At 42.1% G+C, this 60948-nt stretch overlaps 1 protein-coding gene across 1 annotated transcript; it reads left to right on the top strand.

The window, feature by feature from the left end:
* Positions 1-2309: 2309 nt before the first annotated feature.
* Positions 2310-40169, top strand: LOC310864962 (microfibrillar-associated protein 3-like). The gene is made up of 6 exons (XM_083773848.1): positions 2310-2397; positions 5428-5575; positions 9331-9515; positions 12275-12422; positions 15024-15288; positions 39466-40169. Exons 2-6 carry the CDS (start codon positions 5472-5474, stop codon positions 39775-39777), a joined length of 1014 nt encoding a protein of 337 aa, XP_083629974.1. The 5' UTR covers positions 2310-2397; positions 5428-5471; the 3' UTR covers positions 39778-40169.
* The last annotated feature ends 20779 nt before the right edge of the window (positions 40170-60948 follow it).

The raw sequence follows: 60948 nt of genomic DNA, 5'->3' as shown, positions 1-60948 counted from the left end.
CTATAGAGTTTAGTTTAGTCATAGGGCGCGTTCGGAAATGCGCCCTGAACGCACTGGTGTGCTCTCTTGTCGTTCGTTTATTCAGTGTACTCAGTGCGTTGTCGTTCGAAAATCCAGTGCGCTGCGCACCGGGTGTGCCGAGTGCACACACGTGAGCAACCCTACCCTGAGAGGGTAGGGTTGCTCAGTGTGAATGGTGTGTTGTAACTGGTCGTTCGTAAATAAGGCACACTGAACGCACTCTGTGACATCACCGCCCACCACACTCAACAAACTGACCACATTCCCGGTGCGCATAGCCGAACGCACCCTTAGTCTATAGTTCTCACACACATGTTTAAGCATAGCCTACAGGGAATGCGTAGGCCCTATAGGCTATAAACATGTTTATAAGCAAAGTAGGTGGGTTTTCATGAGCATTAAAATAAACTTGAAGTATAGCAACAAACAAAAAAACAGCCAAAGAATACAAATGTTGTAAATAGCCAATCTAATTTGTTTTAGTTATGTTATTTTTGTTATTGTTTTTAATAGTTATGTATTGGTCAATATCATTTTGGAACATGTTACCACTCCACATTAATATAATACAAAATAAATTATCTTTCAAATATGCTTTAAAGGAACACTTGTTATGTTGTTTATAGACTAGGCTACATTGTAATTATGTATTTTCATGTATTTCATCTTGTAGAATATATTGTAATTATGTATTTATGTGCTTTTTGTATGTATTTTATATGGACCCCAGGAAGATTTGCTGTCGCCCCGGTGTCAGCTAATGGGGATCCATTCAATAAACAGTAGGATAATTTTGCTTAATTATATAGGTCTCTGGGCAACGCTATTTGATGTTGCCTATGCCTATGTTTCTTTCCTTTAATTGTGTTAGTTTTTCTTTTAGAAAATTGATAACAACAACAACAATAACAACCTCATATTTGGTACAAACAAGGGACTAAATAAATTTTTGCTCCTATGCCACCAAAATGTGGAACGCCCTACCAACAGTCATTAAGACATGCAAATATTTTGACTCCTTCAAAACCGCTCTCAAAGGGCACCTACGGATGGCTTCAATCGAAACTGGAATCTGAATACCCCATCCACCCCTTTTCCCCCTCGTTTTATTTTCCCTTTTTACCCCCTTTATGATGATGATTTCCTGTGTTTTGGCTAGTAGAAGTGTATATTTGTATGTCTCGAAATGTTAATGAATTGAACAAGGAACCCTTGTAAACAAGTCTAGTGCTTTATTGTTCATCCACTCACAGTTAACAGTTTTTAACAGAGTTGTGCTTGAAATGTAGGCTATGTAATTCTGCAAACTGTTAATAAATACTTCAATCAAACAAACAACAACAACAGCGACAAATGTTATTACAAAAGGCTGGCATAGGATAATCAAGTGGTTTTCAACCAGTTGTCCTTGAGAAGGTTCCAACTTCCAGGTGGTCCCCAGCTAAATGACAGAGAGCTGGTAACCAAATTAAATAAAAACGTCTGAGGCAAGTAACCAAACCATTCAAACCATTTAAAGATTTTTTAACTCTTGAGAGATTATTATTATTATCTATTATTTATTTAACTCTCGAGAGCGTAACATGAAATCACTGTACGCTCTCAAGAGTTCAATTATTGCAGTTAAACATAGATCTGCATTACTTCATTTACAAGAAGCCTACACAATTAGAGAATGTACAAATAATTGTTATTTGGATCAACGTTCTAATGCAGAATGGAATTGTGGACAAATTATTAACCGGCAGCAAAATATTCTTTAGTCTCTGTCCTTAAGAGTTGCTAAATGTCATCAAATGGTGGTCCGTGGCTCAAATATGCCAAATAAATAATGATGAAAACTGGGATAATGTTTGGGCTGTCAATACAGTAACATGCTGCCACCTGTCGACGTCGGAGGGAATTGCCGTTTTCATTCACACTAAACTTCATCTCATTCTCCATCAACCCAAACATCCGGTAGATTTTAAAACGTGGTGGAAATAAAACCAGCTTTTCAGAAGAATAGAAGGTCAAAGGAACAAAACCAAACGACGGGACTGCTGCTGTGTTTTTAAACATGTATTATTTATTACTAGACAATAGCATTCCACCACCACGCCCATTGATAAGAAACAAGGAAGTGCCGATCAACTCCACGTTGGCTCTTTGCACATCCGGTCCAGAAAGGATACAGAAACGGTCTCCGTGCGCGCTTTATTGTGAACAAGTTGAACTTACCGGATATGGGGGGCGGGCTCTAGACCGGATGTGAGCTCTGAGCACTGAATAGAAGCCAAGCCTTTAAAAACTGTGTGACGTTCGTTAAGGAAGTAGTGCTGCAGCTGCAGTCACATTCATCCAACCTGAATCACAACCACTCCGAGTCACAGAAAGGTAAATATATACGAGCCTTCTATTGCTTTATGTTAAGACATTAATTTAATGTTAAGTAATCTTCTATTATTAGCTTTAATTCGTTTAATATCATCACATTTAGTGTAGGCCTATATTACAATATAATTCCACAGATGTAGCCAATTTACCAATATTGCAAGTAACAGGTGCACTTCTATAAGGGCATACATTACAAATGTAACCTCCTCTCAGAGTCACACATTAATACATGAGCACATTGAGCAGTGGGATTTCAGAAAAAAAGGGTAAAAAAAATATATAGTTTTATATTGTGATAGTAATCATTGCTATAGAGTGTGTTTTCAGTAACATTGTTAAATAGCTCTATATTGTGATAGTAATCACTGCTATAGAGAGTGTGTTCAGTGTGTGTGTTCAGTGTGTTAAATATCTCTATTGTGACAGTAATCATTGCTACAGGGGTGCCCACCCTTTTTTTACTTGAGAGCTACTTTCAAAATGACCAGCTCAACAAGATCTACCCACCTGACACTAGTTTAAATATGTACCTGAGGGGGCTTTAGAATAGCGGCACTGGGCGACACTTGGATGGGAAATGGAGAGGGAGAAATGGAATAGGTAGGGTTTTTTGTACATTGAACATTGAAAACAAAATGTTGCATTGTGGATTTGAGCTGACATGGCACTTTTTGATGTCAATCAATCAAGTTTCACCTTTAATTCAAGTGGCAGATGCCAAGAATTGTCTTTTATATATTTAATTTAAATATTCTTTAGGGTCGTGTCATGAGGTCTACCTGCACAGCCTTTGTGATCTACTGGTAGGCTAGATCGCAATCACTGCTATAGAGTGTTTGTTCAGTAACTGTGTTAAATAGCTCTTTATTGTGATTGTGATAGTAATCACTGCCATAGTGTTTGTCCAGTAGCATTGTTAAATAGTATTCTGGTTCCCAAAGTGGGGTCCGGGGACCCCCAGGGGTCCTTGAGGGAGTTCCCAGCGGGTCCCCAGCTAAATTGACCCTTATGGGTCTGTAACTCTGAGAGTGTACAAATGGAACAAAACAAACCCTAATGGGTCCGTTTGGTTCCATTTGTACACTCTCAGAGTTAAATTAACTTTGATTTTCCAATATACATTGGGGTCCCAGAGATAGAAATGCCATTAAATGGGGGTCCGTAGCCTAATTCAGGTCAAACCTGGAGCCCCTGGAAATTAAAATGGTTGAAAATCACTGCAATAATAATAATAATAATAATAATAATAATAATCACTGCAGAGCCATAAAATCTTCTTTTATGGGGGTCTTGGCATATATAAAAAAATAGTTCAACTAGCCAATCTACACGTTGTTAGCTTGTAGATCGGCTATTTGTACTTTTTGAAAATGTTTTAAAATAGTAGAAAATGGCAAATAAGTTTAGGGATAAGGGGTGGCGCAAGATATAGGGCATAGTGTGCCGCCTGAGCATTACAGGTCCATTTGGTTACAGAGTTATGAATGGATAGGTATATAGGCCTATGGAATGGATACATTAACACTGAGTCTTTTGACTGTTTTATGTGTTAATGTAATCATTTTATTATTTCATATTTCATACCGTTTCTGTCATTGTAGGCCTAAATGTTATTATTATTATTATTATTATTTTTTTTACATATATCTGTATAGCCTACATAATGTAATGCAATGTAATAGATATATGTTAATGCATTTTATTCACTGTTGACTGAATTACATTATACTTTTATTGTGTATCATTTGACATCTTTAACCATCTTTAACCATTGCAGATTCCTAGTGTCAAACTCTTTGTCTATTTGACTTTATTTCCATTTTCTTCTTACTGTACTGGTTGCTGCTGCTACGCCACCTTAATGTACCCACGGTGACCAGTACAGTTTGACCATTGTTTTAAAAATAAATGAATAAATAAATGAATCAACGCATCACACTGATTCGAACACCATAACACAAACACGCACGTGTGCACGCACGGGATGACCTTTTACGCAGAGCCTGGTAGTCGATGGTCACTGAGGGGGGCGCTTGTTTTACAGGTGACCGGATTAAGGTTCGTGAGGGGTTCGTTAAAACGACCAGATTAAGGTTGGTGAGGGGCCCGTTGAAACGGCCGGATTAAGGTTGGTGAGGGATGCACTGCTCCGTCCTTGTGGTTATGGTTGGGTTAGGGTTTGAGGTAGGTATAGTAGCCGGCGCTGTAAAACAAGCGTCCCATCAGCGCCCATCTAAACCGAGGCTCTGTGTAAAAGGTACAGTAGTACCGTGCACGCTCGGCTAAATTGTGGCCTGCATATAAGTAGGACGCACACAGTTGGGGTGACCAAACTGTTCCTTTCAGGGACAGAATTATCGTTTGTGTGGGACAAGGGGACGGGACTCATATTATTTGACCATATGGGCCTAATATTGTCTATAATTGGTTATTTAACCCCTCTGGCATCTCACTTTGTTTTTTTTAAATATATGCTAATTTTGGTCATGGATGACCGATTTGATACTGTAGCGGGGGATATTTCTCATGTTATTTTAACAGGAAAAGAGAGAGCTTTACAACTATTAGGGGACTGACTGTTTATTAGGGCATTTGAACACTGATTCCTGTCAGTCACAATGTGGGACCAGTGTTGATTTCGTCGACTAAAACGAAGACGAAAATATTCGTTGTTCGGTTAAAATCCCAGGATATATAGTCGGCATATTGACCAATCATGACAATAAACACAATATTTTGGGCCAAACAAATAATTACAACAAATACAAAACAACAGAAAAAGTGTTGTACCCTGCCTTTTTTGTTCTTCTTTCCAATTATTTGTTCGGCCCCCAAGAAATTGTGTTTGTTGTCATGATTTGTCACGATCCGAGTTGGCCTTGTCTGAGGCTTACGGGTCTTTTAAATAAATACTTTTCGAAACGTCTATGGGAAAAAAAAAGCTTGGGAAATTCTCTTCTGGGCCTCTCTGGCGCAACACTCTTATAGAATGTTTGAACGTGAGAATCTGTTGTTTTTCCTGTCGGGCAGGTTTTTCCAGCACTAGACATGAACCTCAGCTGAGACTCTCCAACATGCTGCTAAGCACACAGCTGCTGCTGAGAAGCATCCTTGTACTTTATCTATCCGTCCTGCTGTGTGGAGCGACGGTGGCGGTCGATCGGACCACTCCGAACAGGTACTGTATACAGCAGCAGTGTTGATTTCGACGTCGACTGAAACTAAGTCGGAAAATGTTCGTCGACTACCTTTTTTAGTTTTTTCACTAAATGAAAATAAACAAAACAGAAACTAAATGAAAACTAAGCTGTGATGACTAAAACTAAGACTAAATATACTGACAATTTTGTCAACAAAAAAACAAAAGACTAGACTACAATGTTAGGAAGGGACTATAGTGGACAAGAGATCCAGTATAAGTCATTTTACACTTGGTTGCATGCTGAAAATAGCAGATCTACAAGCTGACAAAGCGACGCGTTGTCAGCTTGTAGATCGGCTATTTTCAGCAAGTGTAAAAACAGTCATTACAGCGGTATCAAGGCCCCGCCAAAATACTGTACATTTTAGTCGACTATATCAACTGTAGATTTAGTCGACTAAAATCTTATGATATTTAGTCGACTAAAACTAGACTAACACTACAACATTCCAGGTTACTAAAAGGATTACTGGAACTAAATAACAGAACTAAATAGCCTCTCGCAATTATTGTCCTCAGTCATTTTACAGTGTTGGAAAAAAGCACTCCGAATAAGGGCCGATTCATACTTTGGCTCGTCAGAAATTTTCAGTAGCACCGAAGAGCCGACTTTAGGACCCCCCCCCCCCCCCCCCCGAACCTCTAATGACGTCAAATTGTAGGCTCTACAGCGCCAAACCGACTTTTATTCGGCTCTAAAATAGGAGTATGAATCGGCCCTAAGAATCACTTTATTCGTCATTTTCCCCATGTACTTACATTACATGAAGATCATGAAATACCATTTCCCAAGTTATACTTGCAGTGCAACATACAGTAGAAGCTATTTAATAAACATACAAGCTAAGAACTAAAAACATACAGTAGCATAGACATTTAAAATGAGCCCCGGGTATGTGTGTATGATGACGTGCAGTTCACTGTTTTCTGAAAAGCCTGTGTTTCTATATCAGTGGGTCTCAAACATTTTCATGTCAATTAAGGACCCCTAGAATTATCTTGGCTGCGGACCCCCATCTGAAAATATGTAGTTCCAGGGACCCCCCAGAAGCAAATATTTGAGTAAAAGATATTCGCTCTAAAATAATATATATTCAAAGATTTGCACCACATTTTCACGATTTTAAAATATAGCAGATCTGCAAGGTCATAGTGCGGCACTCTGTGCAAAAGAACGTTACCAGCACAAAAGTGTCCAGTTCAGTCCAAACACTTAATAGTCAGTTTGTACTCAAATGTTTTACTTAAGTAAAAGTATCTAAAGTGCAACGTAGAACTGCTCTGTACAAGTAAAACGGCAAATTCAAAATGTACTTGTACAGAGGTATTTGTATCAAAATGTACTTAAAGTACCAAAAGTAGAAAGTACACATTAGGCAGAATGTCCAATTTCAAGTTTTCAACTGTATAACAATAATGTGAAAATAGCCGATCTACAAGCTCACAATGTGTCACATTGTGACGTCACATTGTGATGCATTGTGAGCTTGTAGATTGGCTATTTTCAAATGGACAAAATATAGGGCTGAAGTGGTTAATGTATGTTTTATTTTTTGTAATAATAATCAAAATCAAGTTTTCACATAAATGTATGTAAATGGTGTAAAAGTGCAATCTTTGCTCTACTCTGAGATGTTAGAGTAGAGTAAAAGTATTGGACATTGAAATTACTCAAGTAAAGTACACATACCTCAAAGTTTTACATAGTACAGTACTTAAGTAAATGCACTTAGTTACTTTCCACCACTGATCTTCAGTCATTTCTACATTATGTTTAACCCATTTAGGCCTGACGTCATAATTTACAAAAATCTTCTAAATCATGACAGTTTTCTGAAATACCTATGTTTCTATATCAGTGGTGCTCAATATTTCATGTCAAGGACCCCACAAATTATATGTAATTGGCTGCCGACCCCCATCTGGAAATATGTTGTTCAGGGACCCCCCAGAAGCAAAGATGTTAATTAAAAATGTTCGCTGTGAAAGAATAATTGATTAAAAAAATTGATCTACAAGCTCGTATCTATATATGAGCTTGTAAATCTGCTACTTTTTCAATAGCTAAAGTATGACAACATGCTTAAGGTATCTGTCATATCTGCCCTGTGCAAGTTTACTTTACAAAGCTTCAAAGGCTTTTGATTTATACTTCTAGTTTTTAACCTTTTAAACCTTTTAACTAGTTTTCTAATAAAATTGTTTTTATTTCTGTTCTGTAAAGCGACTTTGGGTACCTTGAAAAGCGATATATAAATCGTATATATTATTATTATTAAGATAAATCACTTTTTCATATGTATACCAGCTCCAATGTTCAATGCCAAAAACAAATAATTGATTTTATTATTACGTTTTTAAATTATGCTACATTTTTACATTTTGTGTAATTGAGTATAGTGTGACACCTAGTGGCTGAATGTTGCTGTGGCCTCTCCTCCTGACTAAAATGCCATTATGAAGTATGAATCTGCAGTGCAATATTCACCGCTTATCAAATAATGCACGGTAGATATAAACATTATAAAATGTTGTCCAACAACATATTACACATTATTGAGGGGCGCCTAGCCAGTGTTGATTTTGTCGACTAAAACTAAGACGAAAAATGTTCATCGACTACCTTTTTTCACTGACGAAAACTAAGCTATGATGACTAAAACTAAGACTAATATACCAATAGATAGAATAGACCAATGAATATACTGACAATTTCGTCAACAAATAAAAACTAGACTAAAATTTTAGGAAGGGATTAGTGGACAAGAGATCCAGTATAAGTCATTTTACACTTGGTTGCATGCTGAAAATAGCCGATCTACAAGCTCACAATGCTGTGGCGCGCTGTGAGCTTGTAGATCGGCTATTTTCAGCAAGTGGAAAATCAGTCATTACGACGGCATCAAAGCCCACCAAAATACATTTAGTCGACTAAAATCTTGTGACATTTAGTTGACTAAAACTAGACTAACACTAAAACATTCCAGGTGACTTAAAACTAAGTGAAAACTATTCAAGAGAATATGACTAAAACTAGAATAGAAATTTGTTGCCAAAAACACTATAGGCCCTCCTATGCCCAGCTTTGAGGGTTTGCGTGAACACAAACGTTGGCTGACTAGTGGCTGATCACCCCATACGGATTATTTGATTGGCCGAGCAAAGTACATATTGAGGATAAAAGTGAGGGCAGAAAAGTGAAGACGCCAAACGTGATTGGCCGGAATTACATTTGTGGTGATTTGATTGGCTGAGCACGGAATGTGATGTATGATGATGATGTTTGATGATAAGAGCGCCCCTCACTGAACACAAGAGTGATTCATTTTTTTTATTTTATTTTTAGGGGTGCTAGCCCCTCAAAGAAGCAGGTTTATACAGGTTTAATGTTTGTCTTTAGTTCAACGTTTGTTTTGCAAACGCCATTGACAATGAAGGGAAAATGTACGTCATAATGTGCCTCATTTACGTCATACGCAAGTGTCTCTTTATTGTTAATGGCGTTTAATGTTTTTGTTGGCTCCGTTTGTTTTACATCACCATTATCACCTAATCAACATGAGTTAGACTTTAATATCCGCAGATAATTCTGGGGGCTCCTTGACATGAAATGCACCAATGACATAGTAACATAGGTTTTTTCAGAAAACAGTTAGGATTTAGAGGGCATCTTTTGTTATAATCGTCCTCAGGTCAGGTCTAAATGTGTTTAATATTATTATTACGTGTAGGAATGGCTCTGTGTTATTGGAGCGAGTGTCCGGTCTCCCCAGTGGGCCCAGCCTTCCGGCTGTGAGGAAGATGGTGGTGAAGGAGGGAGCCGACGCCCTCATCCAGTGCAACGTGAGCGGAGAGCACAACCACTTCCGCTGGTTTGACCCCAAGGGTCACGACCTGGGAGAGAAGAAGAGTGGAGGTAAGCTATCTCAAACCCTATATCGGTGGTTCTCAAACGTTTCCATGTCGAGGACCCCCAAAATGACACTTATTACCTCCCCATTTGAAAATACATGCCAAGGACCCCCATAAGAGAAGATGTTTACGGCTCTAGCAGTGATTCTCAACCATTTTCAATTCAAGGACCCCTGGGGTTTGATCTGAATTAGGCTACCGTCCCCTATTTAATGGCATTTATATCTGAGCGTCTGTAACTCTGAGAGTGTACAAATGGAACAAAATGGACCCGTTAGGGTCCATTTGGTTCTTAACTATCATTTAGCTAGGACCACCTAGAACTCCCTCAAGGACCCCTGGGAGTTCCCGGACCCCACTTTGGGAACCATGCCCTATCTGTTTGTAAAACTTCATGCCGTCTTTTTCATGTAACCACGGCGTAAAGCCGAGGCATTTTGATTGATTGATTGAAATATTTATTAACCGTCTTCCTGCCATTGCCGAAGCCCTTCGGCAATTGAAGCATTAATTTGATATTAACGCTTGCTGCCATTGCCGAAGCCCTTCGGCAATTGCTCTTTTATAGTGCTTATGATTGATCAAGCCATAATGCTACTCACGTTAGCCGGTTAGCTAGCAATGTTGTTAGCACTGCACTGGATCGTTCATATTAATTCACCGTCGCCATAAGAATCCATTCTATCCGTTTCTTTCAATCGCCTGTATCTCCTATTCCTTGTCCCAGATGGCATTTTTGGTCAAAACAGCGTTTCTTTGACGGCACGAGCCGACGTTGTGGAGTGCTAAAATGTACCGGCATGATTCGATAATGTAAACAAAGGTTGTCTTGGCAACGTAAAGCTGGCAGGGATAAGCTCACTTCCGGTTGAGGCAAAATGTGGCTTTTCAAAATAAGAGCTCAAATTAAAAAAATGCTGGCATGAATTAGGTCCTAATTTCTCAATAAATGGCAGCAGTAAAAGGGTTAACAGTTTGTAGAATTTACAGTACATTTTAAGCACACACTCAATACAAAGACTGTCAACTGTGAGTGGACGACCCAATTAAGCATTACACTTGTTTACAACAGGGTCCACATTGTTCAATTCATCAAAACATTTAGAGACATACAAATAGACACTTCTATGTAGCTAAAGAACAGAACAGGAATTCATCATATAGGAAGCAAAAAGGGAAAAGATACATATACAGTGAGGGGAAATGGGGTGGGGGGGGGGGATTCAGATTTTACAGAGGCCAGTTTCGAATTGCAGCCATCCGTAGGTGCCCTTTGAGAGCGGTTTTGAAGGAGTCAAGGGATTCACATGTCTTAATGACTGTTGGTAGGGCGTTCCACATTTTGGTGGCATAGGAGCGAAAATAATTTAGTCCCTTGTTTGTGCCGAATCTGGGTTGTACATGGTTTGTTGCACTCCCTCTGGTGTTGTGGGTGTGGACTTCGTTTACATTAAGGAAGTATTTAGACAGGTACATGGGTATCTTGGTGGTGTATCGAATCTTGTGGACCAGACCCATTGCAAGATGCTGTACTCTGTCGTCGACCCTAAGCCATCCCAGCCTGTCAAAGTGGGCAGGGGTGAGGTGGGTTCGGGGGGTGAGGCCAAGTAGGAGCCTGACCAGTTTGTTTTGGGAGGTCTGGAGCCTTGTTTTAAGGGCCTTTGAGGTGCTGTGGTACCAAGAGGTGGATGCATAGTCAAAGAAACCTTGTACGAGGGCTCCTGTTAAGGTCTTCAAGGTGTTTTTGCTGACCAGTGAGGAGATCCTGTAAAGGAATCTTGTTCTTTGATTGACTTTTTTGATTAAGTTGGTGGCCATCTTATCACCGGAAAGATTGGCCTCCAGGATGGAACCTAGGTAGGTAATTTGATCTTTTCGTGTGATAATATTGTCACCCACTCTAACCAAGAAGCCATCTGCCTTGCTGAGATTACTATTTGATCCGAAGAGGATGGATTCAGTTTTTCCCAGGTGTAAGGATAGTTTGTTATCAGCGAGCCAGGTGCAGATTCTATCGAGTTCAGAGCTGAGGGTCTTTTCAACCTGCAGTTTGTTCCTGTCCGAGACCAGCAGTGCTGAGTCATCTGCGAACAGGAACAAGTTGCAGTCACAAGCTGAAGTCATGTCGTTAACATATATTAGGAACAGTAAAGGCCCTAGTATGCTTCCTTGTGGGACGCCACAGCTCACTGGGAGGGGAGGGGACAGTGTTCCGTTCACCTCCACCATCTGTTCTCTCCCCTCCAGGTAGGATTGCATCCAGCTCACTGATGTGCTATCAAAACCAATATCTTTTAGCTTGTTAACCAGTATGGAGTGGTTCACGGTGTCAAAAGCCTTTTGGAGGTCCAGCATGACCATGCCGCAGTATTTTCCAGCGTCCACCTCGACAGACACTCAATACATCCAACACAATGCTGCCTGCCAATCAGTATTGTTTTTGGCAGCACATTTTGATTTTAGTTTTAGTCATAGTCTCTTCAATAGTTTTAATTTAGTTTCAGTCACATTTTAGTCATCTGGAATGTTTTAGTGTTAGTCTTAGTTTTAGTCATCATTAATTTAGTGTCCATTTAGTTTTCGCCAGTGAAAAAAGGTAGTCGACGAACATTTTTCGTCTTAATATTAGTCGACGAAATCAACACTGCTGCCAATAAAGCAGTAAAAGTGGACTATTTTTTTTTCTTCTTTTTTACACAAACAATATTGTCCTGCCGTGAATAAGTCCTTGTCATCTGTCCTGTTTTCATCTTCCCGTTCCAGATGGGAGGAGGTGGCAGATCCAGGATCAGGGTGTCCTCAACATCACCGCCGTGTCCTGGGAGGACCGAGGACGTTACACCTGCGTGGCCTCGCTGCGCTGGCCTTCCTCCTCCTCTGTCGCTGGAGAGCAGCACGGCTCCAACCACAGGTGCTGCTTTCTGTCCCTGATAATTTACAATGTAGGCATATAGCAGACGCTCTTAATCCAGAGCGATTTGCAGTACAGTAAGCAAGTAAACAATACAATGTAATACTGTATCAAGTACATAGTAATAGTCATCATGAACCTTAACCCATTCTGACCGGGCACCCATTTTGGTGTTAGCATCATGTTATGCTTTATCTATTGAAAAATAGCAGATCTACAAGCTCATATCGCGCCACCGAGTGGCGCGATACGAGCTTGTAGGTCTGCTATTTTTGAAAAATTGAAGAGCGACTGACATTTTTAGAATCTGATCTCAGGTCAGAATGGGTTCATCAGACCAGTGTGTGTCCGGCGGAAACCTCGTATGAATCTGATCTCAGGTCAGAATGGGTTAAACAACATAAGAACCTAATATACTGTATGTCTAACAGTAGACTATCTGTGCCGTGAAGCTATGAGTCTACATTTTAGAGTGCATGCTCTGTGCTACATCTACATAACAAGTTATACATCTAATAAAATGCTAAATTATAAATCTAAATGACATAAGTTTAGCCTTTGCATATACCTGTGAAGTCGCCACGGCTAGTACAAGTGCTGCCTATAAGCTATATCTAAATCCGGGAGCGGTTGCGCAAAGACCCGTCCGGCAGCACTTGTCTGTTTAATGCAATTTATTTGTGCTTGTTATTATTATTATTATTGGTATTTTTATGACAACGTTGTAAAAGTCAACAATATGTATATCCATAAAATAAGCAAGCAGCATACCAGCAGACAATACACTAGTTTTTTCTTTCAATAATTGTATTATTATTATTATTATTATTATGTGATTATTATTATTATGATATTTTCACAATCTGATACAGATATTCTGGATACTTTCTAATGTTTTGATAATTTGTGCGACAGATGTATGCACGGTATAGAGTTTCGTGTGACGAGCTAGTGTATTTAATAAGAAGATAATCAGGTAAAAAGCATGGAATACGGATGTGTATATTACAGAAAACTCCCGTTAAACTTTCCAACAAACTCCGGTAAACTCCCAAATTGTACCATCACACCTGTATATTACCGTATATTAACTGTACATATGCCCGATAAACTTGAGGTTTACGGGCAAAATACAGTGCCCATAATTGCCCATTAACTCCTCTTTTCACGCAGTGTAATATAATTGTGAAAATAATAATAATAATAAAATTATTGAAAATTACTTTGGCATGAGTAATTCAACACAAACTACTTATAACACACACAAATACATGGCATTAAACAGTGCTGCCGGGCGGGTCTTTGCGCAACCGCTCCGGCATTGGAATATAAGCACAAGTGCTACGGGCCAAGATGGAGTCTGAAGAGATGAGCTTTCAGACTAAGGCGGAATCTGGTATCTAGAATCTTTGTCATTTGGATTCATGTTAATGAGTTAATCTTCATGTGTTGGATAGTAAAAGATAGATAGATACTTTATTTGTCCTTTCGGAAATTTGTTTTGTGCACAGCAATCCTCAGGATACAGATAACATATACAAACAAACAGATCACACATTACATATGAGTACATTGACAATAACGACACAATGCCAACAGAAGGCCACCAGTCATAGTTCCAAGAGGCATAACATCGCACTTTAGGCACGGAACTGAGATGGGGCCTGCTTGTTCACAAGTCCTATACGTACAATAATAGTTAATGTTAAAACCATGTGAACCTTAACTCATTGTGTTTTCCACTAACCTTTGGAGAAGCACCCATGTTTTCTTTCTGTTTCAGAAAACTGTTATGGGTTAATGTCAATTAAAGAAAATGAAAAAGCTCCAATCACACCCACTAAGTGTCCCCGTCCCCCTGTTGAAGACCCCTGATCTAAACTAGAGGAGTAGCATGTGGGCGTTGTCGGGGGAACTGGGAACACCTCATATGTCCAAAAGCGATCCTTTTTTGTTGTTACATAAGACAATGTAGCCATGGAGACAGTGGCGTATCTACAATAAGGTGTCCAAATCCATTTTATGCCTGGCCAAAATCCAGACCTGAGACCTGAGAACTATTAGTGGACAGCGGATTGACCGTTGCGCGTATAGAGAATGACCCTCAATCACCCATTCGAATGCAAATGCATGCCTTTCAGCCTTTGTATCCTACTGTCTGGCAGGTATATCTCTTTGAAAACCTTTAGTGCTACTGATTGTGCGCGGGGACGACGACAATTAACACATCTTGCCTGCCCAAAATGTAATTCTTGCCTGCCCAAAATGTCATTCCTAGAAACGCCACTGCTTGGTTTCTGCCCGACAGCAACGTTTTAGATTTTATTCAGCACATATCCAGAACAGACTCCCCGAAAACTGCAGGTCTGCTGCCACTCTTAGTTACTTTGACCCATTTAGGACTGACACCAGATTTGACAAATGTCTTCTAAATCATGACAGTTTTCTGACGCCGACCCCCATCTGAAAATATGTTGTGCACCTCCCATCTGAAAATATTTGAGTTAAAAACGTTCGCTCTGAAAGAATATATATTCAAAGATATTTGCGCCACATTTTCAGGATTTTTCTGACTCTGACTTTGATCCCACACACACACAGCTACTACGCGGTGGAGGTGCGCGTGGCCTACACGGACGGCGGCGGCCTGGGCCTCTACTACGTGACGGTGTGCCTGGTGACGTTCACCGTCACCATGGCGCTCAACGCGGCGCGCCTCTGCAGGTTGGGCGGCCACCTCAAGGAGACGGAGCGCGCCGTCAACGACTTCTTCCGCACGGAGGGCGTGGAGAAGCTGCAGAAGGCCTTCGAGGTGGCCAAGAGGATCCCCATCCTCACCTCGGCCAAGACGCTGGAGCTCGCCAAGGTATATATATATATATCCCATTTAGACTTGAGGACGATTCTAAAAATCAAATCAAATCAAATCAAACTTTATTTATAAAGCACATTTAAAAATGACTGTCATCGACCAAAGGGCTGTACAAGTCAATACAACGTATAGCAACAGTAATACAATCAAATAAAATCAATACATCAATATCAAGTGGGTACATGTGGATATAATAAGATAAGAGGTGCTCAAAATAAAAGGTTGGAATTTAAACTAAGTTGTGATTAAAAGCTAGGTCGAATTAAAAGTCTTAAAAGTCTATTTTTAGTTTATTTTGCTTTTGTTTTTTCTTTTCTGCTCTGTAAAGCACTTTGAGCTACATTTATGTATGAAAGGTGCTATATAAATAAAGTTTATTACTATTATTATTATTATTATTATTAAATGGTCTCAATGCCTTCTGACAGTTTTCTGAAAAACCTATGTCAGTCGTTCTCAAACATTTTCATGTCAAGGTCCCCCAACAATATATGTAATTGGCCGCAGACCCCCATCTGAAAATATGTTGTTCCAGGGACCCTCCCCAGGAGCAAAGGTTTGAGTTAGAAACGTTCACTTTGAAAGAATATGATTTGTGCCACATTTTCGCGATTTTTGAAAAATAGCAGACCTGCAAGCTCGTAGATCTAGAGCCGTGGGCGCTGGCGGCGTGTCCTCTCCTCCGCGTCATCAGTGCCCATACCCGAGGCGGAGTTGGCGAAAGGGCCTTTCTGTGTGGAGTTTGCATGTTCTCCCCGTGTCGTTGAAGTGTTGAAGTACTGTGTAATGGTTTATGGTAGTGGTGTCAAAAAATATCGATATGAATCGATAATCAATTTTAACATTAACGATGCGACTACATCGATGCACGTGTGTCTGGATCGGTCAAAATAGCGTCTGCATCGGACGTTGGTTCGATCCTAAAGCTGCGAATCGATATAATTCAAACTGCGGGAAAAACACAGATGTACAAGCCCAAAGCGCTGTGCATTGCGACGGGTAGATAACTTGTAGATCTGCTACTTCCAGCGCAGGACGGGCGCATGCTTATGATGACGCTCTATATGCATCAGCAGCCAGCGACAACAGACGAGCACTAGCAGGCAGCAGCATAAACCACTCGTTGTCAGACGGAATACACACGCAGATATGAGTCACGACACAACTTTATTGCACATCTGTGCTTTGCCTTTCATCCACGCTTCTATAGCCTTTTAAATCTCATTTCCCATCCACGGGCACAAGCAAAGTGATATCAGCAGACAGCAGCTTCCACCCGATCTGGATGGTGGTGTTGTTTCTGACGAGGGTAGCAATAGTTAGCATGGGAGCTAACATTAGTTTAACTCTGGTCCATATCGTTAGAAGGAGTTAGAAGGAGTCCTCCTTAATAACTCTATGGTCCATCCGTTCCCCAACCCTCACACTCGATGCTGCGTTTACACGGGCAGACACAAAGACGGATGGGAATATCATTTGGAGCAGGCCGAGCAGCTACTGTACACGTCTGTTTGCATCGACAGTATGACTGTATCGTTGCGTCTGCCCATTTTTAATGGTCAGGGTTTCACTGTCCACAGCAGGCAGACCTGTCAAAACAATGCACTTCCCAAAACTCAGAGAGATGCCACCACCTATAAGTTCAAACCCACCTCTAGAATGTCTTTCCCCAGCTATCTCATTCCACTTTCATTTATTTTATTCCATAGTCTTAGTTTTTCTCTTATAAAGTTGTTTTTATTATTATGTTTCCCTTGAAAAGCGTCTTTAAGTACTCAGAGAAGCATTATATAAATAATATTATCACTATTATTATTATTACTACTTTTTTAATTGCCTATGCTTATGTAGTCACTATTCATTCATTGATTCACTCGTATCCAAATCCATTTGAAAAAAAAGCTCACTGATCAGGTCAAATAGGCCTATTGATATGCGATTAAAATGTGATTAATTGAGATAAATTAATCACAAATCCTCCAATTAATTAGAGTCCCAACCCTATTCTTTATAGATCTAGCTTCAAATTAAAAATCTAAAAAAGGTTAAATGTGTCAGATCGCACCGTATCGTATCGAATCGCATCGCCTCAAATTCCACGAAATCGAAATCGCATCGAATTCCATCGAATCGAATTCGAATCGTTCTGTGTATAAATGTATCGTCTCTGAATCGCATCGTAGCCCATGCATATCGATACGTATCGAATCGTCTTGTAAAGGAGAGATGCACACCCCTAGTTTATGGTATATGGTAGAGTTGTACTTTAATTCTCCAAACTGTTAATAAAGTAAATCAGATGGAAAGTGGAGGACGTACAAGATACAAACGCTGCATGCAGACTAAATGCTAAGTGGGTTCAGTGTGACAAGGTGTTCTAAGAATGGCTGCAATAGCATGCCAGTGTTGACAGCACATTTATATTTTAGTATCTTACACCGGGGCTCCACCCGGCGCGTCAGCGTTGCTTCTCCGTCAGGGAATGTTCCCTTTTTAATCAATGAAGGGTGGCTCCACTGCCCGCGTTGCGTTGCGTGAAAATTGCTCCGGTTCGTTTTTTGAGGCACGCGACGGAGACGCAACGCGCCCCGTGGAGCCCCGCCGTTAGTCGTAGTCTTTAGAATGGTTTTCATTTTAGTTTTAGTCACCCAGAATGTTTTAGACGGTGTTAGTCTGATTTCAGTCGACTAAATCTACAGTTGATTTGTGTCGACTAAATGTATTTTGGCAGGCCTTGATGGCGTCGTCGTAATGGCAATTATTTCTTGCTGAAAATTGCCGATCTATACAAGCTCACAAAGCGACGTGTTGTGAGCTTGTATATCGGCTATTTTCAGCATGCAACCAAAGCTAACCGAAAATCTCACTCACACTCACAATCTCACTCACACTCTCACTCCTGCATGGAACATTATGGTGAAATTGGTGACCTGCTGAAATATGTTACCATCTTGTGGACTTCACTTACATGGATAGGTCTTTAAATACATGGCCTGAATACTGTTAGGTTGAACTCTGCTAATAACAAACTGTAACAATTTACATTCAGACACTGACGTTATGTGATTGTCTACACGATTGTCACATATTTCAGCAGGTCACCAATTTCACCATAACACCACCATGCTGGAGTGACCGAGTGTGAGTGACCGAGTGTGAGTGAGCGAGTGGCCGAAATTTTGGGTATTGGAATTTGGCTCAAGGGTTAAATTTACTTGTGCTTTTACTTATACTGGGTCTCTTGCCCACTAGTCCTTTCCTAACATTTTAGTCTAGTTTTTAATTTGTTGACAAAATTGTCTAGTGAATCAATGAATACATAAGGTTAAGCAAAAAAACATTGTTTTTGTAGTAATAATAATAATATCTCAAATTTAACCCAAAGATGCTTTACAAGGGGGACATGAGAAAACAAAAACAAACTTTATTAGGGGAAAAACACAAAGGAATCAAATAAATTAAAACAGTGGAATGCAATATTGAAGGTTTGGATGGTAGGGGCATGTCTCTGAGAGTTTGGGAAATGCATTCCACAGGGTTGGGGGGGCATGGTGCAGCAAATATGTGACATGACCATTAGAAAACACCGCTTCAGAGGAAATAACAGACGTAACAGATAGCATAATTTCACACAACTGTGCTGTAATCCACGCTATCATCCGATAGCCTTTTAAATCCTATTTCCCATCCACAAGCAAAGTGATCTCAGCAGCTTCCCCCGATCTTGTGAACTGTCTGGTGACCCCTTTCTGAGACCAGCTCCTCGCCACTCGCCCTACACACTTGCCCTCGATATGCGCGTTCACGCGAGGCTGCGCCATATTAAGTGTCGTCCGAAACCAAGCAGCCTTGAGTGGAAGTGGCTTATAAAGCCCTCAAGAGCGAGTCTGTGCCGATCTAGACCTTAGAGTATATATGAATAGAGACGGCACCCGGAGAAAACCCTGAGGCGAAATGGACATAGTGGCCGGATTTGGTATTGCAGCGTGGGCCCAAACACATGAACACGCTGGTCCGTTGACTATCATTGTACACGTTCATGACAACACGTGAACGCTGTTTCACACGTGAACGCGTGCAATGATAGTCAACGGCAGCGCGCTCATGTGTTTGGGTACAATCCATCCCAGAATGCACTCTGTTCCTACTCGGAAGGAGGAGTGAAATCGCCTCATGCGCTTTAGAGCAACTTAATGCAAGTGGATGAGAGGAGAACTCGGGTGCCGTCTCTATTCATATATACTGTGCAGCCCTGCTCTCTGTCCGCATGGAAACCGCGACCTACAAATGTAAGTACCACCTAGGGGTGCAACGGTTTTCGGTTTAAAACCGAACCGTTCTGTACAGCATACACGGTTCAATGCGCTCTAATGAACCGCGCTATTTCGGTTTGCATTAATTAATTTCTTACAGCTGCGAAGAATGTATTTCTCGGTCACACACCGGCCTACTTAGAAGTCTAGTACTTTATCGGTCACACACCGTCCTACTTAGAAGTCTAGCACTCTTTCGGTCACAGAAGTGTAGCACTCTGTCGGCCCACCCCCTCTCCCCCCCACAGACCCACACACACAGAGAGAGAGACGGCATGATGAGGAGAATCCAGCCCTCGTCTTAAAACGTCGTTCTTGAAAAGACCACTCTGTGGAATAATTGTTGATGTCATACACAGAGACACACACACACACAGCGGAGTAACCTCGAATCAACAGGCTTCTAAGCACGCGTCTTTGTAAGTTTGTTCAGATCTGCTTCTGCATCTGCACTCGCTGTTTGAGTGCTAAAAAGGGAGAGAGAGAGCAAAAACAACTCGTTGTTTTTTCGGAGCAGGAGAAGAATATTCCGTCTGAAAAGTCCCAACAAAATACTCCATGTGGACCATGTCCAATCCTAGATAGAAACCCTTCTTCTAATAATATAAGTATAATATTGCATGCAGATCTTTATTGTAAACTTTTGTAAATGTTTCTGTGCGACATGGCACTCTGCTGTGAATTCCTCCCCTCTCTCCCCCACTCTCCTCTCCTGCACCACGTGTGAGCGCATAGGTGCATTATTTTCCCCTTGAACATAATAATGATGAGGCACATTAAAATGGCAATATATAATATAAGTTTTTTCCCCCTTTAAAATAATGAAAAGGCAGAAATGCCTAATAAAAAAATATATGCTAAAAAAATAATAAAATAAAATGTTATAAATAAACTTTTTGGGTGCAAGCCAGTCCCCTTACGGACGAATAATTGTGCGATTAAAATGCGTTAATTTTTTTAACGCGATATATTTCTGTAATTAATTAATCTCAATTAACGCGTTAAAGTCCCGGCCCTAATATTTATTTAATTTAAAATGAGCAATATATTTGTTATGGTTTGGCGATGAATTGGATCTGCTTTTATAGGTAGGCTACTCTGACCAAGCACATCAGTCCCAACCACAGGGACTCCGAATCCCCTGTACCTAAATAGCAGATCCAACACGACAGGTGGTAGCTGGGGTGAACGAGGGCGAGCAACAGATGTTTAAGCAAACAGCAGCGCAGCAGAATCAGTGTGCAGCAGCAAGCAATCAAGCAGGATTAGCAGTGCAAAATTCCAGTTTAAATGGCCGGTATGAAGCTGGAATGAGTGTGTGATTGGATGCAGTGAATCATGTGACAACTGCACTGAGTTTCTTGACTGAACTTGCTTTGTGCATGTCTGTGAAAGGCGTGGCGCTCATGAACTTATTTATTTTCAGTAAACAAACACACACACACACACACACACACACACACACACACACAGACACACAGCAGCGGCCTATCTAGCATACATGGGCAACTGGTGGCCCCCACCATCACTTAATGCGGCCCCAAGGTTAATATCAGAATACTGATATATTATTGATGTCAGCTGTTACAATTCCAAACCTGCAAATATAACCTGCTTTAATTACTTCTAGTCTATATTAGTAGCATATTGACTTTTTTTTTTCATTGTCCAATGTATTTGTATTTAGTTCATAAGGTTAACATAACTATAAGTTAATGCATTTTATATTACGGTAAACAAAAAGGTTACTTTTCAGGATTCCAATTCAAATATAGCAAAAATAGCCGATCTACAAGCTCAAAACGCATCACAGTGTGACACGTAGATTGGCTATTTTTGCTACGACAGTAATATGCAATGTGGCCCTCTGGAGTGAGTGTGAAAATATAGTGGCACTATTCATCATCAAAGTTGCCCACCCCTGATATAGAGCACTGGTTCCCAAACTACACTGAGTCGGGACCTTAGAGTATATATTAATAGAGACGTCACCGGATTTCTCCTCCCATCCACTTGCATTAAGTTGCTCAAAAGCGCATGAGGTGATTTCACTCCTCCTTCCGGGTAGGAACAGAGTGCATTCTTGGATGGATTGGGCCAAATGGTGAACGTGCTGGCCGTTGACTACCATTGCGTGCGTTCACGTATGAAACAGCGTTCACGTGTCATTGCCAATAACATAAACGTGCGCAATGATAGTCAACGGCCCAGCGCTGGCTCGAGCTGCAATACCAAATTTGGCCACTATGTCCATTTCACCTCAGGGTTTCCTCCGGGTGCCGTCTCTATTAATATATACTCTAAGGTCGGGACCCATTTGTGGGTAGCGAACACCCTGTATTTATTGTTTAAAAAAAATGTAATATATATTTTTAAATTATTATCTTTTAACGTTTAAAAATGAATTAAACACAAATTCAATGATTGTTCCCCCCAGGATTGGACCCAAGGAAGACTAGAGGTTCATTCATGTGTCTCTAATGGGGATCCTTCAATAAACAAACAAAGAAGTAGTCAAGATAGCCGATCTACAAGCTCACAACATGGCACGAAGTGACACATTGTGAGCTTGTAGATCTGCTATTTTCGCCGGTTTGCGCCTCGGGGCAAACGTCTAATCTCTCTTTTGGGTCACGGGCTAAAAAGTTTGGGAACCACTGCTATAGCCCCTTTATGTCATGTCGTGTTGGTTTATTTGACATCGCAGTCACACTGGATGCATGTGCTTGCAAGTGTATAGAACGGGTTTCATGTTTTAGGCTAGCACAAGCAAAGTGATATCAGCAGACAGCAGCTTCCACCCGATCTGGATGGTGGTGTTGTTTCTGACGAGGGTAGCAATAGTTAGCATGGGAGCTAACATTAGTTTAACTCTGGTCCATATCGTTAGGAGTTAGAAGGAGTCCTCCTTAATAACTCTATGGTCCATCCGTTCCCCAACCCTCACACTCGATGCTGCGTTTACACGGGCAGACACAAAGACGAATGGGAATATCATTTGGAGCAGGCCGAGCAGCTACTGTACACGTCTGTTTGCATCGACAGTATGCCTGTATCGTTGCGTCTGCCCATTTTTAATGGTCAGGGTCTCACTGTCCACAGCAGGCAGACCTGTCAAAACAATGCACTTCCCAAAACTCAGAGATATGCCACCACCTATAAGTTCAAACCCACCTCTAGAATGTCTTTCCCCAGCTATCTCATTCCACTTTCATTTATTTTATTCCATAGTCTTAGTTTTTTGTCTCCACCAGGCCGAAGGCATGGGGGGAGAGTATGTTTTGCACTCCGTCCGTTCATGTGTCCGTCCGTGTGTGTGTCTGTCCGTGTGTGTGTCCGTGAGCAGCTAATCTCGGCCACCGTTAACCCGGTCGATGCCAAATTTTGCACACACACTCCCTGGATGCCAATGATGAACCTCTGCCCCAAACTTTCCAGAACGGCCTGTTATAGCGCCACCAGGAGGCCGCTTTGTGCGAAACAAGTTTTTGCACAGTACACCTACAGATTTTGTCCAAACATCACGCAAATTGGTACACAGTCTCTCTAGAGCCATTCAATGAAACCGGTCTTTCAGATTTCTCAGACTCCATCCTGATTGGTTAAGATTGGCTTCCAAAGTTCACAGGAGTGCTCAGTTTCAAACAAAATGCTGCAAATCATGAACACATCGATAGGCACTTATAAGCTTTAAGCTTCTGCCTATGCCTTTTTGATCACAAAAGAAAAAGTAAACTGTTTTTGTGTAATGTCTCCCTATGAAAGATCGAAATAAACTATTCATTCATTCATCGCGTGATTTCCGTGAAATTGTGCACCCACATTCCCACTAGGCGGAGGACGAAATGCCACATGAACAATTTCAACTCAGCCTCAAGGTGGCGCTATAACTGGCGAAAAGTGTTTTTACCTCTAACTGCACGGATCTGTGGATAACTTTGTATGCCAACTCCCTAGAGGCCAAGGAAAAACCTTTGCCTGGAATTTTTCACATCTGCTCTTTATAGCGCCACCAGGAGGCCGACATATGTAAAACACATTTTCTATTATTACTCCTTCAGATTTTATCCAAATTTCACGCAAATCGGTACACATGATCTCCATAGTCATGTGATCAAGACAGGTTTGTTTGATTTCTCATATTCCATCCTGATTGGCCACGATTGGCTCCTACAGTTTTCAGGAGTAGCCCGCTTTGTACAAATCGCCACAACTCCTCAACGCAGCGTCCGATTGCGATGAAACTGTGCACGCATATTCCCACTAGGCTGAGGAAGAAATCCTGGTGGAGACCTGTGCCCAGAAGGGCACTTTTTCTAGTCTCTTATAAAGTTGTTTTTATTATTATGTTCCCCTTGAAAAGCGTCTTTAAGTTGTAACAATCGGCCTTTTCCACTGAAAGGATAATCATTGCTAAAGGAATAAAACAGCAGGATCGTCGGGTTAACTCTGTGGTATTTTATATAGAAGCCACGCAATGGTGTTGAGCAAACAGAATGGCAATCAATACACAGTTTACACAACAGAAAAGACAGAAGTCAAACACTACTCAAACCCCCTCCAAACCCAAATGAGTCCCAGCAACCCCTCAGGATCACAACATCATATATAAACAATAAACAAGTTCAAATAAACAAAATAGCAGTCGCGCGACTCGCGTCGGTCCTCCTCTCCGCGTGCACACGCACTATAGTCTCTTAAAGTTCCTATAATCCACACAGCATGAAGAGTCCGCTCCCGACGGCGTAGCGAGCGTTTGGGGTACCCCTTATTATAATCCAACAAGGACAATGTTTGGAATGATCTCACCAGAAGAGACGTCTGTCAGTCTCGGGTGCGGTTCCAAACGACAGTGATCCAACGACAGCAACGGGCTTGCGTGTTCTGTTTCCGCTGGCTCCACTAAGTCAAACGTCCTTTATCTCGGCTGCAGATATAGGCCGTGTTGGGACCCATGAAAAAGTGCTTAGAAAATGAGTTTCGTTCCCATGTCAAGCGAACTACGCATTCAATGCATTTTTTCATAGATAATACCCTTCTAGACTTTGGGTAAAAAGTTCTACTCATAAAAACCTGCTGTTTTTTTTTTATAGCCATAAATGTATAAACAGTTTATAACCAAAAAACGAAAATCGTGTGCTGCTGTTTTTGCTTGTAAAATGTGTTTTTGGCAACAATTTTTTTTTCTCAAATGTCAAATGCATATACATAACATCTGACATAAGTATTGGTGCCTTTAGTTTACTCAGTCATATGTGAATTTATATCATGAAATGTAGCATATTTGTTAAAGAATATGCTTCAACTTAAGTGTTTGCCACACAGTACAATGAAACCTACACAGTAAATTGTGTCAAGAGCTTATGTTTCATACATAGAAAATGTCTCATCCTAATGTGTAATGAAAGGTAGAAAAGAAAATCAGGGCACCTTGGACCAACATAGCAGAAAATCTATCAAAATGTTACCACGCCCCCTAAATTGGAATAATGCAACAAATGGACAAGACTAAGAATTAAAGTAGTAGAGGTCAGAATTATTACAACATATGGTATGAAACATTTATTTATTTACAAGTGGGTCACAGCATCTGTCATCTGTACATCCACCCCCCCGGCCAAGGAAATATATGAAAATTGAAAATACAAAATAACATACAAATGCATAATAATTGTTGAAAAAAAAAAGTAGTAGGCCTACATGGTAACATGTTGGGTTACTCATCCCTATCACTTTCATCAGAGTCATCATCCCATGTAGGCCTACCTCTTTCTTCTGTTTCCTTTGACACATTTTCACAGTCCTGGCAGTGACATAAATCAGTGCAAAACAGTTTTGCAGACATACATGAACATCTTTCAGTCTCACATTTGCTTTTTTGAGTGGTGCAACCACTCCTACAACCAGCTTGCAATGTCCTCGTACGTGTTTGTGTGTCTGTGTGTCTGTGTGTGTGAGCATGAGTATGTGACTTAAAAATAGCAGTAGGGGGCGCCAGAAACAGTGAGAGGGGTAGTGACTCTAATGAGAGAGAGTGAGAGAGGTAGTGACTCTAATGAGAGAGAGAGAGATAGAGAGAGAGGGGGGGGGGGGGGGGGGGGGAATTGCACCACTCAGTTCACACATGTGTGATTTTTGAGTGGTGCAACCACTCCTACAACCAGCTTGCAATGTCCTCGTACGTGTTTGTGTGTCTGTGTGTCTGTGTGTGTGAGCATGAGTAGCTGTGTGTGTGAGCATGAGTATGTGACTTAAAAATAGCAGTAGGGGGCGCCAGAAACAGTGAGAGGGGTAGTGACTCTAATGAGAGAGAGTGAGAGAGGTAGTGACTCTAATGAGAGAGAGAGAGATAGAGAGAGAGGGGGGGGGGGGGGGGGGGGGGAATTGCACCACTCAGTTCACACATGTGTGATTTTTGCAATTACAGTGGACTACCTGCAACACACTATCAGGGGCAGGATTTCTAGTCATCCATTGTACTGTTAACTCCCCATCCTCCATGACCCATCCACTGCCAATGGGTGAAGGAGCACACATCCTACTAGTCAGAGAACGTCTCATCACTGCTGCTTGGTAGTTTGCCCTTTTGCAATGTTGGTGGAGAGCATCACTTGTTGGGGGAATGTACAGTTCTGGCAAAGCTGATGATGCCGTACAGAATGATTTGTACCTTGCATCATTCACGTTTTTGGCAGATGATTGGCCATACAGGTAGCACACATATTTGCTCAGTGTGTTGAAAGTTGACTGGTCAAGGTTAAAACTGCTGCCAAGATGAACCTGCTTGGCTTACCTCAGTTGACTCAAAGAATGCCAAAGAGGTAACCTAAAAGTTCCTCAGACAGATTGAGGCGCAGCTTCCTCAGTGTAAGCAGAAGTCTCTGAGTATCACTAAGTGACTGTTTTGCAGGAGGTGGTAAACTTGGTGACACAAAATTGAACAACAACATGAAAGTCCTGTGAAGAATTTCATTTTGCTGTCATCAAATTCTGAAGGATCAAGAGTACGATGTTTCAACTCACTTTCTAATTTGTTGACTTTATCCCTAAGTGATTGACATTCAGCATTTAAAGATTTAATCTGTTCATGTAATGAGGCAATGTCATTTTGTGTTTCCTCTGTCTGGACCCCAATGCCTGGGACTTCAACAACAGTCTGTACCTCTGCTGTACTTCGATCAGTGATGGAGGTGAAACCAAATAACCTTGGCACGTAGTCAGGATGTAGAGGATCATCACTCTTTTCCCCTTAAATAACAAAAACAACAAAAACATTTACTAGAAATATGATATTAATTTGTTTACATATATGGGGTGTTTTCACATATGTCCTGTTTCAGACATCAGCCTCAAAACAAACTCATCCGGGACGGGGCTGCCAAATCATTGTGAGATTATTTTTTTACATTAACCACTGGAACAATAGCATCCCTATTCTGGAGGGAACATTTGCAGAAAATAGCAGATCTACAAGCTCACAACATTGTTGGTGTAGAGCAGGGGTAGGCAGCTTTAACCACGGGTGCTAAGGGTGACCACTGGCACACACTGGAAATGCCAGTGTCTCACTCTAATGCCAGTCTGGCATTAGAGTGAGAGAGGATTAGCCTGCATGTCTGTAACTGTGTACAAATGGAACCAATGGACCCCATTGGACCCCAAATGGACCCTTCTTAGGAACCAAATGGACCTTACAGGTCTGTAACTCTGAGAGATGGAACCAAATGGACCCTTACAGCCTGAGTGTACAAATGGACACATGCAGGTCTGTAACTCTGACACTATGGGTCCATTTGGTTCCATTCGTACACTCTCAGAGTAAGTCCATTTGTGCAATAACAATCAAACGTTATGTGGGTCCTTGAAAAAAACAAACAAAAAAAGTTTGATATTAAACCACTGTAGTGGTTATCAGTGGACTCTTAATGTGTCATATAAATCAGTGTCATACGATATTCTGAGGGAAACCATGGAGACTTAACATTCAGTAACTGCAGGGTGTGTTGATCAATAAGAACATTAACATTAAAGTCTTTCCACGGACTCACGTAACATGTTGATGAGTAATTACTCCTGACCAGATCTCTTTCCGGGTAACGGACTATGTTAATCCACTAATTGGTCCACAAGAAGAGAACTCCGTTAGGTTCGTTTAAAACGGGACATTGTGTGAAAAGGCCCTTTTACATTGAACGTATGGTTTTACAAAAAAAGCAACATACCTGACACAAAGTGAAAGTGGCACCCCCAAATCCATGTAGCCCTGAAACATGACTACATCGGCGAAGTGCAGCGATCCATTTACTTCTTTTTTCTTTACATTTCGGCAGTCTGTAAAAGGATAGCTCCGAGTTCTTTTTTAATCTGTTTGTACAGTCAATCGCACAACGGCTCTTTCCCATTTTCCCAGTTTAGAGAATGAAAACAGCGTCGCAACAGTGAGTTGCTAGGTTGCTATGAACAACAAAAAGTTCTTCCGCATACGAAGACGTTACGCGCATACTCAAGGGAATAAAGCGGCTACGCGATTGGTCCACGTGACCAAAACCACACCACTCCCCTTGCACATATTATTACGCCTTGTAAGAAATAGTCCCGTTTTAAATCGCGGATTATAAAATAACTGCAGGGCGGGACGAGTAGAACTTTTTTATTTGGACTGTCTACCTATAAATCTCTTTTATGGAGAAAAAATTGTGTAGTCCCCCTTCCGTGGGAACGGACCTGAACGAAAAGGGACCTCACCACACGGCCTAATACTACACATTAACACTTTAGTGCAGTGATTTAAACGGTAGGCCTATCTGGCGCCACGGAGCTCCTCTCTGTCCTGTTCACCCAGGTACCTAGATTTGTTTGTTCCCCCTCCCTCCTGTGTCACTTCCTCTATTAATAAAGTTGGGTGACATTCAATCAGACCTGTTACCTCTCATGTGAGCTAGGAATGTTCATATGGACTTAAAAGCCGGTTCACAGTTTTCTACATGCCCCCATATCACACGTATATAAGGACATGCCTAGATCAAGCAGATAATACAATTTCATTATGTGCAATTGTCACAAAGTACTCAGAAGCATTATATAAATAATATTATCACTATTATTATTATTATTATTATTATTATTATTACTACTTTTTTAATTGCCTATGCTTATGTCATTCATTGATTCACTCGTATCCAAATCTATTTAAAAAAAAAGCTCACTGATCAGGTCAAATAGGCCTGATATGCGATTAAAATGTGATTAATTGAGATTAATTAATCACAAATCCTCCAATTAATTAGATGTTTTTTTAAATTAAGTCCCAACCCTATTCTTTATAGATCTAGCTTCAAATAAAAAATCTAAAAAAGGTTAAATGTGTCAGATCGCACCGTATCATATCGAATCGCATCGAATCGCCTCAAATTCCACGAAATCGAAATCGCATCGAATTCCACCGAATCGAATCGAATTCGAATCGTTCTGTGTATAAATGTATCGTCTCTGAATCGCATCGTAGCCCATGCATATCGATACGTATCGAATCGTCTTGTAAAGGAGAGATGCACACCCCTAGTTTATGGTATATGGTAGAGTTGTACTTTAATTCTCCAAACTGTTAATAAAGTAAATCAGATGGAAAGTGGAGGACGTACAAGATACAAACGCTGCATGCAGACTAAAAGCTAAGTGGGTTCAGTGTGACAAGGTGTTCTAAGAATGGCTGCAATAGCATGCCAGTGTTGACATCACATTTATATTTTAGTATCTTACACCGGGGCTCCACCGGGCGCGTCAGCGTCGCTTCTCTGTCACCGTCAGGGAATGTTCCCTTTTTAATCAATGAAGGGTGGCTCCACTGCCCGCGTTGCGTTGCGTGAAAATTGCTCCGGTTCGTTTTTTGAGGCACGCAATGGAGACGCAACGCGCCCCGTGGAGCCCCGCCGTTAGTCGTAGTCTTTAGAATGGTTTTCATTTTAGTTTTAGTCACCCAGAATGTTTTAGACGGTGTTAGTTTGATTTCAGTCGACTAAATCTACAGTTGATTTGTGTCGACTAAATGTATTTTGGCAGGCCTTGATGGCGTCGTCGAAAATTGCCGATCTATACAAGCTCACAAAGCGACGTGTTGTGAGCTTGTATATCGCAATTTTCAGCATGCAACCAAAGCTAACCGAAAATCTCACTCACACTCGGTCACTCCTGCATGGAAAATTATGGTGAAATTGGTGACCTGCTGAAATATGTTACCATCTTGTGGACTTCACTTACATGGATAGGTCTTTAAATACATGGCCTGAATACTGTTGGGTTGAACTCTGCTAATGTAACAATTTACATTCAGACACTGACGTTATGTGATTGTCTACACGATTGTCACATATTTCAGCAGGTCACCAATTTCACCATAACACCACCATTGAGTGACCGAGTGTGAGTGACCGAGTGTGAGTGAGCGAGTGGCCGAAATTTTGGGTATTGGAATTTGGCTCAAGGGTTAAATTGACTTGTGCTTTTACTTATACTGGGTCTCTTGCCCACTAGTCCTTTCCTAACATTTTAGTCTAGTTTTTAATTTGTTGACAAAATTGTCTAGTGAATCAATGAATACATAAGGTTAAGCAAAAAAACATTGTTTTTGTAGTAATAATAATAATATCTCAAATTTAACCCAAAGATGCTTTACAAGGGGGACATGAGAAAACAAAAACAAACTTAATTAGGGGAAAAACACACAGGAATCAAATAAATTAAAACAGTGGAATGCAATATTGAAGGTTTGGATGGTAGGGGCATGTCTCTTGAGAGTTTGGGAAGTGCATTCCACAGGGTTGGGGGGGCATGGTGCAGCAAATATGAGAAATATTAGAAAACACTGCTTCAGAGGAAATAACAGACGTAACAGATTTTATATTTTAGTTAATTGGCCATAACCGTTTGCTTAGAAACCATGTAATCTGGTCAAGTGTTGGTTGGGCGTGGGTCCTTGAACTGCTACTGGGAGTTGGAATAACGTTAGCTCTGATCCATAGCGTTAGAAGGAGGAAAGTAGGCTTTCAACATATTTTTTGTGCTAAAAACGAGGGGCTGCACAGCCTGCACTTCCACGGGTGTGAGGGGAAGGATCTAATAAAGCACCATAGAACTAGAACGCTATGGACCAGAGCTACTGTTGACGTTAGCTTCCAGGCTAGGCTCGGAGCAACATGTTTCGCATCGAGCCGATACTGGAGGCTTGACGAGGTGCGGTGATTCTTTATTGCATAATTTCACACAACTGTGCTGTAATCCACGCTATCATCCGATAGCCTTTTAAATCCTATTTCACATCCACAAGCAAAGTGATCTCAGCAGCTTCCCCCGATCTTGTGAACTGTCTGGTGACCCCTTTCTGAGACCAGCTCCTCGCCACTCGCCCTACACACTTGCCCTCGATATGCGCGTTCACGCGAGGCTGCGCCATATTAAGTGTCGTCCGAAACCAAGCAGCCTTGAGTGGAAGTGGCTTATAAAGCCCTCAAGAGCGAGTCTGTGCCGATCTAGACCTTAGAGTATATATGAATAGAGACGGCACCCGGAGGAAACCCTGAGGCGAAATGGACATAGTGGCCGGATTTGGTATTGCAGCGTGGGCCCAAACACATGAACACGCTGGTCCGTTGACTATCATTGTACACGTTCATGACAACACGTGAACGCTGTTTCATGTTCATGTTCATGTTCATGTTTATTTCATTTATGGATAGCATTACATACATTCATTTTGCATATCTTACTTTTTTTTTTTCCATTTTCCATAAATGAAAAGGGACAGGAAGAAGATAAATCTTATTTATACCTGCCCCTCTACACACATTAATACATCAAGTACTAACTGTCGGGCTAACAGCCACGACAGCACATCACAAAAAAAAAAAAAATGAATTTGAACCAAACCAAAACGAAAAGCAAAACAATAATTAAACCTCCAATTCATATTTTTTGATTTTCTCCAATGTAAACAGTTTCTTAAACTGAAATATTGCTTCACAGCTTTTCAACTCCCTCTTTTTTACATTCCATAACTGTATTCCTATGACGGAAATACAGAACTGTTTTAATGTTGTTCTCGCAAACCGGTGCTTAAAGTCATGCTTTCTTCTATGATCCTCATTTTCTGAACTGGGCACAAACAGTTTTTGTAACTGCTCTGGTAGGTCTCTGCTTTTTGCTTTATGTACTATTAACAAAGTTCTAAGTTCAACCAAATCCGTAATTTTTAGCAACCTTGATGATATAAAAAGTCTATTAGTATGTGCTCTAAAATCTTCATTATGAATAATTCTTAAGGCTCTTTTTTGTAATAAGATCAGGGGAAGTATATTACTTTTGTACGTGTTGCCCCACACTTCCAGACAATACATGAAATATGGTAAGACCAAAGTACAATAAAGCATCCTCAGTATATTAATTTCTAAATCATATTTTACTTTATTCAAAATAAAGAGACTTCTAGCAACCTTGCTTTTTACATATTTTATACTATATGATTTTTCCATGTCAATTTGTCATCTAAAACAACCCCCAGAAACTTGAATTCGTTAACTCTTTCGATATTCACACCATCTATGGAGAGTACCACTTCCTCTTGTTTCAGATAAGAAAAAATCATGAACTTTGTTTTTTTCAAATTTAATGATAACTTATTTTTATTAAACCATTTTTTTAGTTTTACCATTTCATTTGTAATTTTTTCTGCCAAGCAATTCAAATCATTGCCCGAGCAGAAGAAATTTGTATCGTCTGCGAACAAAACAAACTGCATAATCCTTGATACTTCGCAAATGTCGTTAATATATAAAATAAAAAGTTTAGGTCCTAAAACTGATCCTTGTGGGACTCCGCACTCAAGCTTCAAGCAATCTGATGTATAACCCCCCCACTGAACATATTGTTGCCTGTTATGAAGATAACTAATTAACCAATCTAATACAATACCTCTAACACCATATTTATACAATTTCGATATTAAAATAGTATGGTCAATTGTATCGAATGCCTTTTTTAAATCAATAAAGACGCCTATTGTATGCTCATAATTATCTATTGCGGAAGTTATTTCTTCTGTTATCTTCATAAGTGCCAAAGATGTGGATCGATTACTTCGAAAACCATATTGACTCTCACTCAAAAGGTTATTCTTTGCAATAAATGAATTTAGTCTTTGTACATATAGCTTTTCAAGCACTTTTGAAAACTGTGAAAGTAATGAGACTGGTCTATAATTAGTAAACTCATGCTTGTCTCCAGTTGTTTCACACGTGAACGCGTGCAATGATAGTCAACGGCAGCGCGCTCATGTGTTTGGGTACAATCCATCCCAGAATGCACTCTGTTCCTACTCGGAAGGAGGAGTGAAATCGCCTCATGCGCTTTAGAGCAACTTAATGCAAGTGGATGAGAGGAGAACTCGGGTGCCGTCTCTATTCATATATACTGTGCAGCCCTGCTCTCTGTCCGCATGGAAACCGCGACCTACAAATGTAAGTACCACCTAGGGGTGCAACGGTTTTCGGTTTAAAACCAAACCGTTCTGTACAGCATACACGGTTCAATGCGCTCTAATGAACCGCGCTATTTCGGTTTGCATTAATTCATTTCTTACAGCTGCGAAGAATGTATTTCTCGGTCACACACCGGCCTACTTAGAAGTCTAGCACTCTATCGGTCACACACCGTCCTACTAAGAAGTCTAGCACTCTTTCGGTCACAGAAGTGTAGCACTCTGTCGGCCCACCCCCTCTCCCCCCCCACAGACACAGAGAGAGAGAGACGGCATGATGAGGAGAATCCAGCCCTCGTCTTAAAATGTCGTTCTTGAAAAGACCACTCTGTGGAATAATTGTTGATGTCATACACAGAGACACACACACACACACAGCGGAGTAACCTCGAATCAACAGGCTTCTAAGCACGCGTCTTTGTGAGTTTGTTCAGATCTGCTTCTGCATCTGCAATCGCTGTTTGAGTGCTAAAAAGGGAGAGAGAGAGCAAAAACAACTCGTTGTTTTTTCGGAGCAGGAGAAGAATATTCCATCTGAAAAGTCCCAACAAAATACTCCATGTGGACCATGTCCAATCCTAGATAGAAACCCTTCTTCTAATAATATAAGTATAATATTGCATGCAGATCTTTATTGTAAACTTTTGTAAATGTTTCTGTGCGACATGGCACTCTGCTGTGAATTCCTCCCCTCTCTCCCCCACTCTCCTCTCCTCCCTGCATGTGCTGCGAGTCTGCACCACGTGTGAGCGCATAGGTGCATTATTTTCCCCTTGAACATAATAATGATGAGGCACATTAAAATAGCAATATATAATATACGTTTTTTTTTCCCCCTTTAAAATAATGAAAAGGCAGAAATGCCTAATAAAAAAATATATGCTAAAAAAATAATAAAATAAAATGCTATAAATAAACTTTTTTGGTGCAAGCCAGTCCCTTACGGACTTATGTGTGTGGGTATGAGCATGAAAACAGCATGGTTGTTTTTCACCACCTGTGCGCAACCTAACACACACACAAACACACGCACATATTAACTGTATATATATGATGATTTCGTGTGTGCCAGTAGGCTACAGTACAGTACAGTACAGTAGAGGGTACAGTAGAGGGACCGGCACACAGTAACTCTGTCATTTCTCAACCGTTTCGGCCACGGGGCGGCAGTTCGGAACCGGCCCGGCACCCTGGGCGCGTTCCTGTTTTTATTTTACTGTACCGAAACCGTGGCCCCCATACAGAGGTTCGAACCGAACCGTGGGCTAACTGAACCGTTGCACCCCTAGTCGTCTGATGCAGAATAGACAACGCTCCAACTGATGTTCACAAGGGCTCTTTATTTACCCCACCGTGAAAAACTATGAATGAAACCACACAAACAAAACAAGTTTTAACACAATGATTTATAAACACCATGGATGTATATGACATGTAATTTTTGACAGTCACGCTGTAGCCTATTTCCTTTTTCCATATTAATGAAATCCACACAAACAAACACGATGCAATGCAATATAACTGTACACACAAAATAACAGGTAACACAATTGCATGATGGTAACCATGGCAACGAATGGTGTCTGTTTCCTGTTTCTGCACAAGGAGGGCAAGTGTATTTCCAAACAGTTTTTTATACCCAGCACCCTAATCAAGGGAACTTGATTCAGCTGGAGGGGCACTTCCTGACGAGGGAACCTCCCGAGAGCACTTCAAGTCAAGGGACTGGTTTCAGAAAGGGCCGTGGTGTTATTGTCTGAAGAGGACACGGACACTGCACTCAGTGGGTGGTGCGCCGGTCCGTCTGAAACTCGTCCAGTGACAACGTTCCGAGTTGAAAAGAATTGTGCGATTAAAATGCGTTATTTTTTTTAACGCGATATCTTTCTGTAATTAATTAATCTCAATGAACGCGTTAAAGTCCCGGCCCTAATATTGATTGAATTTAAAATGAGCAATATATTTGTTATGGTTTGGCGATGAATTGGATCTGCTTTTATAGGTAGGCTACTCTGACCAAGCACATCAGTCCCAACCATAGGGACTCCGAATCCCCTGTACCTAAATAGCAGATCCAACACGACAGGTGGTAGCTGGGGTGAACGAGGGCGAGCAACAGATGTTTAAGCAAACAGCAGCGCAGCAGAATCAGTGTGCAGCAGCAAGCAAGCAATCAAGCAGGATTAGCAGTGCAAAATTCCAGTTTAAATAGCCGGTATGAAGCTGGAATGAGTGTGTGATTGGATGCAGTGAATCATGTGACAACTGCACTGAGGCCTCTTTTAGACGGCGACCATCTCCATATAACACGACAAAGTCCCGTTGCGTTCTCATTTTTTCTTACCCTTTACACGAGAACGCACACGTTATGATATGATGTGCTATTATGCTATACTGTCGCTAGGTGGCGATAACGGGCTGCCAAATAGACAGGTCACCCACGTACAAGAAGAAGAAACCTTCACGCAAGCCTGCGCAACACGGCTCTGGGCGCGCCACGGGATGGTTATATATATTATAATACATTAGGCTACATAAACGCTGCTGCCGCGGCTGCCGTCTATCACAAGGCTTTTTATTTACATCATGGTTTTACATTCAACATCGCTGATGAGCAGCACTTTGTAGGCGAGGAGGGAGGCTTGTTCAGGAAGTCCATTATATCATAATGATATGGCTCTGCATCAATGTAATAAACATGCGCTGTGAGCCAACATGAGCCATGATGTCATAAGTTTTGCGGATTCACCGTTTTGCCTGTTTATATGGAGACCATAGGAAACGGTGTTCTGAATGATTTCCACTCTGGGAGGTGGTTTCACTTTGTTGCGTTTTCACCTCCTGAGAACACGGTTCTCGTCTAAATGACAGCAGCAAACGATACTTTATTTTGAGGTTTTATATGAACACCATCCTCGTGTAAATAGCACCTGAGTTTCTTGACTGAACTTGCTTTGTGCATGTCTGTGAAAGGCGTGGCGCTCATGAACTTATTTATTTTCAGTAAACAAACACACACACACACACACACACACACACACACACACACACACACACACACAGCAGCGGCCTATCTAGCATACATGGGCAACTGGTGGCCCCCACCATCACTTAATGCGGCCCCAGAATACTGATATATTATTGATGTCAGCTGTTACAATTCCAAACCTGCAAATATAACCCGCTTTAATTACTTCTAGTCTATATTAGTAGCATATTGACTTTTTTTTTCATTGTCCAATGTATTTGTATTTAGTTCATAAGGTTAACATAACTATAAGTTAATGCATTTTATATTACGGTAAACAAAAAGGTTACTTTTCAGGATTCCAATTCAAATATAGCAAAAATAGCCGATCTACAAGCTCAAAACGCATCACAGTGTGACACGTAGATTGGCTATTTTTGCTACGACAGTAATATGCAATGTGGCCCTCTGGAGTGAGTGTGAAAATATAGTGGCACTATTCATCATCAAAGTTGCCCACCCCTGATATAGAGCACTGGTTCCCAAACTACACTGAGTCGGGACCTTAGAGCATATATTAATAGAGACGTCACCGGATTTCTCCTCCCATCCACTTGCATTAAGTTGCTCAAAAGCGCATGAGGTGATTTCACTCCTCCTTCCGGGTAGGAACAGAGTGCATTCTTGGATGGATTGGGCCAAATGGTGAACGTGCTGGCCGTTGACTACCATTGCGTGCGTTCACGTATGAAACAGCGTTCACGTGTCATTGCCAATAACATAAACGTGCGCAATGATAGTCAACGGCCCAGCGCTGGCTCGAGCTGCAATACCAAATTTGGCCACTATGTCCATTTCACCTCAGGGTTTCCTCCGGGTGCCGTCTCTATTAATATATACTCTAAGGTCGGGACCCATTTGTGGGTAGCGAACACCCTTTATTTATTGTTTAAAAAAAAAATATATATATATTTTTTAAATTATTATCTTTTAACGTTTAAAAATGAATTAAACACAAATTCAATGATTGTTCCCCCCAGGATTGGACCCAAGGAAGACTAGAGGTTCATTCATGTGTCTCTAATGGGGATCCTTCAATAAACAAACAAAGAAGTAGTCAAGATAGCCGATCTACAAGCTCACAACATGGCACGAAGTGACACATTGTGAGCTTGTAGATCTGCTATTTTCGCCGGTTTGCGTCTCGGGCAAACGTCTAATCTCTCTTTTGGGTCACGGGCTAAAAAGTTTGGGAACCACTGCTATAGCCCCTTTATGTCATGTCGTGTTGGTTTATTTGACATCGCAGTCACACTGGATGCACGTGCTTGAAAGTGTATAGAACGGGTGCTAGTTTTCAACACCCGTATAGAATAACGCTAGTCTAATTATTGGCTTAGGAAAGCGTCAAAAATCTTAACAAATCTCCACAAATTCAAGGTTTCCTGGGTTGTGTAATTGATAGAAAAAAATAATTTATTTGGGTGAACTATTCCTTTAAAGGACAACTTTGGTTTCTTGTTTTAGGCTATTAGAGAAAGTAAAATATTTTGTTCCCGTTCTTTTGCTGCTTTCTTTCATTTTAAGCAATTTTAGCTATTTTTGACAGGGGGGAGGGAGCATTCACACAAGTGCCTTTCTTTTTTCTTTTTTTTTTTTTTTTTACAAAACTTTATGGCAATTTCTTTATTATTATTTTCTACTATTTAGTGGACCCCGGCAAGTTGCATCTGATCACAAAGGATCACGGGATCTATACTGAATGTGAAGGGGTAGGTGACAAACTGACATATTGAGCCTACAACACACAGTATGGCATCCCCCTCGTAACCCCCCTAGTATCCTACCTGACCCCTTTTCCCTATACTAAACTTCTTTGCCTTTTTTACTATTTTGATTTTTTTTTTGAATAGTTCAAATAGCCAATCTACAAGCTCACAACGTGTCGATTTAGATCGGCTAGTTGAACAACTTTCAAATGTTTTCAAAATGGTAATTTAAAAAAAAAAAAACTAGAAAAAGTGCCCTTCTGGGCACAGGTCTCCACCAGGTTATCCACAGATCCGTGCAGTTAGAGGTAAAAACACTTTTCGGCCAGTTATAGCGCCACCTTGAGGCTGACTTGAAATTGTTCATGTGGCATTTTGTCCTCGGCCTAGTGGGAATGTGGGTGCACAATTTCACGGAAATCACGCGATGTGTTCATGATTTGCAGCATTTTGTTTGAAACTGAGCACTCCTGTGAACTTTGGAAGCCAATCTTAACCAATCAGGATGGAGTGTGAGAAATCTGAAAGACCGGTTTGGTTGAATGGCTCTAGAGAGACTGTGTACCAATTTGCGTGATGTTTGGACAAAATCTGTAGGTGTGCTGTGCAAAAACCTGTTTTGCACAAAGCGGCCTCCTGGTGGCGCTATAACAGGCCGTTCTGGAAAGTTTGGGGCAGAGGTTCATCGTTGGCATCCAGGGAGTGTGTGTGCAAAATTTGGCATCGACCGGGTTAACGGTGGCCGAGATTAGCTGCTCACGGACGGACGGACACACACACACACACACACACGGACGGACACACGGACGGAGTGCAAAACATACTCTCCCCCCATGCCTTCGGCCTGGTGGAGACAATAAGGAAAATATGTTTAGGGATAAGGGGTATAGCATGGCAAAAATAGGGCCCTCAATTTCTTTCAAACGATACTGCAAAAAGGGTGTTCGCCTCTGTTTATGGACGGCTCAAGCCCCGTTCTACCGATGCAGGCATACCTCTATACGGGATCTCTTTTCAGAGCTAAGAGCGCAGAGCAGTGGTCGCCGACATGTCCGTACATGGACAAAATATGTCCGTGGCAAAGACTTGGTCTTGTCCGTGGCAATTTTTTGATTTTGTTTTACACGCCATTATAATGAATTAATTATTATTTTGATCATAACACCCACTTTAATACTGAATTTCAAGTCTCCAGGTTTTCTTCAGAATATGTATGACAATTATTTACTATGACACTATGGCACATTAGGAGTCCAGCTAGTAGTTTTGTACTAGTGGTTCTCAAATGTATTTTTTTTTGCAAAGACCCCCTAAACTCTGAGAGTGTTCGACCCGTAAGGGTCCATTTGGTTCCATTTGAACACTCTCAGAGTTACAGACCTGTTATGGTCATTCAGGGCTATTTATTCATATGTTTCTGGTAATATTATCGTCCACTCCTTTTATAAGTCTGTGGCAATAAATGCAATGTTGACAAAAATGTCCACCGCACAAGCCAACATGGCGGATGACCTCTGGCACAGGTCGAGGGAGCTTCCGAACGGGGGCCATATGCATCTTCATTTCTCAAATGTGGTTTCTGTGCTCCTCCAGGTGACCCAGTTCAAGACCCTGGAGGTGGCGCGTTACATCGAGGAGCTGGCCAGGAGCGTGCCCCTCCCCCCGATGCCTCCCCTGAACATCCTGACGTGTGGCGCCGTGGCCTCCCCGTCCTCTGCTGCTGCTGCTGGGGAGGCCACGTGGCGGCCGGAGGAGCAGGGCGAGCAGGAGACGAAGAAGAAGGCCATCGATCCACCTGACCCTGAGAGCAGCGTGGACGTGGAGGTCTCTGTGCACGTCACGATCCCCGGCACCTTCTCCTCTGCTACTGGGCCAGGAGGCGAAGAGGACGGGAAGGAGGAGTGAGCTGGGCTGGATGGATGGATGTATTGATTGATTGATTGATTTATTAACCAGTGGCGGAAAAAGTACTTTGATTCTTTACTTAAGTAGAACTATGATAACCCATTTAGGACTGAGACCAGATTCTACAAAATGTCTTCTAAATCATGACGGTTTTATTTAAAAACCCTATGTTTCTATGTCAGCGGTTGTCAAACTATTTCATGTCAAGGACCCTAGAAATTATATGTAATTGGCCGCCGACCCCATCTGAAAATATGTTGTTCCAGGGACCCCCCCCCCCCCCCCTCCCCCAGAAGCAAAGATTTGAGATACAAACGTTCACTGTGAAAGAATATATATTCAAAGATTTGCGCCACATTTTCACGATTTTTTCAAAAATAGCAGATCTACAAGCTTGTAGTTCTGCTATTTTTAAATAGCTAAAGTATAACAATGCTTAACCCATTCTGGGCGGGAACCCCTTTTGGTGTTTAAAGCATAGAGCACCGAAGTCTGACGTCACTTTCAGTAGAGGGCGTCAGTCCCCAGGTTCATGTATTTGTTTAGTTGCATTGAAATCCCCATTGAGGCGATTTGAGATCGCCTCATATAACAACTGTGTTTGAAAAATAAACATGTCACCCCGGCCGCTTCACTCATATGGATATGAAGAATCAACTGACTGAGAGAAAACGCTAATGTTACTGCTGCTGAATTAGTTAGATTTTCGCTAGAAGCAGACTGTATCATATATGAGTGACTGACTGTTGCAAACGATACAGAGACACCTTCCCGACAATAACGCCGAGACAGCTTGTTTATTTTTGGACCACAACGCTTATAGTAGACTATATTAAGATCACCCCATGTTATTCTCCATAGAGAAATTACTTCCGCGAACCAGGGGAATCGTCGGGATGAGCGAGTTACGTCAGGACTTCGGTGCTCTATAGTTATACTTGAGCTATTGAAAAATAGCAGCTCTACAAGCTCATAGCGCCAGTGGCGGAAGGTTCCTATAATGACAGTGGGTGCCCACCCGCCCCGCCCCGCCACCCAACCCCCCCACCGCAGCGGGGGGGGGGGGGGGTTGGGTGGCGGGGCGGGGCGGGTGGGCACCCTCGATTTTCGACTCATGCCTCCCGCGACTCAAAACGTATGAGTCGAAAAATCGTTTTTATTTGTATTATTATTTTTTTGTAATGTAAAACGTTATAAACGTTGCTGTTTCAAATGTTTTCCAAATGGGAGAGGTACGCGTTTGTCTGTGTGACACTGCTGTGACACTGCTGTGCTGTGCCCGAGTGCCGCTCGTCACATGCAAGTTAACTTTGAGCAGAGCGCTGTGGACCCCGTAGTCCAAGGGTGTGTGTGTGTGTGTGTGTGTGTGTGTGTGTGTGTGTGTGTGTGTGTGTGTGTGTGTGTGTGGTATCTTAGCAACACTGAATGATCTGTCCCATTGGTCGTGTGCTCGTATCATGAGCCAATGGCTGCAGCTCTGAGCTTCCCAGACCCTGGTTCACATCTCAACTCACACATGCCATAAAGTGAACTGACAGCCACAGCCACAGGTCCGCTCTGTTCTGAGCGCTGAGCGCTCTTCTCTTCTCGTGAAGAAAGCAGGACAGATTTGTCAAATAAATCCCGCGGTCATTCATACTGTATTTATTTCCCGACCCGACATTAAAATACGGAACAACGTGCGTTCCGTATCAGTTCATTACGGGACTCGTGACGGGCTGCAGACACTTGAGAGTTGGGACTACTAGCCGATAGCGCCGCTGCTCCTTCAGTTTCCGTTGTTTCGTTGTTCCCCCCTTCTTCTTAGTTGGTTTTTATTTTGACTCGAACGGGGGGTGGCTCCCGATCAAAGACTGTAACGGTAGCCACGCCCCTCAGAACATACACGACTTTATGGTCATTTTTTTTATAAATGGGACCATAATTTTCCAAAAAGAATATGAAATGAGACTTTAAACTAGTGACTGGAAGCAGAAAGTAGTCATGACCATGTTTATTAAGGTAATACAGTCTAGGTGAAGTTGGGCCCAAATACATGGACCTCTATGGGGCTATGGGTTTTTTTGGGCCCAATGACGGCGCCACAACAGGCCATTATATGAACTTTCAGGATGTCCCGATTTCCTTAGTGGCTTCACAAAATATCTATCTGACTGCCCCCCCTGGTCCCTACGTGACGTGACAAACTGACCACGGGGAGGGGAGCTTCAGCCTTCAGTCAGTGGGTGCTATTTGGCTTACTATTGTGTCCGTGGGTGCTTCAGCCCTCAAGCACTCCCGGAGTTGACGCCGTTGCGGCACCTGGTGCCACGCTGCGAGCTTGTAGATCTGCTTTTTTTTTTTTATCGTGAAAATGTGGCGCAAATCTTTGAATATATATTCTTTCAGAGCAAACGTTTTTAACTCAAATCTTTGCTTCTGGGTGGTCCCTGGAACAACATATTTTGAGATCTGGGTCGGCGGCCAAATACATACTGTATAAGTGTGGGGCTCCTTGACATGAACAAGTTTGAGCACCACTGACATAGAAACGTAAGGTTTTTCAGAAAACTGTCAAACACATTTGTAGAATCGACCTCGGGTCTAAATGGGTTCCCGTCCTGAATGGGTTAAGTAAAAGTCCCGAATTCAAAATGTACTCGATTAAAAATACAAAAGTACTACTCATTATGCAGAATGTCCCATTTCCAGTTTTCAAATGTCTAAAAATCCTTTGAAAAAAGATCTACAAGCTCACTGTGTGTGGCAGTAAAGTACAATATTTCCCTTTGAGATGTACTGCAGTAGAAGTAACAGTGTTGGAAATTGGAATTACTCAAGAAAAGTAAAAAAATAATATTGTACAAAATTGTACTTAAGTAAATGTACTACTTTCCACCACTGTTTAACAGTACAGGTAGAAGGATAACACAAAAAGCCTCATTTTCCAAAAGCCTGTTTCCATTGTGGTCCATTGTACTCAATTGATCAGTTATGCATAATATCGTCGCTGTGGGGTGGTGCCCTTGCACGTTGTGGCGTTGTGAGCCAGAGCCATAGAGTAGACAGAGTTACGACATTGAGGGGGCAGAAAACAGACCGGTCACGTGGTTCATGTAACTCGTGCGAGCCCATAGACTCCAATTTGGGGTATAATGATATAATAACGGCATCGAAAAATCGTATTTAAATTCAAGAATCAAAGTATATCGAAATGAAAACCGCAACATTGACTATGTATCGTATCGTTTTGCAATGGAAATAAACGTTATTGAATCGTTTTGCTATGCAATTAATCGATTGTATCAATATTATATTTTTGTGCGTGGTTATTTAGCAATTTTTTAGAAGAACATTTTAAAAGACGGGTTTAATTACTTAATTTAAAATAACATCAATGTATTTTTTAATAAATGGTTTACTGTATCGATTTCAAATCATTGAATCATATCGTATCGCCCTTATGAACCAATATCGTCCATGCATCGTATCGTCAACCATGTATCGTGATACGTATCGTATCGCTGTTAAAATGTATCGTTACACCCCTAACTCCAATGCATTCCGTGTGCAACACCCAATGGTAACGAAAAACACTGAAATATGGAGCTTTCTGCCCAACATTGACGATATAATACGGTACATACAATACACAACTATTCAATACGATACGTATTGGAATACAAACTCGGTTGCATCAAAAGGTATATTCCCGGCTGGCCAGGGGGAGGTAGTTTAGCCGATGGGAAGAGGAGTACTATAATGTCTTTACTAGGGATAGGGGAATCGGTATTGTTTTGATCTATTCCAGTGGTTCTCAACCAGTGGTCCTTGAGGCGGTTCCAGGTGGTCTCCAGCTAAATGAAGTAAAGTTGGTAACCAAATGGACCCCTTATAGATCTTTATTTTTTATATAATGTTTTATTGGGTTTTTTCCATTTTTTTAAATACAAGACATATAAGGAACAGAACAAAACACAAAATAAAACAATAACAATAACACATACCCACCCACCCACCCGCTAGCCCTGAGGGGAGAATAGACTTATAGAAAGAATTACGATAATAAACAATACTTACAACAAATAATTGGGAAAGAAACTTGTAGGCAAGAGATGACCATATAAAAGCTAAGGAAGAGAGGGAAATTAATCAATTGCAGTTAAAGAATTAATATATAAAAGAAAAGGGTCCCAGGTTCTAGAGAAGTTATTCAATGAGCCTCTAGTTGATAATTTAATTTTTTCTAGGTGAATAAAGGATGTCAGGTCTTTTAGCCAGGGTGTCGTGGCAGGGGGGTTAGGATTTTTCCAGTGAAGCAGAATGCGGCGCCTTGCTATAAGGGAGGCGAAGGCCTTATAGATATTTAACTCTTGAGAGCGTAAAATGAAACCACATGGACCATAAGGGTCCATTTGGCCAAGTGGCTATGGCCGACTTTAGCCCAAGCAGTGTTTTTCGTGAAAAACAAATGCTTGCAATGGATTCAGAATCATGAAAAACGCCTAGTTTCACCCGCCACATGCTACTTAAAGCATAATGAAATGTGTTAATTTGTTAATGGTACCCCAGCTTATTCTTCTTCCTGCTCCTTTTCTGGTATGGAATATGTAAAGTATGTGCAAGTACAAAGTAAAATTAATATAATCATGTAAAACCATAACTGAAATGAAATAAATATGAATTATGCCAATTATTAAAATTGCCCAACATACGCAAGCTAGCATCCAGCAGTTTCTAAATGTTTCTAAATGTAACATACTTAGGGTACTCAAAATGTTGGGGTTCACATTCTGGCAAGTGGGCTAAATCTGGGGCACTTCTGTTTAATGTACATAGACAGTTAAAGCAAGGTAGAGCATGTTGTCTTCAACTGGTGCGCAATATTGAACCAAATTATGCACATGCATAACCAATACCAATATGAGCAGAACAATGTTCTCTCATGGCGTTCCCCGGAACAACCCCTTTAATTAGTTTATTTTATTTTTTTATTTTTTAAATGTGGGTCTGTGTAGCCTGTGTCAAACTCAGTGGTTTTACCTTTTCATGTCGTGCCAATAAACGAATATGGATGCACCAATGTGTGTTGATTTTGTCGACTAAAACTATGACGAAAAATGTTCTTCGACTACCTTTTTTCACTGACGTAAACTAAATGAAAACTAAGCTATGATTGATGACTAAAACTATATAAATATATTGACAATTTTGTCAACAAATAAAAACTAGTCTGGTGGTATTGAAAGGGTGCCTTTCCCCGTGGAGTGGTTTTCGGGCATCCAAGCTCGCAGGTTTCGGGGCCACCGCGTCCGTGGATCCCTGGGGGGGGGTCCCTGTGCAATGCTCCTTTGCGGAGACGCTGCCTTAATTTGTCCCCGAAAAATAAGGCTGCACTTTCCCGAAGGTTACTTTTCATTTGATTGCGTCAATGTCATGGTCACGTCCTGAGCCCCCCTGTTTGTCCATGAGTTTCCTCTGTCTCTCCCAAGTCCTGCTCCTCTGACTCTGATTGCCCTGAGTGCCATCACCTGTGGGGACCAGCTGAGCCAGGTTGGGTGATGAGCTCCAGTGACTATTTAAACTCTGCCTTGTGTTTGTTCAGTGCTGGATCTTAAGTTGGTGTCAGGTTTTATGTTCAGTGTAACATGTGTATGTATTTCTGTTTTCCTCTGTCATTTCCCTAGTAAAGTCAAGTTTATGTGATCTTCTTGTCCTGCCTTTGTTTGAGTTCTGCACTTGGGTCCTAACTCCTGCGAACCGTGACAGTAAGATCCAGCCATCATTGGACCCAGCAGAACTCACCAGCGCTGAACAGAGCACACTTTGGCCATTCTCTCCCTGTGCCACTACTGATGTCACTGTCCTTCCTGAGACTTGGAGACCCCACCCTCCTGCTCCTGTCAAGTCCTGTGTTCCTGCCTGCGCTGACCTGGGAGGCCAGCCTGTGCAGCACCCTACCTACCCTAATGACCAGCTTGTGCCCTCTGCTCCGCGTTGAGTGTCTTGATGATGAACCGCGCCAGAGCCCTGGCTGACCGACGCCCTGATGTCCTCTCTCCCTTGATGACCAGCATGTGCCCTCTGCTCCGTGTTGACACGTCTCTGTGATGACCCCCACCAGAGCCCTTGCTGACCACTTCTTCCCAGTCCCTCCTGCCCCACCTACCTGAGGATCTCCATGTTCCACCCCCGTCATTCTGAGTTGTCCTGTGGTCCAGAGTGGCCTAGAAGGACATCTGGGATCTGTCCCTTGGCGGGAGGTACTGTCATGGTCACGTCCTGAGCCCCCATGTTTGTCCATGAGTTTCCTCTGTCTCTCCCAAGTCCTGCTCCTCTGACTCTGATTGCCCTGAGTGCCATCACCTGTGGGGAGCAGCTGAGCCAGGTTAGATGATGAGCTCCAGTGACTATTTAAAGGCGTAGTGAAAAAGACGTTTTTCACACTTTTAGACCATATCCGTGGTCATCATATGGGCATACCTAACAATGGATGCCAAAAAAATGGGAAAATTCTCATTTCTGTGTGTTTTTATATCAAAGGTCCATAAAAACGATTGTATTATTTATTTATTAAAACGAAAACGTGCTGCGTGATGACGTGTAGAGATACACATCGATAAAAGCCAATAAAAATGAAGCTCACCCGTTTAATTCCCCATATGTGCGCATCCGTCCAGCACAGCTGCTACTGATTGCAGAAATCCTCCGTTTTTATTCCCATTCAAGATAACATCCAGACAGTGTATTACTCGGTTTCAACTTAATCATCACGCTAAAATATGTATCCGAAAACATTATAATAATAATAATAATAATAAAACTTTATTTGTATAGCACCTTTCATGACATGAAATGCAGCTCAAAGTGCTTTACAGAACAATGGAGAATAAAAGAAAAGCAAGGCAACGACAGTAATGCAATACAGTGAGGACATGAATAACAAAAACAAAAAAAAACAACAACTAAAAGATCAATTAAAAGCAATGTTGTAGAAGTGGGTCTTGAGCTGAGCTTTAAAAATGTCTACAGAGGCTGCCTGACGAAGGTACAGAGGGAGCTTGTTCCATGCCGACGGCCCGTAGAAGCAAAAAGCTGCTTCCCCGTATTTTTTTAGGCAAAGCGAGCAGGCCAGCAGTGGAAGACCTTAGCGGGCGGTTTGGGACATATTTAGGCAGGCAGTCATGTAGGTAGGAAGGTGCGAGACCATTGAGAGCTTTATAGACAAGTTAAATATTTTTTAAATCAATCCTAAAAACAACCGGAAGCCAGTGCAGTGATGCCAAAACTGGAGTAATATGTTCTCTCATCTTAGTTCTAGTTAAAACTCTGGCTGCTGCATTTTGGACAAGTTGTAATCTGTCAGTTGTTTTCTTAGGCAGTCCTGAAAAAAGTGCATTGCAGTAATCAAGCCGAGAAAAAACAAAGGCGTGTATTAGCGTTTTTGCATCGTCCAAGGACACATAGGCTCTGATTCGTGCAATATTTCTAAGGTGAAAAAAGGCAATCTTGGTAACCTTATAGGGTAGAAATAAGCCACATAACAGTAAACTGGTGTAGCTGGCTGACAATCTGATTTGTAAACAAACATACACCATGCGTGTTGCGTATAGCATAGCTGCCGTCCCTAGCTACCGTCCCATCGCCTGAAGGGATGTGACGCTCTGATTGGTTCAGAAACTTCAGACCGGTGTTTCATGTTGAAACTTCAAAATAAATTGATCTCCATTTCCGTTTCCCTACACCTTTAAACTCTGCCTTGTGTTTGTTCAGTGCTGGATCTTAAGTTAGTGTCAGGTTTTGAGTTCAGTGTATCATGTGTATGTACTTCTGTTATCCTATGTCATTTCCCTAGTAAAGTCAAGTGATCTTCTTGTCCTGCCTTTGTTTGAGTTCTGCACTTGGGTCCTAACACCTGCGAACCGTGACAGTCAATTATTTTAATCCATTACCCACATATTGTATCACATTGTGTCGATTGATATAACTTTAATAACCTCCAAAAATAAGGAATGTTTTTGATTCGATTTGAAGGTTTAATGGCCTACTGAAAAGGCGAGTGTTTGGACGATTTTACGCACAGAGCGCATGCATGGCTGTTATACCATTGGAATGTTGTTGTTTTTTAATATATATATATCATTTTTATCCCACGATTTTGTAACCCATTTTTCACCCCTGTGTCAATTATCTAATGTGATCCTGGGCTCTACACACCCTCCGCCAACCTCGGCCTGGGGGACATGGGGAGAGCAACGGACTTGAACTCATGCTTCCTTCATGCCTGAGTGTCCAACTTGCTCCTTTACACCTGACAGGGGGGAGTTTCCCTGGTTGGACGTAGTGCGTGGAAGGAACACGTTATTCCAACCAGTTCCTTTCCCCTCCATCAGGCGCCCCGGCTGGCCAGGGGGAGGCAGTTTAGAGACCAGGATTACTGCATGTTTTTTGTGAGGGTACCTACCCTAGGGGGCATGGGGAGAACCTGCAAACTCCACACAGAAAGGCCCTTTTCGCCAACCCCGCCTTCGGAATGTTATCCACTAATCCACATGACCACGATCGTCCTTCTGGGGTCTCCCTGGGCGACCCCCCAACACATAGATAGCCTACAAGGAGAACACAAAAACCACAAAGGCTACAATTAATTTACAACTGCTCTACAAGCTCACAACTCGCTACATCTGCTGCGAATCAGGCACGCAGACATGTCCACAGATATTAATTTAAATATATAAATTTAACGAGGGCCCCCCCCTCGTTAAATTTATATATTAATATTATATATATATATATATATATATAATGATGTGATTCAAAGTCAAGCATGGAGTGAAGTCTAAATTATCTTAATTAACCGCAGCCGATCTGCAAGCTCACAACGCGCATGCATGCATGCATCTGCCAATTGAGAGAGAGAGAGGGGGGGGGGGGGACTTTATGGAATTAAATTACAGTGGTATACACCGAAGTCTGACGTCACTTTCAGTAGAGGGCGCCAGTACACAGGTTCATGTATTTTTTTAGTTGCATTATAATCCCCATAGGGGGATTTTAGATCGCTTCAAGAACTATGTTTGAAAAATGAACCGACCACCCCGGCCTTTCTGTCAGGGGATGTTTTTTAATGATGTTCATTAATGATGTTCATTAATATTTGATAGAGCAAGTTTCTGGAGAAAATTGAATTAATGTGGCCGCAAAATTCTTGAAACTACATATGAAGGCAATGTCACTGCAAATATAGGTCACGCCCAGCAGTCAACACATTGCGTTCCTGAGATTCCTCATTGACATAAGCTCGTACTAACCACGAAACATTAAATATCAATAAAAATAAACGTAATTAACATTCAGTTTATGTTGTGCGACAGGCATAATGCAGCCACCCGCCTACCCGGAAAAGTAGTCTCTGGGTTATTTGACTCGTTTCTAGCGCTTATTTTGTTACTCTTTGGGTATATTTGTACATTTCCACCTTCAGTCGATGCTTCATATCCATATGAGTGAAAAGGCCGGGGTGATTGGTTTATTTTTCAAACGCAGTTCTTATATGAAGAGATCTAAAACCCCCCTATGGGGATTACTGTATAATACAAATAAAAAATACATTAACCTGGGGACTGACACCCTCTACCGACAGTGACGTCAGGACTTCGGTGCTCTATTTATACCTCATACTTTAAATGCTTAGTATGAGGTATAAAATACAGCAGCCTTGTGTTCATAAAACAGAAAGATTGGGTATTGGGTATCTTTCAGGACCTTTCACTGCTTCGTCTCAATGGCTCTGGTCTCAGCCACCGCGGTGGATATTTTGACATTCCGTTTTCTTTTTCTTTTTTATGTTGCCACTACTGTTGGAGCAGCCATAAACTACACAGGTTCATCACAATGTTCTGGGCATATTTGTAATGTTAGTGTTAGTAAAAAGGAGGTAAAAGAGTAACGTTTGAGGCAGACTAAACATCAGTCACTCTGCCGTTCACTATAGTAGAAGAGGTGTGCCTGGTGAGGATTTAAATCCTGCAGCTATGTCGAGTCCACCTACATGAAATACGTAAGCTGCGACCATGAGACCTGCTACGGAATCGGTCTATACTGCTGTGGTTGGATACCACCTCCCCAGCCACTGCAGATATGCTACTGTATGTCCAGAGATTATAAAAATATGTGTGAACATGTGTGCAGGTACTCTGACCTGGACCAGTGGATCTCCCAGTACCAGACAGCCTTCTCCAGCCTGCAGGCCATAAAGCTGGCCATGCCTCGGTGAGATACAGTGATACTGTGCTGTCATATGTGCACTCCTTGCAAATGAACCCATTAAGACTTCAGCTCGATTCTACAAAATGTTTTCTAAATCATGAAAAACCTATGTTTCTATGTCAGTGGTCCTGAAACTATTTCATATCAACGACCCCTAGAATTATATGTATTTGGCCTCCGACCCCATCTCAAAATATGTTGTTCCAGGGACCCCACAGAAGCAAACATTTGAGTTAAAAAAGTTTGTTTTGAAAGAATATATGTTCCAAATTTGCGCCACATTTTCACAAATTTTCAAAAACAGCAAATCAACAAGCTTGTAGCACAGCACCAAGTTCCTCGTTATCAGCTTGTAGATCTGCTATTTTTCAATAGCTAAAGTATAACAATGCTTAAAACACCAAAAGGGGTTTCCGTCCTGAATTTGTTAACAATATCAACCTGGTATGGCACTCCTACTATGCTTGACACAGTAGGTGGATTGAACTATTGGTTCACAGGCCTTTGTCTGGCTGGCAGAATGTAGAACAGCATACTATTTAGGATACTAAAACATCATCATTGTGAATATTGTTCATTGTGTAGGAAACGCCACTAGCATATGGGACGCTCCTTTCAACACTATTTCACTGGCATTATATTTGTGCTCTAATCCATCCATGTACACCTGAACTATAATTCTCAACCATGCTTGTTAACATTGATGATTGTGTACCTCTCTTACAGATATCTTTGCACTGGAATTGTCTATCACTCCATTTCCAAAAGCTTCCTCATACCATAGCCCCTCACCGCTGCTGTCACGTAGTGAGTACGTTCATCAGAGAAACGTGACACAACAGCCAGCAAGAGGATGGAACGGGGAACCTTCCAATTCCAAGACGGCCACTCCACCTCCTGAGTCACTTGGTAATCATGATATTGTAACACTTGGTGCAAATGGTCTCCCATAGTGAAGTACGTAGACAATGCTCACTTTCATGTGACCCAACAACATTAACAAATAGCCATTGAAAAACATGTCATAATCATTCATGCAAAGTCATTTAAAAAAAGGAAAAGGCATGCATTTCAGGCTACGGACAGAGGGCGTAACCCCCCACACACACACACACACACACACACAAACACACACACTTGTAAGTCATTCCAGTCATTCTAGCCACCCCTCTGCCGCTTTTTATTTTATGACGAATAAGGGTTTCATCACAGCTGAGTTGACACAAGAAGTTGATGATCAGTCTACAGTGAGCATTTCATTTCAAATTATATTTCATAGCAAACACAAAAAATAATTCATAAGTCATGCCTGGGCCGTGGCTCAGTGGTCCAGGCACCTTGGCTGGTAATCCAGTCTGGCAGTGTGCCGCGGGCTTGACTCCTGATCCTGACGGCCTTTATACTGCGTGTCTTCCCCCCCATCTCTCTCCCCATTTCCTGCAATAGAATTGCATGGCGTTGGCTGGCGTTGGTCGCCGTTTTGTGCGTCCACCAATGCCTGGTGAATTGCCAGGCGGAGTTTGTTTTTGGCCAATTTTTGATTGATTGATTGAGATATTTATTAACAGTTTGTAGAATTTACAGTACATTTTAAGCACAAACTCAATACAAAGACTGTTAACTGTGAGGCCAAGTAGGAGCCTGACCAGTTTGTTTTGGGAGGTCTGGAGCCTTGTTTTAAGGGCCTTTGAGGTGCTGTGGTACCAAGAGGTGGATGCATAGTCAAAGAAACCTTGTACGAGGGCTCCTGTTAAGGTCTTCAAGGTGTTTTTGCTGACCAGTGAGGAGATCCTGTAAAGGAATCTTGTTCTTTGATTGACTTTTTTGATTACGTTGGTGGCCATCTTATCACCGGAAAGATTGGCCTCCACGATGGAACCTAGGTAGGTAATTTGATCTTTTCGTGTGATAATATTGTCACCCACTCTAACCAAGAAGCCATCTGCCTTGCTGAGATTACTATTTGATCCGAAGAGGATGGATTCAGTTTTTCCCAGGTGTAAGGATAGTTTGTTATCAGCGAGCCAGGTGCAGATTCTACCGAGTTCAGAGCTGAGGGTCTTTTCAACCTGCAGTTTGTTCCTGTCCGAGACCAGCAGTGCTGAGTCATCTGCGAACAGGAACAAGTTGCAGTCACAAGCTGAAGTCATGTCGTTAACATATATTAGGAACAGTAAAGGCCCTAGTATGCTTCCTTGTGGGACGCCACAGCTCACTGGGAGGGGAGGGGACAGTGTTCCGTTCACCTCCACCATCTGTTCTCTCCCCTCCAGGTAGGATTGCATCCAGCTCACTGATGTGCTATCAAAACCAATAGCTTTAAGCTTGTTAACCAGTATGGAGTGGTCAACGGTGTCAAAAGCCTTTTGGAGGTCCAGCATGACCATGCCACAGTATTTTCCAGCGTCCACCTCGTGTTTGATGTGGTCGCTCAAATAGAGGAGGCATGTGTCAGTGGAGTGGGATGTTCTGAAACCAGATTGGAACTCGTACAGCAATTTATTAGTGGCAAGATACTTTTCAACCTGTTCATAGACTATTTTTTCCATCACTTTCGAGATGGAGCTAAGAATAGAAATAGGGCGGTAGTTGCCGGGTTCTAATTTACTCCCTTTTTTGTACAAGGGGGTTACTTTGGCCAGTTTAAAATCTTGGGGGACCTGTCCCTGTTGGAGTCAGTTTGTCCATTTCATGGCCAATAAAGTATATGAAATGGTGCGTGTCGGGTTGCAGGTCCCGTCCATCCTTTAGCTGGTGCAGGACATCCCTCTCAAAGGCGCTGGGCTGCTGCTCTGACCCTGCAGGGCCTGCACCCTGCCCAGACCCAGAGGCCGTCTGCTGCTGCTGACTGGATCCTATTCAACATAGGTTCAACCATGTATTACATTGACCTAAAATTTATTTTTTATTGTATTACACAACCATCATGTCAAATCTGACTATAGTCACACAAAGTTTAAATCAAATATTACATTGGGGTTGAGTTGTTTTTGTCTTTGCTTTGTACACATGTTTATGACTTTTCTGTATCTTACCACGTACTTTCACCATGTGATGGCTGACCAACAGAGGCTAGTGGTCTGGCCTGATGGCTCCTGGTAGCAGGGTTCCAGTGCCTGTAGGTGTGACTGCCTGATATGAAGTAAGATTTAATAGCTTTATATAGAGCTTGTATTTTTTGGTGTTTGACTTGCAAATCCCAATGAGTTGTCTAAAGATCTTACCGTTTCCATAGCCGATGGCAGCACAGGCCTCTGCTCAACCACAGCAGAGGCCTGTGGTCCAGTCATCTGACTGGTGACCAGTCTGGTCATCTGACTGGCTGAACCTGCAGAAGCCTGTGGTCCAGTCATCTGACTGGCTGACACTGCAGAAGCCTGTGGTCCAGTCATCTGACTGGCTGACCCTGCAGAAGCCTGTGGTCCAGTCATCTGACTGGCTGACCCTGCAGAAGCCTGTGGTCCAGTCATCTGACTGGCTGAACCTGCAGAAGCCTGTGGTCCAGTCATCTGACTGGCTGAACCTGCAGAAGCCTGTGGTCCAGTCATCTGACTGGCTGACCCTGCAGAAGCCTGTGGTCCAGTCAGATGACTGGACCACTGCTGGTCGACCCTCCTCTGCCTCTGCCTCTGCCTCTGGCTGTTGCACAGCTGGTGGCAGTGTGGCTGGTGTGACTGACCTCTATGAAGTAAGTTTTAATCACAATATGATATAGACCTTGAATTGCTTTTGGGTTAGATTCTTAAATGGAAATGGTTTCATTTGGAATGTCTTACCACTTTCAGCAGCTGTGTCCATCACAGGCTGGTGACCTGCCTGGTACCCAGGTACCGTGGTTGGCAGTCTGTGGCCTGGTGACCGACTGGACCCCCTCCCTCGTCGTCTTGTGTAACAGGCTGCTATGAAGTAAAGTTTAATCATAATATGATATTGTGCTTGAATTGTTTTTGTTGCATTTGTAAATGTCAATGACTGTCTTTTACACCTTACCACTTTCACCAGCTGGGGACTGCATAAACCAATGTCCAGGGCTTGTGGGTCTGTGGTCTGCTGCTGACCAACTCGGCCCTGCTGCTTGGCTGGTGCGAGCAGGTGTGCTGTGACTGGCAACTATGAAGAAGTTTAATCATATGATATTGAGCTTGATTTTCTTTTGTTGCATTTCTAATTGTCAATGTCTTGTCTGTACATCTTACCACGTTCAGCAGGCTGTGAAGGCTCCCAGGCTGGCGCTGCCAGCAGAGACTGGGACTGTCTGGGCTCGTCCTCTATTAGGTAATGTTGCAAACATGTCAGTAGACCTTTCTATTGGATTTGTAAGCCCTAAAACCTAAAACTCTAGCAAAGTGTAATTTAGTTTGGATAACTATCACAACATGTTACCTGGTACATTCAGGAACTCAAACTCAATGGTGAACTCCGGGTCATCCTCCACGGCTGCTGGTGACTCTCCACGTTGTTCGTGAGTTGGCTCTGAAATTGTATGATCCTGATTGGTCTAAAGTAAGGTTTCATGTCTTAACATTTAGAGCACAGAAGGAATAAGAAAGCTTCTGCGGGCTTCCCCTGCTGAAAAATCCAGCATAGACCAGCATAAGCTGGACCAGCAACTTTCTTGCTGGTCTTAGCTGGTGACCACCTTTTGCTGGTCTTAGCTGGTGACCAGCTTTAGAGTGTGTTTTGGACGCCATCTTGCTGGTCTTAGCTGGTGACTGACCAGCTAGGTTTTGCTGGTCCATGCTGGTTTAAACTGGTAGCTGGTCACCAGTTTATGCTGGTCTTAGCTGGTATTTTGATGGTTTTGCTGGTCACCAGCTTATGCTGGTCACCAGTTTATGCTGGTCTGAGCTGGTATTTTGATAGTTTTGCTGGTCACCAGTTTATGCTGGTTTTAGCTGGTGACCAGCTTATAGTTTGTTTTGGGTTTAGGCTTAGGTCTTGCTGGTGAATTTCAGCCAGGGTCCCATGGTATTAAAAAATCACACCTGTGTGAAGTGAGGGGCACTAATATATTAAGTCTAAAGTGTGGGTCATGACCGACCGAAAGAATAAGGTCGCGAATACAAGCAGCCAAAATGAGTTTTCTTCGACGGGTGGCTGGCATCTCCCTTAGATCGAGATAGGGTGAGAAGTTCAGTCACACGAGAGAGACTCTCGCGTGCTCCTTCGCCTGGAAAGGAGTCAGCTGAGGTGGTTCGGGCATCTGGTTAGGATGCCTCTCGGGCGCCTACCTAGGGAGGTCCTCGACGCACGTCCCACTGGGAGGAGACCCCGGGGCAGACCAAGGCACAGTTGGAGGAAATACATCGACTCACTGGCCTTGGAACGTCTCGGAATCCCCCAGTAGTCCATGGGCCAGACCAGATATCGGTACCACTCAGGGTGACGAAGGTTACTTATATTTTTTTCAAAGACCTATGTCTGTAGATGATATTTTGGTATGATAGACCTTCCAGAGTGGTAGCTAAATCATAGTTATCACCTCATGAAGTATACCCGCCCCTTCAAGAAATTGCATTTCAGATACTGGTACATATCCTGCTTTAGACTCGTGTACAGGACATCTGTCAATGCTTCACAACATTGTCTCTGGTATCATTTTAAAGGGGACAATGTAATCTTTCATTCAAGATAAAATGTGAACCTTTCTGACCAATATAGAGGTTACTAGAACTCCTTGAACTGTAAAAACCTAGGCGAAAAATACAATTTCCGCCTAAACTATATACTATCTTTTAGCCCTGTGTCATCTAGGAGCAACAGGGACACAAAATTCAAAGTCTACAACACGCTCAGGACCATAAGGATTCAGAAAATGTATAATATGCCTATACTATCTCTTGCCATGCGTGATTGTGAGCCTTAAATTGGAAGAGCAGTACAAGTACATGATTTTCGCCTAAGCAATATATAATTTCTTATTACTGTTAATGTTAATGTTCAGCTTGCCAGAGAAAAGAACCTTGTTTGGGTCCTAGCAAGAATGTCACAACAAGATGACCAGTCAGTCAGCAACTGGACCGGCTTCAATATCCTGACTCGTGGTGATATGACAGTCATCCCTGACAGCGTAGGCTATCTGCCTACCATCAATGCTCCAGCGACACAAATGTCCACTGACAATGAGGTGCTTAACCAGTCACTAAGCATCATGCAGTGCTTAGACCTGACAAACATTGTCTGTGTCTTTGACCAAGCACTGTATGCAAAGGCCATTGAAATCACATGGAAAGATGCTGCCAAGTTCCAGAATATCATCATCGGACTTGGGGTATTTCACACCATCTGCACACTGCTGGCAATCATAGGAAAGCGTTTCCAAGATGCTGGACTCAGAGACCTGTGCATTCAGTCTGGCATGATCGCAGAAGGCTCCATTGCTGGGGCCATGGATGGTCGCAAGTACAACAGGGCAGTGCGACTACACAAGCTCTTGTATGAGGCACTCATGCGACTGACATGGAAGGGTTTCCTCTCTTGGTTGGAAACAACTCACCCGAATGACATGGTTCAATTGGACGAAACACTGAAGGCAGCTGACAGACTTGGGGAAAAGGTCTCACAGGCTGCTTTGAAGGAAGTGTTAGAGAACAGCTCTTGTACACACATCATAGAACTGTTTGAAGTGTATCACGAGTTCCTCCGAGGTGGAAACGGCAGCCTCTCCAGCTTCTGGGTGTCCTATTTGGACATGGTTGAAATCTTGTTGGGGCTCATCCGAGCATCCCGAGAGGGAGACTGGATGCTACACTTGGCAAGCATTCGAGCAATGATCCCATGGTGCTTTGCGTATGACAGGATTAATTATGCACGCTACCTCCCCTACTACTATGCCCAGATGTCTCAGCTGTCCATCACACACCCAGATGTGTACACATAATTCATGAAAGGAGGTTTCTCTGTCCAACTGGGGCCCACTAATCCCTTTGGTAGAATCCCAGTTGACCAAGCCATAGAAGAGACGGTGAACAAAGACACCCAGACAGCTGGAGGGACAAAGGGATTCAGCTTGAAGTCAGGAGCTGTGGCGAAGTATTACCTAACTGCCGAGTATAGAAGCATGTACCTCAGACAGCTGAGAGACCTGGCTGATCAATCCATGTCCAAACTGTCCCATCCAGATCTACAGGGTCCAAGAATCAAGAGAGATGAAGCAGATGTCCAGTCTCTTCTTGACCTTATGAGAACACATGGTTCAATCCTATGTCTCCTGATGAGAACGATCTGGTTAGCCTGTCCACTGGCTCCTTGGCTCCACCTGGTGTGTCAAGAGACCTCCTGAGAGCTCATGAAATAGGAGAAGAGGCATACCAAGCATTTAAACAAACAAGGTTAGAAGCAGACTAGAAACAGAATTTCATGATAAGATGACCAAGCAGAGCCTGAAGACATTCTCCAGTGTCAGCACAAAAAAGGCTAAAGGAAAGAAAGGGCAGGACGTGGTGCTGAGGGCAGACAGAAACCTGTTCAGCCACATGATCCTGTTGGCGGAAAGCAGGAAGATAGACATGAAAGATGTCCTTGCCCACCCACTGGGCCCACTGCCATGGGCACTTGCAAATGCTGATGGATCTCTACGTAAAACAAACAAGGCTGCACTTGCCAGGGAGTTGGAAAAGAGTGTGTCTCCTGCAGAACACATCCCAACACCATCTACTGCTATCATTGACGGGATGAGCCTGGTCCAGAAAATGAATGGCAACAACAAAACCTTTCGACAGGTGGCAGAGTCACTCTTCACCCAGATCCTCCATGAGGGAGCACAGAGTCAGAGGATTGATGTTGTGTTTGATGTGTACCGCCAGACTTCAATCAAAGATGCTGAACGACTAAACCGGGGTGCAGACACTACTGTCCTATACAAGAACTTGGCAGGAGGACACCACGTACAGCAGTGGAGAACGTTCTTGTGCAGTCCTTCCAACAAGTCCAGTCTCATCAAGTTTCTGGTAGAAGAGTGGAACCTCCCACAATACAGAGAGAGGCTGCATGGCAAAGTGTTTTACACAACCTGTGAGGAAACCTGTTATAGGTTGACACATGGTGGGTGTTATGAAGTAGCAGAACTGAAATCCACACATGAAGAAGCTGACACTCGCCTGCTCCTGCATGCTTCACATGGTGCAAACATGGGCTCAAAAGCAGTCATCATCACAGCCGAAGACACTGATGTCATGGTGCTTTGTCTTGCATTCCAGAAGAACATCACCTGTCCCATCTACATGAAGTGTGGGACACAGAACCGCACACGATATGTGAACATCAGCAAACTGGCAAGCTCAGTTGGAGACAGCCTCTGTGACAGTCTAATTGGCTTACATGCCTTCACTGGTTGTGACACTGTTAGTGCCTTCGCTGGCCAGGGCAAGCTGAAAGCCCTGAAGATGGTGAAGAAAGATACTTCTTACCAAGAAACCTTCAGTGGACTAGGGCAGTCATGGGATGTCAGTGAGGAGCTGTTCCAGAGAATTGAGGAGTTTACATGTCACATGTACGCTGCAAACAGCAGCACGGTAGAGGTGAACCAACTGCGCTACCAGCTCTTCTGTACCAAAAGGGGAGAGATCGAGTCCAGCCAGCTTCCACCATGTAGAGACTGTCTCTTCCTGCATGTTGAACGAGCCAACTATCAGGCAGCCATCTGGAAGAGCAGTCTGCAGCCTAACCCTGTGGTCCCAAGTCCTATAGAGCATGGATGGAAAGAAGATGAAGGCAAGATGGCAATTCACTGGATGCGCTCTCCACCTGCACCAGATGTAGTCCTGGAATTGCTAACATGCAACTGTGTCCGTTCATGCAAAATGCCAAGCTGCACATGCTTATCAAATGGACTGGCATGCACAGATATGTGCAAGCTGCAGACATGCAGCAACCAGAAACTGCAGGATGATCCAGAGCCTGAGCTTGAACTCGAGGAGTCAGACGATGAGAGAGACGAGGCGTTTGAGTGACATTGCGTGGAGTTCATTATAATGTTGTTCTGTTTAATACTTTAATATATTGTTCATTAAACTCAAACTTCCTTATCCCATTGTGGTGACCTTATTTCCTTCATGGTAAGGACAAACATTCACATGCTTTCTAAAAAAAAAAGAGAAAAAAAACAAAAAAACTCAAAAAAAAATATAAAACCTAAAAAAATAAAAGGGGCTAGCAGTACTGAGCCTTCACGTGGCAGCCCTGTTTCCACTAATTCCACAGTACCACACACTTCTGATACATTTTGCTTTGTGCATCTTCCTTGTAGGTTGTTCTATTACACTATGGTTCCTTATCCCATTTTGGTGTCCTTTATGTTACCATATATATCCCGGCTGTTCTATAGTTTGATATAGGAGACCTACTGCTCTTCTATTCTAAGGCTCACAATCACCCATGGCAAGAAATACTTTAGGCATATTATACATTTTCTGAATCCTTATGGTCCTGGGAGTGTTGTAGACTTTGAATTTTGTGTCCCTGTTGCTCCTAGATGACACAGAGCTAAAAGATAGTATATCATTTAGGCGAAAATTGTATTTTTCGCCAAAGTTTTGACAGTTCGAGGAGTTCTAGTAACCTCTATATTGGTCAGAAAGGTTCACGTTTTATCTTGAATGAAAGATTACATTGTCCCCTTTAAAATGATACCAGAGACAATGTTGTGAAACATTGACAGATGTCCTTTACACAAGTCTAAAGCAGGATATGTACCAGTATCTGAAATGCAATTTCTTGAAGGGGCGGGTATACTTCATGAGGTGATAACTATGATTTAGCTACCACTCTGGAAGGTCTATCATACCAAAATATCATCTGCAGACATAGATCTTTGAAAAAAATATGAGTAACCTTCGTCACCCTGAGTGGTACCGAAAAGTGAAAATCTGGGGTCAGGCCCATGGACTACAGGAGGAAGTCACTGATGTTGCTCTGGAGAGGGAAATCTGGATGGATGGATGGATGATAGGTAGCTAGGTCGTAGGTACTATATTGCAAACAAATAAAGTAAGACCAAATCCAGGTTACAAGTTCTAATACACTGCATTTTATTCAAGCTGCACATTAAATGTAAAATACACCAGCTTCAAATACTGTTTAACAAATAAAATAAATAATGACAAAAATAAATTAGATGTAAAATGTGCTTACATAAAATAAAAATTAGTAAACACTAACAAATAAGTATACATAAAGCAAATTATAAATAAAATAAATAATACATGAACAGAATGCGTCAGACCTTAAAATGCAAAAATAACTTAATTTCGTCAAAGAGACACACACACCACCACAGAGCCTTCGTTTAATCAAAGAGACACACACACACAGACACACACAGTGACGGATTAACCCCTCTCAAGGCCCTGGCGCTTCACCAAATCAAAAGGCCCCTACTGATTCAGCCAATTAATTAATTAATTAACATGCATGCGTTTAGCGCATATCCACTACTGCCTGCGCTGCCCGCTGGCAGCCTGGCACACAAGACAGTAGGAACTGCCGCACTGGGCACAGCCTTTCCAACTTCAGTCTCTGCTAAACTAACTGCAATTTTCCCGAAAAATAATTAGCCTATATCTACAAGCTCCATTAGCAGGCAGCAGCATGTTTTGTCTAAATTGTCTTTGTGTCCAACAAATGTAGCTACATTTGCAAACAGTGCTGTTGACCATGTTGTTACATGGTCCATATAACGTGTGCACAGTGCACCAACAGACAATGCCAATATGCTATATTAATATTAGAACGTTTTAAAAACAGATTAATTATTGACGACAATGCAACCTGTGGGTGCAACGTCACTGAAAACTTTCATAATAGCAATTCAATTAATTTACTCACGAGTGCTGGAATCGTGAAATGGAGGATGTAAGAACACACTTTTGTTGCATTAGAGCAGGGTAAATATGAAGTTTTGCGCCAAGGTCTTGTTTATATTCC

Source organism: Protomyctophum parallelum, assembly GCF_964188405.1.
Source record: "Protomyctophum parallelum genome assembly, chromosome: 1".
Classification (NCBI taxonomy): domain Eukaryota; kingdom Metazoa; phylum Chordata; class Actinopteri; order Myctophiformes; family Myctophidae; genus Protomyctophum; species Protomyctophum parallelum.
This window is presented reverse-complemented; position numbering and strand designations above follow the sequence as displayed.

Coding starts and splice junctions, on each gene's coding strand:
- LOC310864962 (XM_083773848.1), top strand. CDS start 5,472: ATGCTGCTAAGCACACAGCTGCTGCTGAGAAGCATCCTTGTACTTTAT. Junction 5,576..9,330: donor GATCGGACCACTCCGAACAG/GTACTGTATACA, acceptor TATTACGTGTAG/GAATGGCTCTGTGTTATTGG. Junction 9,516..12,274: donor GGGAGAGAAGAAGAGTGGAG/GTAAGCTATCTC, acceptor TTCCCGTTCCAG/ATGGGAGGAGGTGGCAGATC.